This window comes from Camellia sinensis, chromosome 11, assembly GCF_055761805.1.
Source record: "Camellia sinensis isolate YWXY chromosome 11, ASM5576180v1, whole genome shotgun sequence".
Taxonomy (NCBI): Eukaryota; Viridiplantae; Streptophyta; class Magnoliopsida; order Ericales; family Theaceae; genus Camellia; species Camellia sinensis.
In genome coordinates, this window is record NC_138971.1 from 34,999,158 (window position 1) to 35,071,246 (window position 72,089).

Sequence of the window (72,089 nt, forward strand, 5' to 3'; positions counted from 1 at the left end):
CCCCCCTTCAAAGAATTTCGTCCTCGAAATTAAGCATAAGTTTTTGAAAACAGATTTTTTTTTTTACAATTCATTAGTAAACATCTTGACCCAAAACTGGTCATTTCATCTCTTTATCAAGAGGCATCTCATATTAAATTTATAACACAACATATATCTCAACCTGTATCATTATTATGCATTGTTCCTTTCAATGTTAACAATCCCCATATCATATTCAATTGCATGATATATATAACACACTCAGCAATGTAATCAACATATGCAATGCTATACTAAACTTCTATAATGAAGCAAGTCCCAAGATACACCCATTTACCAAAACATACTCAACGTTTTACAACTTAAGACATATATAAAACTCTTAAGTTCAACAATATTACAAAATCTAAATACAAGATTACAAATGAATAAACATGTCCGGGTATTTTTCGCGGACTTCCAATTCACGCTCCCAAGTGGCTTCCTCCACTCCATGATGTTTCCACAAAACTTTTACCAAAGGGATGGTCTTGCCTCGCAAAACTTGATCCCGCCTATCCAATACCCGAACCGGTCTCTCCTCATACGAGACATCCTCATCAACCACTAAATCGGTCCAATCCAACACATGTGATGGATCCGGCTCATACTTCCGAAGCATGCTCACATGAAACACGTCATGTACTCCGGACAACTGCGGCGGCAAAGCTAAACGATAAGGAGCCTCGCCAATCCTCTCAAGGATCTCAAACGGACCAATGAACCGAGGGGACAACTTCCCACTCTTCCCAAACCTCATCAAACCCCGTCTAGGTGATATCTTCAGAAAGACATGATCACCCACCTCAAACACCAAAGGTCTCCTCCTACGGTCGGCATACGATTTCTGACGACTCTGTGCTGTAACAAGCCTCTTACGGATAAGCTCAACTTTCTCCGTCGTTTCCCTCACCAACTCTAGACCCAACAGAGGTGCATCACCCACCTCGGCCCAACACACAGGAGATCTACACGGTCGGCCATACAAGGCCTCGAAAGGTGCCATACCGATACTAGACTGGAAACTGTTGTTGTAGGCAAACTCCACCAACGGCAAGTGCCTCTCCCACGACCCACTAAAGTCTAGAACACAACCCCGAAGCATATCCTCAAGTATCTGAATAGTACGCTCGGACTGTCCGTTAGTCTGAGGATGATAAGCCGTGCTAAAGGTCAACTTAGTGCCTAAGGCACTCTGCAAACTCTGCCACAACCTGGCAGTAAAACGAGGATCCCTATTTGAGACGATCGTCACTGGGACCCCGTGCAATCTCACTATGTCCCGAATGTACAAGTCGGCAAGATGATCTACCGAATCTCTCACGCGCATAGAAATAAAGTGCGCCGACTTAGTCAACCGGTCTACAACCGCCCAAATAGCATCACTACCCCGCTGAGTCCTCGGAAGACCTACAACGAAGTCCATAGTGACATGCTCCCACTTCCACTCGGCAATAGGCAAGGGTTGCAACAAACCCGCTGGCCTCTGATGCTCGGCCTTCACTTGCTGACAAGTAAGGCACTTAGATACGAAAGCTGCCACTTCTCTCTTCATACCCCGCTGTAGCAGCGCCCGCGTGGGCCTCGATGCTACAGTTCGGACTCGATTTGTGTCACGGTTCTTAATCTGAACCAAAGAGTCCAAATCTGGCAAATCGTTTTGAGAAACAGATTTTTGAAAAAGTAGTGCCAAACATGGACTGCTTTGCCAGATACAGAGTCGCCACCTAAATATTTTTAAATGGGAGAATTTAGGAAACGCTGACTCGGTGCCGAAGGTCACGTGTCCGTCATCACCGGAGTTGTCTCGGCTCGGGAGCTTGGGTACGATCGGGGAAGGTCAGCTATGAGCACCCCCTTTCGCCCGGTCCGAAGACCGGCCTCTACTAACCGTGATATCCGTTTTTGAAAACTTTACGTGTTCTTATTCCATTTATTAGCCTAGAATTACTATGTTATGCGCACAGCAAACAAGTATAGACTAGATTGCCTAATTTGGAAATAAACATTGCATATCCGTTTGGTTTGAAAATGCTTTGGAATTTGCTACTCGCAAGTAGGCTAAAATACGGATTTCAACGAGTTTTTCCAACTCAAACAATCCGGCCTTCACCCACAGGCATTCAAAACAGTTTAACACATAAGCATCTAGCCACATGTTAAGCATGCTGTCATGGTAACATTCACACTCATGCGATATGCTAAAGCGGAAATACTTACATAGTACTCCGTGCCAAAACAAAGAACTTGTTAGCAAATATGCATGATCCAAGTCCATGTGAAGTGCCTAATGCATCGCATACAAAATGTCGCTAAGATAGGCTCGGCTAATCCTAGACATGTCATGTGAAAATGCACAATTAACACATATTCAGTTCGGAATTGAAGTACTGATGCAGTTAGCGTGATGTACCGAGCCTAATGCATGTAATACAAATGCATGGATGCACACATGCATAGCATAAGGTATGCTAAATTAAACATGCCCTAATACTAACCATTAAAGCGGGTAAGTAAAAGGGAAGAAAGAAGTGAGGTTGGAAGACATACACACCACCCACACACACTTATTACAGATTTGCCCTCGCTCGGAGGGACCGAATAAATATTACAAATTAATTAACTACGCAAGCTAATTAAATATTACAAACTAATTAATTAACAAATTAACTAATTTTAGGAAAACAGTAAAACGTCTCGAGAAGCGCGCCGCCATGCGCAAGCTGCCTCTGTTTTCCTCCCTTTCCTCCTCTGGAGGTTGTCAAAACCTCAGGACTACATCCTTGGACAGAGGGGATCATCACCGGCTAGATGAAATTTCCACCGGCAGTGTTGTATGGCCATCGGCACAAAGTTGAAGCTGTCGGCAGAGAAAATAGTGCCGGTCGGCACATTACACTGCCGGTCGGCAGAGTATTCCTGCAGAACCTGCAACTCACAGCAACAGAGGGCAAAACAAGGCATGGCAGCATATTTCAAGGCATGTATGCACCAACCATGTCTCTTATCATTGTAATGACTCAAAGGGACATGTGCCTCGGTTCTTGGACCACCAATCACGCATTTCCATGCATGATGGCCCAAAGAACCAAGTATGCAACTTTGGTTTCAAATGCAATGCAAACCAATCAAACAAAACTCCCAATCCCTATCACCCAAGTCAAGGGACAAGGCATGCATGCAAGATGCAATGCAACCTAGGCATACAAGCTAGGAATGCGACATGACATGGCAAGGCACTTATGCAATCATGCAAGCATACATAGGGCAATGCAAATGGATGGCAAGATGGACTTATACATGAATTAGGCTGCTCTAAAATAGGCCAAAAACAGTAGCCATTGTGCTAAAAGGTGAGGGCTAAATGGCATGCACACACACATGCACATAAGGACCAACACTTAAGCATAAATCAAACAACATTCAAGCACACTTGAAAGAAGGAAACATGGACAAATTAGCATGCAACATGAGCCTTAAAATCATGTTATAAAATGATGCCAAATCAAGTTATAAATCAAGTCAAGCATGCAACAAATAGTCCAAGTGTTCAAGGCAAATCAATAAGGCATTGAACTACACTTATCATGACCAAACATGGCGTGCATTAAACAACTAAAAACAGATTTTTAGCATGTTAAAACAAGGCCAAAGGACTCCTTAGATGGCATCTAAGTGGCCCAAATACAAAGGCATACACCATGACCAAAACATGGAGCATTGCAACACATGCTTTCAAAGCATTAAAGAGGCATGCAAGGTAATCAAACAAGCATGGAAATGGGACTGAAATAGCATGTAGGATGATTCCAAATCACCAAAACAATGCAAAGATGGCATGCTACACATGCACATACTCAAGGCCAACAAGCCCAAATACAAAGGAGCTATATAATGCATGCAAAGATCAACCCAAACGATTATGGACAGAGCTAAAACATGTCAAAATAAGCACATAAACTTCACAAATACAAGCCTAAAACATGCTCCAACAAAGGCTAACAACCTAGAACATGTTAAGGCACAAATAGGGCATTACATGGCAACTATGCTAAACATGCATGGAGTTCCCAAAACCAACTTGAAATCATGTTATATCATGGATATATAAGCATGAAAAACAAACCAAATATGCTCAACACACACTCAAGCATAATGCTCTCTCAAGAGGCCAAAATATGCCCTTTTCAAGGACAACAAGGAGAGGGGGTGGCCCTCTCCTTCTTGGGACTTCAAGGCATCATCTTCACCACTGAAATCCCTCAAGATTTCAGTGGTGAAGAGACCCCAACACCAAAATCCCGGAGCTAGCACAAAATGGCTCAAAATGAGGCTTTTCAAGGCCTAAGGGTGGTCAACAACCCTCAAACAACAAAACACTCTTAACGAACAATAAAGAGGGCCTAAAAACAGAACTTTTTTATGTTATACAATAATCACAAAAACAGCTCTAAGACTAGTAGAAAATTGATGCAAGAATGGGGAAAAAAAGGACTAGAATCTCACCCTTGATGCCTTCTTCAACAAAGATGCTCCAATGGCCTCCTTGAGCTTGAATCTAACACCAAAATCTCAAAACACACTCTTTGGAACCTCAGCTCCAAGAGGAAGGTGAAACACTAGGTGTTTGTGTGCAATAGTGAGACACAAAACACCTAGTGTGCAAAATGAGAGGGAAAGAGAGATAGGTTGTGTATGTCTAACCCTAACCCTAGAAAACCAGAGCTCTCCTCTGTATTTTTCCTCTCTCAAAAATGTCTAAAGGCTCTCTTCTTTGCCTTAGAGAGAGCTTCTCTCTATATGCCTCTTGTAAAGCTTACAAGACAAGCTTTGCAAGAGGGAGATCCCTCCATACACGTGTATGGAGAGGAGCAAAAGCAATACAGCTGTCCAAAAATATCTGCAAAAGCAGATGAACAGCAATCGGCCGGCAAAAAATGCCATCTTGGCCAAAAAGAGTGCCGGTCGGCAACAAAAAGTGCCGACCGGCAATAAAGAGTGCCGGCCGGCAAACTGTATTGCCGGTGGCAGCAAAAACCAGCCGGTGGCATCTAGCCAATGCCGGTGGTGGGTGGGGATGGTCTACAAGCCTCACCCTGCCTTTCCAAGGCAAAACACAAGTGTTTGGTGCAAAACCAGACACTAAAAGGTCAAGTTCGGAGATCCTGAGACAAGGCGCGCGAGCCGAGGCCTCCGGGAACTCCAAACGAACACAAACAAGGATAATCACCGAGTGTTCAAACAGTGACGTCCAAGTCTTGAGGACGGTCAAAAATGGTGTGTCTACAGTTGCCCCTCTTTGACAGAACTCGAAAGTCATAACAATGACGGGAGTGAATGTCAAAGCCCAGAGACGACCCATTTTTGACAAGGCCGAAGACTTAGACAATCATACAAGACAAAATAAGGTATGCGCCCGAAGGCAGGGGCAAAATGCAAGACAATGCACGGAGCCGAGCATACTTATGATCATGCAAAGAAAGCTGTAATGAAGCAAACATGCGGCAATTTTAAGCTAGCAAACCGAACTACACTACAATGCAGAAAGGATGTAAGAGAATTATGGAATTCTCAATACGTCTCACTCGGGAGATACAATACCTGTGCGGCTCGTCTGGTTGCACCAGCTTCAAATGAACCGTACATACAATATCGTGCCTGAAAAGAAAACAAACTTAACAGGTACAATATTGTTAGCAACATGCATGACAATGCAAAATGGATGCAAGACGACATGCAATATATACAAAACAATGTATAAACAATGCAAATGAAGATGCAATGTATTTGAAACAATGCAAGCTACATGCAAAGCATTTGAATCGTGATCCAATCACGAACGGTTCGAAACCACACCTATGTCAAATAGATTGATGGAGGTAACAAGTCTGTCTACCATAGAACGGTCAACTGAACTATGAGTATTGTAGACAGACGCAAGAACAAGCATTGGGTGGAATTGACATAAGTGGGGAAACAACCCGCTGGAGAAAGGACTACGATCCTAATGCCGGATGCAAAAATTACACTACAATGTAATGGATGAATATGACACGCAGGCCAAACCAAATCTTGCTTAGGAAAGGCATGCATACATACAAGCCATGTGTAACACAGAAAAGGTGCCGCAACCTTCAACCAACATATCAACGTGGAATCGGCGCGATACACATACAGAACTGTGTTTTAACATGAAAAGTAAGGGCACATACCGGACCAAGCTCAACCTGGAAAGGCGCAAGCCAAAGGCGGAAGGTGATGCAATGAATGCATGTAATCTACAATGCAATATCTACAAATATGCAATGGAGTGGATATGGATACAATGGATATGGCACGCAAGCCAAACCAAATCTTGCCTAGGAAAGGCATGCACACGTACGAGCCATGTGTAACACAGAAAAGGTGCCGCAACCCTCAACCAACATATCAACGTGGAATCGGCGCGATACACATGCAGAACTGTGTTTTAACATGAAATGTAAGGACACATACCAGACCAAGTTCAACCTGGAAAGGCGCAAGCCATAGGCGGAAGGCGATGCAGTGAATGCATGCAAACTACAATGCAATATCTACAAACATGCAATAGAGTGGATATTTACAACATGCAGTGACAATGCAGTGCAATGCGACCTACTGGGGAAAATGCAATGGATGCATGCAAGCTACAATGGAAATGCATGACAATGCACTATGATGCAATGACTATGATTGCAACTTTCCCTATCTTACCAACAGGGTGATATACTAGGTTGGTTCAGTATCCAGAACTGAGGCGTAGACATGCCGCCTTAACCTATGGGGCTTCCATACAGATTTCAAGCCGAGGGTAAACCCCTGGGTATTTAAACCAGAGTTTAGTCTCGGAACTCCCGAACCTTTGCGTTCTAGGCATAAGCCGTTCGAACTCTAGTTTCCACCGTCCCAGTTGGTCTTCTAGGAACTCATCGCAAGCACAGACAGGTGGCTTTACCAGACCACCGAAAAGTCGTTCGGGCACGACAAACACCGAAGGAATTGCACCTTCAGAGGATTTAAGGTCTCCTAGACCGGAATGCAAAATGTATGCATGACTATGCACGTTTTTGATTGTTTTTTTTGAAATGCAAATGATGCAAGTGAAATGCATGTTGCATGGAATGCGCGACAACACGCGGCTCAAGAAGTGCACGGCAATGCGAACACTAAAGGTCTTACACCTTCCAAGGATTTAAGGTCTCCTAGACCGTACGTGTTTAAGGTCTCGCCAGACCATGCGTGTTTAAGGTCTCGCCAGACCGGCGGTATTGCACGACGGTATGATGCGCAAAATAGCGCAATGCGTTAGGCAACGCAAGTGCACAGGACAGTGCGATGGAATGCATGCAAAATGCAATGAGATGCGCAAAACAGCGCGAAATTGAAATGCACAAAACAGTGCAATGCGCAGAACAGCGCGAGGTTTGAAATGCACAAAACAGTACAATGCGCAGAACAGCGCGAAGTTTGAAATGCACAAAACAGTGCAATGTGCAGAACAGCGCGAGAATTGAAATGCACAAAACAGTGCAATGCGCAGAACAGCGCGAACAATTTTGAAATGCACAAAACAGTGCAATGCGCAGAACAGCGCGAGATTTGAAATGCACAAAACAGTGCAATGCGCAGAACAGCGCGAACAATTTTGAAATGCACAAAACAGTGCAATGCGCAGAACAGCGCGAGATTTGAAATGCACAAAACAGTGCAATGCGCAGAACAGCGCGAAGTTTGTAATGCACAAAACAGTGCGATGCCAAGTGTGACATGCATGCCACACGGAGTGTAAATGGGCTTAAATGCGCAACAACGCACGTATTCCGGAATGCATGACAATGCATGGAATGGAAATGCAATGATGATGCATGAGAAATGTGCACGACAATGCAAAGGGGTGCGTGTTGCAACGCATGTAACATGTGCATAACAATGCAAATGTGTGGCGCATGACAGCGCGATGCAATGCACAGAAGTAGTGTGATGAACTCGCGCAACACACATGGGGCAACTTTTGAATTTAAAAGGATACAAAAAGGATACACCTTGCATGAATTCGAGTGCCACGCACTGGAGACACGGCCCGCGGTCAAAACGGAGGCCGGTTGAATGTCGGAGATGCACTTTCTTGCACTTTCTTGAGCTAGGAAGACCACGAACTTCTCATATGGCCTAATCAAGGCTGTGGGAACCCCACCGGCCAAAAGATGAGGCCACCGGCTGGCCATCGGCACAAAAACAATTCCATCGGCACAAAAAAGTGCCGACCGGCACAAAACATTGCCGACCGGCAAACAGTTGCTGATGCGGGGCAGTTTTGACTTTTCACCTTGGGTGTTATAAAATAGGGCTTCATGCCCTATTTTCTCACTTCTCCACCGCCGAAAACCTTTGTTCTCTCTCCCTAGAGTGCTTCTCTCTTATTTTTCGCCCGTTTCTTCGCGTTCTACGCCCGTTTCGTCATCGGATTCGCGATCCTCTTCGCGTTTCGGACATTTTCCACCGATCACATTCTCGTTTCGGTGCCTCGTTCGGCGTTCTCGCCTTTTCGGGGTTCGTTCCCCTCACTTTCCTCTTCATTTCCGTGCCTTTTCACATTCCGGCCTTCCCGGCCATTTCCGACCCTCTCGGGAGTTGACTTTTTAGTTGACTCTTCGCATTCCGGCTCGGTTTTCCCTTTTCCGGCCATTTTCACACCACTCTCTACATGGCGGACGACATTCCACGTGGCGGGACTCCCCCGGACCACGAGATGGATCCCGGGGTCGAGCTCTTACCACTGAGCGAGCGCCCGTTCGACCCGGCGACCTACCGGCCGGCGATCCACGTTCTGCCCCCAGACGGCCTGCGTCAGTTCCGGAGCTTTGAGAGGTACGCGGCGTCTGAGCTACTACTACGCGAGCCTACCTCCCACCTTTCATTCGGCACTTCCGAGGTAACTCTTCATCTTCTGCTTTACTTTCTGCAATGTAGGATACAAAACTGCCATAGTTAGCTGTATTCTCTAATTGCTGAAATCTGATATGCCGTAGACCGTAGTTGACTGTAAACATACATACAACTGATATCTGCTTGAGACTGACACATGCACACACACTGCACTAGTCCTGAATCACCCAAACACACGGCACCCACTGTATTCTACTGCACACACACTGGTACCCAGTATTTGTCTGAATCTGTTAGATTTGCACACATGCTACATCTGTTCTGAAACACCTAAACATGCTGACACAGCACACGTATTTTACTGTAAGCACACCGGCACCCGGTATTTGCCTGAATCTGACAAACTTGCATACATGCCATATCTGTCTTTTCACAACTGCATTTTGAATGTTGTCTTGCAATTGTCATTTTCTGTTTGCAGGAGGGTTCCCATACCATTCGCGGGTATGGGAATACTGGTGCTCGGGAGTGGTATGACGAGCTCCCTGATGCGGTCCAGCGCATCGTGGACCGAGCGGGCTTCGGCACCTTCTGCCGAGGGCTCTCTAGGCTCTCCACATGCAGACCTCTTCTCGCTGCTTTGGCGGAGAGGTGGTGGGACACCACCGATTCTTTCCATTTTTCTGCTGCAGGGGACATGACGATGACCCCTTATGACTTCTCGATGCTCACAGGCATCGGGGTAGGGGGGGATCCGATCCCCTTCGACACCGACATGGATGAGTGGACCGCCGCTCAGGTCCATCTACTGGGGGAGGCGCCACCGCTAGCTCGTCCAGGCTTCGTCCGATACTCCTAGTTCGAGGCACAGTTCAGGGTCCAGCCCGCATTAGGGGAGGAGGTGCAGATGACCGAGGAGGACGTGGAGAGGTATGCCCGCGGCTTCCTCATGTTCCTGTTCGGGACTACTATCTTCGTCGACCGGGCGAACACCGTGCCTCTCTGTTTCCTCAGCGCACTGGTGGACATCCGGGACATCTTGCACTACGACTGGGGTGGCGCTGCTCTGGCCACCCTGTACGGCTATATGAGCTCGGCTTCTCGCGGCAGCGGCCAGCTGCTTGGAGGCTACTGGCGGGCTTGGGAGGTACATTTCTTTTCCACTTTTTCATTCCTGTCTCGTACTTTCTGTACTCTGTAGACTGCACACACTGCGGTCTGCTTTACACTCACTGTATACTGTACACACGGCACACACATACATTCTGCTTTACACTGACTGTACACTGCTCACACTGTACACTGCACACAATACACGGCTCAACATACGACTCTGCCATTTCTGCTTCATTCTGTATATCCTGCTTTTTCTGATAGTCATACTGACATCTATTTTGCAGTTGTGGGTTTATGCCTACTTCCCTAGGCTTGCACCTGTGCCAGTTGCGGAGCCTCCTCCGGCTGTCCCGTTCTCGAGTCGCTTTGACGGGAGATGCACCCGGCGACCACGGGAGACGTTCGGCTTCTTCCGCCGATATTTCGACACCATCACTCCGGCCGAGGTATGCTTTACTTTCAGTTCATTTAGCTTCGCTTTCCCACTGCATATTTCAATAACAGTAGATAACAAACTGTCTGTCACTTTCAGATCACATGGCGGCCATGGGCTTCGCTGCCGTCGGCGATGCGGGGTCGGTTCCCTGGTGCTGAGGAGACCTCGCGTTTCTGGATCTTGCTAGAGGGCCCGGTCTGTCGGGCTTGGTACCTGGGGGAGCGTTTTCTACGCCAGACCCTCGGGTTACCTGAGCAGATAGTCCCGGCACACCCTCCTGCAGAGATGAGGGAGACTGAGGGGCTGACCACTGAGCAGCTGGATGATTACTCCATCGGCTGGGAGGAGGCCGGCTTCCGAGGCACCGGCGACTATCAGGAGTACGTGCGGACGTACCTGATGCGTCCCTTGAGCGGCCGTCGAGCAGAGGGGGCCAGGCCTGTAGCATCGGCGGCTGGGGCCGGAGCAGGAGCAGGGGCTGGATCTTCGAGGAGGGCCCGGGTCCGTGGTAGGGGTGGAGCGCGGGGAGGACGAGGAGCTGGCTGGCCTGCCCTGCCCGCTGTACTGACTTTCCAGGGGCAGGGTGGGTCGACCTATCAGATCCCCTTCGCCCCTCCACCGGCTGGTCACGAGTTCATTGACGTCCCCGACCTTCCGCCGGTATGTTCTACTGCATTTTGTACAGTTATTCATTTCAGTTTACTTGATATTCCACAGAATATTGATGCATCTGATACTTTTGCAGGCTTCTTCTGAGTACACCCGTCAGTCGTTGGCGATGAATGCCTCGATGATGGGGATGCTCCAGCGGACATTTGATCTCCTAGCCCTCTACAGCATACCGGTATGTCCTTCTGACACTGGCCTCAAACCATTCATACACTGCTTTACATAATCTGATGCACGGCACAACACCTGATACACTGATCTCACAGTATCTGAACACTGCATACACTGCATTCTGCACCGTACCCTACACTGACAAACTGCTCACGGCATTCTTACCCTGTACTCACATTCTGCATTCTGCACTGTTAAACTGCTCACGGCATTCATACACTGTATTCACACACGGCATTCTGCACTGATAAACTGCTCACGGCATGCTGATGCATTTCACTTTTGTGTACTTTTTCAGCCTCCTTTCCAGATTCCCATGGCAGGAGGTGCTCCAGCTAGACCTTCTGTCCCTGCTCGGAGGAGAGATGAGGAGGGCAGGATATTTCCCCGTACCAGGGGAGGGCGTACTTACGTCGGGAGTAGCTCGCGAGCTCCAGTCCCGGACGATGACGACGACGAGGAGTCAGAGGCGGAGGCAGGGTCATCGGAGGAGGAGACCGGAGACGGTTCTAGCTCGGGCTCTGACGACGATGCTGATGATGCTCCTGAACCTTCGTCCAGGAAGAGGACCAGGACGGACTGACAGCCCTTGGAGTCGCTGGACATAGATGCAGATTTTTGCTATCTTTTCTTTCTTTCTTTGTACTTTTCTTTTTGTTGGTAGATAGATTACCTTGTACTGCCGCAGGCAGATTTTTGTTTCCAAAACTTGTACATTTGAAAAGCTAAGTAAATGAAACAGACTTTTTATCTGAAAAAGTGTTCGCATTTACACATTTCATGCATTGCATCGCATCTCATCATGTTACACCTCGATGTAAATGGAATTGATTGGTTGTCTGAAAATTAAACATTTGCACTGTAATAATCAGATGACTTAAACAGCCAACAGCAAAATAACCCAAGCAACCCACTGCCTGATTCTGGACACACAGCCCTTACTCTGTTGGGGATTAACCTGCATACAGCCCATAACACAGCATTCGTTTCATTCTGCACACGGCAATTCTCAAACAAACAGCCCAATCTGACAGGACGGACCTCAAAGATGGAACCGGTTGGAGTCGAGACACGTTCAAATGTAGAGAATGGCACAGCATTCTAAGCATAAGCGATTTTTGAAATCGAATGAGGGTTTTTCAAACCGGGATATCGAGCCTACCACTGAACACAGCGGGGAGGACTCAAATATAGGTACACGACCTAAACACAACGAGACACGCTCGGGAGAGACTCAAAACAAAAGACGAGACCGTCAAATGAAAGAGACACGACACACAGACGCGTAAACGAAGATGGGAGACCTCGGACCACGAGGAGCCAGTTCAATCTGGGTATTGTTTCCCACCCTTTCTGATTTGTGATCCTCACATCACTCGACTCTCAAGCTCGGATTTTCTCTCAAAACCCTTTTCCTCACTTTTCTCTCAACTCACACCTCTCTATTCTTCAATCTCTCATTTTTCATCCCTCCCCAGGGTGATTAATGGATGAATAGGAAGTTGCGGGTTCACGCCTGATGCCGTTAGCTCACAGCTATTTCTTCCGGCGGGCAGAGTGCTCTTCTGGCAAGTACGTTGGTGACGGGGGAAAGACAGAACGCCTGACTCAACTGTGCCCCTAGTTCATCACTTTGACCATTCTTTTTGTTTTGGTCTTCTACTAAAACGGTTTTGATCAAAACGAGAGTCGGATTAACGTACTTGTTCGATTTTTGATTTGAAAACCGTGCAAGTCAGGCAGCAAGCACTGAAAATTTTCCTTTTTGGGTCCAAGACAAAGGTCCAGTTTTGGAAAATAGAATAGTTTTCGAGAAAATAGTCAACCTCAGTAAAAATTTTCAAAAACTATTTTTCAAACAGTCAATGCTCAACGAGCATGAAACTTACCCTTCGAGATGCGCAACCTCGGATCGGAGGCAATGGAAAATTGCCCCTGGTTTGAAGGGGGTGGGTGGGGGCAACGGAAAGTTGCCCCTAGTTTGAATGGCGGCTCGCAGCGGCTTGTGGCAACGGAAAGTTGCCCCTTGTTTGGGATGGTGCCGCAGCAATCCGCAGACAGTCTTCATTGGCGGTGGTCGAGCTCTTAGACACAGCGATGACGAAGACGGTCACAACACATATATGGACACAGTCGCCTTGAAGGGTGTTGGCCACTGGACTTTGAGATGAAATCGAAACCATTGCATGGACTGAGACGCTTATGAAAGCGTTGGGGGTTGGACTTCATGATGAAGTTGCCTACGTATCCCAAACATGGGAATCAAGCCTTACGTAGTTCCGGTTAAGGTACACTCGGGTATTTTAACCTTCACTTTGTTTGGCTCTTATTTTTGCCAAGGCGCCCAATGCGGGTTTTCGACCTTGCGAGCTTCTTTTCATTTTCTATTTCTTTTTCATTTCTTTTTCTTTTCTATTTTTTTTCTTTTCTTCTTTTTCAATCTTTCTTTTTGTATTTTTCTCTTTTTTTGTTGTATTTTTCTCTTGCTCTAACTTTTGCCTGGGCCGCCCTTCCGGGTTTTCGGCCCAGCGAGCCTCTCAAAGGGTAAAAGTGTAGCAAGTCCATGCCAAATGGTTTTTTTGAAATTGAAGCCTCTCTGTATCTAGGAGAACGGCTGTTGCACTGATTCGCGGAGAATCCATCCCGGTTGCTCTACGAGCTTCTTCCGACGAGATCTACTCCTTCTGATTCGGCTTTGGTGCCTCCTGCTCAAGGGCTGTTTCGAAACTGGCCACACGGGCCTCCATGGCGTTTGTCCGTTGAACTTTCTGAATATTCTGAACGGGTTCAAACTCGGAAAACAAATAGGTTGAATCTTGAGACTGAGAGCGATCCTAGGCTGCGCAATCTCAAGAGTGATTCCACACAGGTCTTCGCAGGGCCGCGTAAAACATTTGCTTTTGAAAGTTTTTAAGAAGGCGACGAATCGCTCGCACCGAAGATAGTGTGGAACCAATCTGGATCAGGCCAGGGTCCTTCTCAGTACTCACGCCGACAAGCATGATTTCATTCATAAAAAGGCTTAGCACGCCTCTCTTTCTCTCAAAATGATCAAAATTTTGCAAAACCCGAGGAATTCCTTCCTCTTCGTTTTCATCACCGCAGTGTTCAAAAGTTTGTTTTTTTGAAAAAATTTAGGTTAATGCAATGAGTTTGGGCACACAGGAGAGCAGGCGAGATGTACTGTCAGCCCATTCAAATTCTCTGGTCCTTATGCTGAAAGCAAGCATGAAGGTTGAGATAGCAACAGCTGTTTCAATCGGCTCTGTTGGTGAAACTGGCCCCTCGGCAGAAACAGACTCAAAACAAAAAAAACATATAATAATTACAAAACAAAATGGTGTTCGGGACAACAACCCCAGAATCACCTGGTATTATATACAACGGGGACTGACTCGATACAACCAGACAGACCCTTAAGCAAAAAAGATTGACTCAAGACAAAGAGACAGACTCAAAACAAAAGACTGACTCGACATCCAAGCCAGGATTTACAAAACTCGGTTTCACCGATGCTCAAAAATGCGTGCCAGACGCTACATCCAAACTACACCAAATGTTGCCCGCAGGCGGTTCACTTTACATACTCGCAGTATCTGAGCCCTCGAAATCCAACAACTGAGTGGTGACGGGCTTGCCTGAGGTGGGTGGTAGGATAACCTTGTTATCAATCAAATCCTGCACTTCATGATGAAGGCGGGAACATCCATCGGTACTGTGACCGGACTGCTGATGGTACGCGCAGTACAAGGTAGCATCATGAGTAGCGGGGAGATTCTTCGGGAGTGGCCGGGACTCCAAAGGCTTAAGATGCCCATTCTTCGCCAATATCAACAATGCCCTAGACAAAGGCATGTGGAGGTCGTGAAAGACCCTGCGCCCTCGGGGTAGGTACTTTGCAGTTTGAGGATTCTTGCCAGATGCGCTGGCGAAAGGATCAGCTGGCGCTGCCTTGGCTTTTTGAACCATCCCCGGTGCAGGGGTGGGAGCTACTGGAATTGTCTGGGCATGACGGGGCCCATCCCGGTTTTCCGTCTGGCTTGAGCTGCCTTTGATCGGAGCGGGGAAAGCATCATCTACAGCTTTGGTCACTATTGCAGATGTTTGTTGCCTGTTCATCCCTCTGGCCTTCAAAGCCTCGACTGCCCACAACAGTTGCTCAATGGGGTCGGCGTCTATCTTTGCCTTGTCCTTTCCTTTGGCCTCAGCCTGATCGAGGGCCTGGGTTGGTGCTGGCATGTCGTGGCTATAGCCGGAAGCCACCTCTGGCTGGCTGAGCTCTATCACAATCCGCCTCAGTAGCGGGGGCTCCTGTGGTACAAAATTCCCGGCATACGGTGCCGCTGGCGGTGAAGCCGACATTCCATAGGCGAGGTCTGCCACAGACCTTTGGAGATCGCCTATCATCCCCATCAATTCGAAGGTGGTGGGCTCACGAGCCTGGTATAACTGGGGAGTCCAGACCGGGTGTACAACGGGCATCCTGGGCGGATATGACATACTGATGCTGGCCTCACTTTGCGGAGTGGTTCCCTGCTCCGATACAGTCGTCATAACCACAATCTCTTCTGAACTTGGCGCCGCCATAAATCCTGCCTCAGCAAGGGGGAGACACTGGTTATTCAGTATCAACTCTGCAACTCTCTGAACTGAAAGAAAAACAGACAGCATTTCAGCCCAAACTGATCAATCACGGGTGTAGCCAAACAACTGTACCCTACTGCTGATCACTGTTCCCAGAAGTCACTGTTCCCGAAAGCTGAACCAATACCCGCGGATAACTGATTCTCACAACTGATACTGATACTGGTGTCCCCAGGTTTGATACTCAAACTTGCAAACTGACATGTGCGTTCCTGTAGAGCAACACTCTAAAAGCACATAGCAAGTAAAAGAGAACAAAACACCCCTATGTTGGGGTAGGGTTTCCCTGTCCTATTTTGTCAGGAGCTAGGGTTTCACTACGCACACAGCGGTTTCAAACAACTTAGCATCGGGTAAGCAACCTGTCCTAGCTTGGAATGGTCACTATGGATTCCGAATATGCACTAGGTCGAATGGTCAAAAAGGGGTGCCCCGGTAAAACCGAGGTTTGCGTTCCCATACTGTCAGAGCCCATAGCCGGTCAGCCTTATGGACATGCCTTGACAAGACAAGCCTCCGGCAAACCGTTCAGGAATGGCAGATGGCAAACACTGTGTTCCTAGGCGCACCAATGCACATGCAATGCAAAGAAACACATAAATGAGATCAAAACAGGATATCACGAGTTCGAGTCAAACTCTCTAAATCTCCCCAGCAGAGTCACCAGAAACTGTAGCAGCGCCCGCGTGGGCCTCGATGCTACAGTTCAGACTCGATTTGTGTCACGGTTCTTAATCTGAACCAAAGAGTCCAAATCTGGCAAATCGTTTTGAGAAACAGATTTTTGAAAAAGTAGTGCCAAACATGGACTGCTTTGCCAGATACAGAGTCGCCACCTAAATATTTTTAAATGGGAGAATTTAGGAAACCCTGACTCGGTGCCGAAGGCCACGTGTCCGTCATCACCGGAGTTGTCTCGGCTCGGGAGCTTGGGTACGATCGGGTAAGGTCAGCTATGAGCACCCCCTTTCGCCCGGTCCGAAGACCGGCCTCTACTAACCGTGATATCCGTTTTTGAAAACTTTACATGTTCTTATTCCATTTATTAGCCTAGAATTACTATGTTATGCGCACAGCAAACAAGTATAGACTAGATTGCCTAATTTGGAAATAAACATTGCATATCCGTTTGGTTTGAAAATGCTTTGGAATTTGCTACTCGCAAGTAGGCTAAAATACGGATTTCAACGAGTTTTTCCAACTCAAACAATCCGGCCTTCACCCACAGGCATTCAAAACAGTTTAACACATAAGCATCTAGCCACATGTTAAGCATGCTGTCATGGTAACATTCACACTCATGCGATATGCTAAAGCGGAAATACTTACATAGTACTCCGTGCCAAAACAAAGAACTTGTTAGCAAATATGCATGATCCAAGTCCATGTGAAGTGCCTAATGCATCGCATACAAAATGTCGCTAAGATAGGCTCGGCTAATCCTAGACATGTCATGTGAAAATGCACAATTAACACATATTCAGTTCGGAATTGAAGTACTGATGCAGTTAGCGTGATGTACCGAGCCTAATGCATGTAATACAAATGCATGGATGCACACATGCATAGCATAAGGTATGCTAAATTAAACATGCCCTAATACTAACCATTAAAGCGGGTAAGTAAAAGGGAAGAAAGAAGTGAGGTTGGAAGACATACACACCACCCACACACACTTATTACAGATTTGCCCTCGCTCGGAGGGACCGAATAAATATTACAAATTAATTAACTACGCAAGCTAATTAAATATTACAAACTAATTAATTAACAAATTAACTAATTTTAGGAAAACAGTAAAACGTCTCGAGAAGCGCGCCGCCATGCGCAAGCTGCCTCTGTTTTCCTCCCTTTCCTCCTCTGGAGGTTGTCAAAACCTCAGGACTACATCCTTGGACAGAGGGGATCATCACCGGCAAGATGAAATTTCCACCGGCAGTGTTGTATGGCCATCGACACAAAGTTGAAGCTGTCGGCAGAGAAAATAGTGCCGGTCGGCACATTACACTGCCGGTCGGCAGAGTATTCCTGCAGAACCTGCAACTCACAGCAACAGAGGGCAAAACAAGGCATGGCAGCATATTTCAAGGCATGTATGCACCAACCATGTCTCTTATCATTGTAATGACTCAAAGGGACATGTGCCTCGGTTCTTGGACCACCAATCACGCATTTCCATGCATGATGGCCCAAAGAACCAAGTATGCAACTTTGGTTTCAAATGCAATGCAAACCAATCAAACAAAACTCCCAATCCCTATCACCCAAGTCAAGGGACAAGGCATGCATGCAAGATGCAATGCAACCTAGGCATACAAGCTAGGAATGCGACATGACATGGCAAGGCACTTATGCAATCATGCAAGCATACATAGGGCAATGCAAATGGATGGCAAGATGGACTTATACATGAATTAGGCTGCTCTAAAATAGGCCAAAAACAGTAGCCATTGTGCTAAAAGGTGAGGGCTAAATGGCATGCACACACACATGCACATAAGGACCAACACTTAAGCATAAATCAAACAACATTCAAGCACACTTGAAAGAAGGAAACATGGACAAATTAGCATGCAACATGAGCCTTAAAATCATGTTATAAAATGATGCCAAATCAAGTTATAAATCAAGTCAAGCATGCAACAAATAGTCTAAGTGTTCAAGGCAAATCAATAAGGCATTGAACTACACTTATCATGACCAAACATGGCGTGCATTAAACAACTAAAAACAGATTTTTAGCATGTTAAAACAAGGCCAAAGGACTCCTTAGATGGCATCTAAGTGGCCCAAATACAAAGGCATACACCATGACCAAAACATGGAGCATTGCAACACATGCTTTCAAAGCATTAAAGAGGCATGCAAGGTAATCAAACAAGCATGGAAATGGGACTGAAATAGCATGTAGGATGATTCCAAATCACCAAAACAATGCAAAGATGGCATGCTACACATGCACATACTCAAGGCCAACAAGCCCAAATACAAAGGAGCTATATAATGCATGCAAAGATCAACCCAAACGATTATGGACAGAGCTAAAACATGTCAAAATAAGCACATAAACTTCACAAATACAAGCCTAAAACATGCTCCAACAAAGGCTAACAACCTAGAACATGTTAAGGCACAAATAGGGCATTACATGGCAACTATGCTAAACATGCATGGAGTTCCCAAAACCAACTTGAAATCATGTTATATCATGGATATATAAGCATGAAAAACAAACCAAATATGCTCAACACACACTCAAGCATAATGCTCTCTCAAGAGGCCAAAATATGCCCTTTTCAAGGACAACAAGGAGAGGGGGTGGCCCTCTCCTTCTTGGGACTTCAAAGCATCATCTTCACCACTGAAATCCCTCAAGATTTCAGTGGTGAAGAGACCCCAACACCAAAATCCCGGAGCTAGCACAAAATGGCTCAAAATGAGGCTTTTCAAGGCCTAAGGGTGGTCAACAACCCTCAAACAACAAAACACTCTTAACGAACAATAAAGAGGGCCTAAAAACAGAACTTTTTTATGTTATACAATAATCACAAAAACAGCTCTAAGACTAGTAGAAAATTGATGCAAGAATGGGGAAAAAAAGGACTAGAATCTCACCCTTGATGCCTTCTTCAACAAAGATGCTCCAATGGCCTCCTTGAGCTTGAATCTAACACCAAAATCTCAAAACACACTCTTTGGAACCTCAGCTCCAAGAGGAAGGTGAAACACTAGGTGTTTGTGTGCAATAGTGAGACACAAAACACCTAGTGTGCAAAATGAGAGGGAAAGAGAGATAGGTTGTGTATGTCTAACCCTAACCCTAGAAAACCAGAGCTCTCCTCTGTATTTTTCCTCTCTCAAAAATGTCTAAAGGCTCTCTTCTTTGCCTTAGAGAGAGCTTCTCTCTATATGCCTCTTGTAAAGCTTACAAGACAAGCTTTGCAAGAGGGAGATCCCTCCATACACGTGTATGGAGGGGAGCAAAAGCAATACAGCTGTCCAAAAATATCTGCAAAAGCAGATGAACAGCAATCGGCCGGCAAAAAATGCCATCTTGGCCAAAAAGAGTGCCGGTCGGCAACAAAAAGTGCCGACCGGCAATAAAGAGTGCCGGCCGGCAAACTGTATTGCCGGTGGCAGCAAAAACCAGCCGGTGGCATCTAGCCAATGCCGGTGGTGGGTGGGGATGGTCTACAAGCCTCACCCTGCCTTTCCAAGGCAAAACACAAGTGTTTGGTGCAAAACCAGACACTAAAAGGTCAAGTTCGGAGATCCTGAGACAAGGCGCGCGAGCCGAGGCCTCCGGGAACTCCAAACGAACACAAACAAGGATAATCACCGAGTGTTCAAACAGTGACGTCCAAGTCTTGAGGACGGTCAAAAATGGTGTGTCTACAGTTGCCCCTCTTTGACAGAACTCGAAAGTCATAACAATGACGGGAGTGAATGTCAAAGCCCAGAGACGACCCATTTTTGACAAGGCCGAAGACTTAGACAATCATACAAGACAAAATAAGGTATGCGCCCGAAGGCAGGGGCAAAATGCAAGACAATGCACGGAGCCGAGCATACTTATGATCATGCAAAGAAAGCTGTAATGAAGCAAACATGCGGCAATTTTAAGCTAGCAAACCGAACTACACTACAATGCAGAAAGGATGTAAGAGAATTATGGAATTCTCAATACGTCTCACTCGGGAGATACAATACCTGTGCGGCTCGTCTGGTTGCACCAGCTTCAAATGAACCGTACATACAATATCGTGCCTGAAAAGAAAACAAACTTAACAGGTACAATATTGTTAGCAACATGCATGACAATGCAAAATGGATGCAAGACGACATGCAATATATACAAAACAATGTATAAACAATGCAAATGAAGATGCAATGTATTTGAAACAATGCAAGCTACATGCAAAGCATTTGAATCGTGATCCAATCACGAACGGTTCGAAACCACACCTATGTCAAATAGATTGATGGAGGTAACAAGTCTGTCTACCATAGAACGGTCAACTGAACTATGAGTATTGTAGACAGACGCAAGAACAAGCATTGGGTGGAATTGACATAAGTGGGGAAACAACCCGCTGGAGAAAGGACTACGATCCTAATGCCGGATGCAAAAATTACACTACAATGTAATGGATGAATATGACACGCAGGCCAAACCAAATCTTGCTTAGGAAAGGCATGCATACATACAAGCCATGTGTAACACAGAAAAGGTGCCGCAACCCTCAACCAACATATCAACGTGGAATCGGCGCGATACACATACAGAACTGTGTTTTAACATGAAAAGTAAGGGCACATACCGGACCAAGCTCAACCTGGAAAGGCGCAAGCCAAAGGCGGAAGGTGATGCAATGAATGCATGTAATCTACAATGCAATATCTACAAATATGCAATGGAGTGGATATGGATACAATGGATATGGCACGCAAGCCAAACCAAATCTTGCCTAGGAAAGGCATGCACACGTACGAGCCATGTGTAACACAGAAAAGGTGCCGCAACCCTCAACCAACATATCAACGTGGAATCGGCGCGATACACATGCAGAACTGTGTTTTAACATGAAATGTAAGGACACATACCAGACCAAGTTCAACCTGGAAAGGCGCAAGCCATAGGCGGAAGGCGATGCAGTGAATGCATGCAAACTACAATGCAATATCTACAAACATGCAATAGAGTGGATATTTACAACATGCAGTGACAATGCAGTGCAATGCGACCTACTGGGGAAAATGCAATGGATGCATGCAAGCTACAATGGAAATGCATGACAATGCACTATGATGCAATGACTATGATTGCAACTTTCCCTATCTTACCAACAGGGTGATATACTAGGTTGGTTCAGTATCCAGAACTGAGGCGTAGACATGCCGCCTCAACCTATGGGGCTTCCATACAGATTTCAAGCCGAGGGTAAACCCCTGGGTATTTAAACCAGAGTTTAGTCTCGGAACTCCCGAACCTTTGCGTTCTAGGCATAAGCCGTTCGAACTCTAGTTTCCACCGTCCCAGTTGGTCTTCTAGGAACTCATCGCAAGCACAGACAGGTGGCTTTACCAGACCACCGAAAAGTCGTTCGGGCACGACAAACACCGAAGGAATTGCACCTTCAGAGGATTTAAGGTCTCCTAGACCGGAATGCAAAATGTATGCATGACTATGCACGTTTTTGATTGTTTTTTTTGAAATGCAAATGATGCAAGTGAAATGCATGTTGCATGGAATGCGCGACAACACGCGGCTCAAGAAGTGCACGGCAATGCGAACACTAAAGGTCTTACACCTTCCAAGGATTTAAGGTCTCCTAGACCGTACGTGTTTAAGGTCTCGCCAGACCATGCGTGTTTAAGGTCTCGCCAGACCGGCGGTATTGCACGACGGTATGATGCGCAAAATAGCGCAATGCGTTAGGCAACGCAAGTGCACAGGACAGTGCGATGGAATGCATGCAAAATGCAATGAGATGCGCAAAACAGCGCGAAATTGAAATGCACAAAACAGTGCAATGCGCAGAACAGCGCGAGGTTTGAAATGCACAAAACAGTACAATGCGCAGAACAGCGCGAAGTTTGAAATGCACAAAACAGTGCAATGTGCAGAACAGCGCGAGAATTGAAATGCACAAAACAGTGCAATGCGCAGAACAGCGCGAACAATTTTGAAATGCACAAAACAGTGCAATGCGCAGAACAGCGCGAGATTTGAAATGCACAAAACAGTGCAATGCGCAGAACAGCGCGAACAATTTTGAAATGCACAAAACAGTGCAATGCGCAGAACAACGCGAGATTTGAAATGCACAAAACAGTGCAATGCGCAGAACAGCGCGAAGTTTGTAATGCACAAAACAGTGCGATGCCAAGTGTGACATGCATGCCACACGGAGTGTAAATGGGCTTAAATGCGCAACAACGCACGTATTCCGGAATGCATGACAATGCATGGAATGGAAATGCAATGATGATGCATGAGAAATGTGCACGACAATGCAAAGGGGTGCGTGTTGCAACGCATGTAACATGTGCATAACAATGCAAATGTGTGGCGCATGACAGCGCGATGCAATGCACAGAAGTAGTGTGATGAACTCGCGCAACACACATGGGGCAACTTTTGAATTTAAAAGGATACAAAAAGGATACACCTTGCATGAATTCGAGTGCCACGCACTGGAGACACGGCCCGCGGTCAAAACGGAGGCCAGTTGAATGTCGGAGATGCACTTTCTTGCACTTTCTTGAGCTAGGAAGACCACGAACTTCTCATATGGCCTAATCAAGGCTGTGGGAACCCCACCGGCCAAAAGATGAGGCCACCGGCTGGCCATCGGCACAAAAACAATTCCATCGGCACAAAAAAGTGCCGACCGGCACAAAACATTGCCGACCGGCAAACAGTTGCTGATGCGGGGCAGTTTTGACTTTTCACCTTGGGTGTTATAAAATAGGGCTTCATGCCCTATTTTCTCACTTCTCCACCGCCGAAAACCTTTGTTCTCTCTCCCTAGAGTGCTTCTCTCTTATTTTTCGCCCGTTTCTTCGCGTTCTACGCCCGTTTCGTCATCGGATTCGCGATCCTCTTCGCGTTTCGGACATTTTCCACCGATCACATTCTCGTTTCGGTGCCTCGTTCGGCGTTCTCGCCTTTTCGGGGTTCGTTCCCCTCACTTTCCTCTTCATTTCCGTGCCTTTTCACATTCCGGCCTTCCCGGCCATTTCCGACCCTCTCGGGAGTTGACTTTTCAGTTGACTCTTCGCATTCCGGCTCGGTTTTCCCTTTTCCGGCCATTTTCACACCACTCTCTACATGGCGGACGACATTCCACGTGGCGGGACTCCCCCGGACCACGAGATGGATCCCGGGGTCGAGCTCTTACCACTGAGCGAGCGCCCGTTCGACCCGGCGACCTACCGGCCGGCGATCCACGTTCTGCCCCCAGACGGCCTGCGTCAGTTCCGGAGCTTTGAGAGGTACGCGGCGCCTGAGCTACTACTACGCGAGCCTACCTCCCACCTTTCATTCGGCACTTCCGAGGTAACTCTTCATCTTCTGCTTTACTTTCTGCAATGTAGGATACAAAACTGCCATAGTTAGCTGTATTCTCTAATTGCTGAAATCTGATATGCCGTAGACCGTAGTTGACTGTAAACATACATACAACTGATATCTGCTTGAGACTGACACATGCACACACACTGCACTAGTCCTGAATCACCCAAACACACGGCACCCACTGTATTCTACTGCACACACACTGGTACCCAGTATTTGTCTGAATCTGTTAGATTTGCACACATGCTACATCTGTTCTGAAACACCTAAACATGCTGACACAGCACACGTATTTTACTGTAAGCACACCGGCACCCGGTATTTGCCTGAATCTGACAAACTTGCATACATGCCATATCTGTCTTTTCACAACTGCATTTTGAATGTTGTCTTGCAATTGTCATTTTCTGTTTGCAGGAGGGTTCCCATACCATTCGCGGGTATGGGAATACTGGTGCTCGGGAGTGGTATGACGAGCTCCCTGATGCGGTCCAGCGCATCGTGGACCGAGCGGGCTTCGGCACCTTCTGCCGAGGGCTCTCTAGGCTCTCCACATGCAGACCTCTTCTCGCTGCTTTGGCGGAGAGGTGGTGGGACACCACCGATTCTTTCCATTTTTCTGCTGCAGGGGACATGACGATGACCCCTTATGACTTCTCGATGCTCACAGGCATCGGGGTAGGGGGGGATCCGATCCCCTTCGACACCGACATGGATGAGTGGACCGCCGCTCAGGTCCATCTACTGGGGGAGGCGCCACCGCTAGCTCGTCCAGGCTTCGTCCGATACTCCTAGTTCGAGGCACAGTTCAGGGTCCAGCCCGCATTAGGGGAGGAGGTGCAGATGACCGAGGAGGACGTGGAGAGGTATGCCCGCGGCTTCCTCATGTTCCTGTTCGGGACTACTATCTTCGTCGACCGGGCGAACACCGTGCCTCTCTGTCTCCTCAGCGCACTGGTGGACGTCCGGGACATCTTGCACTACGACTGGGGTGGCGCTGCTCTGGCCACCCTGTACGGCTATATGAGCTCGGCTTCTCGCGGCAGCGGCCAGCTGCTTGGAGGCTACTGGCGGGCTTGGGAGGTACATTTCTTTTCCACTTTTTCATTCCTGTCTCGTACTTTCTGTACTCTGTAGACTACACACACTGCGGTCTGCTTTACACTCACTGTATACTGTACACACGGCACACACATACATTCTGCTTTACACTGACTGTACACTGCTCACACTGTACACTGCACACAATACACGGCTCAACACACGACTCTGCCATTTCTGCTTCATTCTGTATATCCTGCTTTTTCTGATAGTCATACTGACATCTATTTTGCAGTTGTGGGTTTATGCCTACTTCCCTAGGCTTGCACCTGTGCCAGTTGCGGAGCCTCCTCCGGCTGTCCCGTTCTCGAGTCACTTTGACGGGAGATGCACCCGGCGACCACGGGAGACGTTCGGCTTCTTCCGCCGATATTTCGACACCATCACTCCGGCCGAGGTATGCTTTACTTTCAGTTCATTTAGCTTCGCTTTCCCACTGCATATTTCAATAACAGTAGATAACAAACTGTCTGTCACTTTCAGATCACATGGCGGCCATGGGCTTCGCTGCCGTCGGCGATGCGGGGTCGGTTCCCTGGTGCTGAGGAGACCTCGCGTTTCTGGATCTTGCTAGAGGGCCCGGTCTGTCGGGCTTGGTACCTGGGGGAGCGTTTTCTACGCCAGACCCTCGGGTTACCTGAGCAGATAGTCCCGGCACACCCTCCTGCAGAGATGAGGGAGACTGAGGGGCTGACCACTGAGCAGCTGGATGATTACTCCATCGGCTGGGAGGAGGCCGGCTTCCGAGGCACCGGCGACTATCAGGAGTACGTGCGGACGTACCTGATGCGTCCCTTGAGCGGCCGTCGAGCAGAGGGGGCCAGGCCTGTAGCATCGGCGGCTGGGGCCGGAGCAGGAGCAGGGGCTGGATCTTCGAGGAGGGCCCGGGTCCGTGGTAGGGGTGGAGCGCGGGGAGGACGAGGAGCTGGCTGGCCTGCCCTGCCCGCTGTACTGACTTTCCAGGGGCAGGGTGGGTCGACCTATCAGATCCCCTTCGCCCCTCCACCGGCTGGTCACGAGTTCATTGACGTCCCCGACCTTCCGCCGGTATGTTCTACTGCATTTTGTACAGTTATTCATTTCAGTTTACTTGATATTCCACAGAATATTGATGCATCTGATACTTTTGCAGGCTTCTTCTGAGTACACCCGTCAGTCGTTGGCGATGAATGCCTCGATGATGGGGATGCTCCAGCGGACATTTGATCTCCTAGCCCTCTACAGCATACCGGTATGTCCTTCTGACACTGGCCTCAAACCATTCATACACTGCTTTACATAATCTGATGCACGGCACAACACCTGATACACTGATCTCACAGTATCTGAACACTGCATACACTGCATTCTGCACCGTACCCTACACTGACAAACTGCTCACGGCATTCTTACCCTGTACTCACATTCTGCATTCTGCACTGTTAAACTGCTCACGGCATTCATACACTGTATTCACACACGGCATTCTGCACTGATAAACTGCTCACGGCATGCTGATGCATTTCACTTTTGTGTACTTTTTCAGCCTCCTTTCCAGATTCCCATGGCAGGAGGTGCTCCAGCTAGACCTTCTGTCCCTGCTCGGAGGAGAGATGAGGAGGGCAGGATATTTCCCCGTACCAGGGGAGGGCGTACTTACGTCGGGAGTAGCTCGCGAGCTCCAGTCCCGGACGATGACGACGACGAGGAGTCAGAGGCGGAGGCAGGGTCATCGGAGGAGGAGACCGGAGACGGTTCTAGCTCGGGCTCTGACGACGATGCTGATGATGCTCCTGAACCTTCGTCCAGGAAGAGGACCAGGACGGACTGACAGCCCTTGGAGTCGCTGGACATAGATGCAGATTTTTGCTATCTTTTCTTTCTTTCTTTGTACTTTTCTTTTTGTTGGTAGATAGATTACCTTGTACTGCCGCAGGCAGATTTTTGTTTCCAAAACTTGTACATTTGAAAAGCTAAGTAAATGAAACAGACTTTTTATCTGAAAAAGTGTTCGCATTTACACATTTCATGCATTGCATCGCATCTCATCATGTTACACCTCGATGTAAATGGAATTGATTGGTTGTCTGAAAATTAAACATTTGCACTGTAATAATCAGATGACTTAAACAGCCAACAGCAAAATAACCCAAGCAACCCACTGCCTGATTCTGGACACACAGCCCTTACTCTGTTGGGGATTAACCTGCATACAGCCCATAACACAGCATTCGTTTCATTCTGCACACGGCAATTCTCAAACAAACAGCCCAATCTGACAGGACGGACCTCAAAGATGGAACCGGTTGGAGTCGAGACACGTTCAAATGTAGAGAATGGCACAGCATTCTAAGCATAAGCGATTTTTGAAATCGAATGAGGGTTTTTCAAACCGGGATATCGAGCCTACCACTGAACACAGCGGGGAGGACTCAAATATAGGTACACGACCTAAACACAACGAGACACGCTCGGGAGAGACTCAAAACAAAAGACGAGACCGTCAAATGAAAGAGACACGACACACAGACGCGTAAACGAAGATGGGAGACCTCGGACCACGAGGAGCCAGTTCAATCTGGGTATTGTTTCCCACCCTTTCTGATTTGTGATCCTCACATCACTCGACTCTCAAGCTCGGATTTTCTCTCAAAACCCTTTTCCTCACTTTTCTCTCAACTCACACCTCTCTATTCTTCAATCTCTCATTTTTCATCCCTCCCCAGGGTGATTAATGGATGAATAGGAAGTTGCGGGTTCACGCCTGATGCCGTTAGCTCACAGCTATTTCTTCCGGCGGGCAGAGTGCTCTTCTGGCAAGTACGTTGGTGACGGGGGAAAGACAGAACGCCTGACTCAACTGTGCCCCTAGTTCATCACTTTGACCATTCTTTTTGTTTTGGTCTTCTACTAAAACGGTTTTGATCAAAACGAGAGTCGGATTAACGTACTTGTTCGATTTTTGATTTGAAAACCGTGCAAGTCAGGCAGCAAGCACTGAAAATTTTCCTTTTTGGGTCCAAGACAAAGGTCCAGTTTTGGAAAATAGAATAGTTTTCGAGAAAATAGTCAACCTCAGTAAAAATTTTCAAAAACTATTTTTCAAACAGTCAATGCTCAACGAGCATGAAACTTACCCTTCGAGATGCGCAACCTCGGATCGGAGGCAATGGAAAATTGCCCCTGGTTTGAAGGGGGTGGGTGGGGGCAACGGAAAGTTGCCCCTAGTTTGAATGGCGGCTCGCAGCGGCTTGTGGCAACGGAAAGTTGCCCCTTGTTTGGGATGGTGCCACAGCAATCCGCAGACAGTCTTCATTGGCGGTGGTCGAGCTCTTAGACACAGCGATGACGAAGACGGTCACAACACATATATGGACACAGTCGCCTTGAAGGGTGTTGGCCACTGGACTTTGAGATGAAATCGAAACCATTGCATGGACTGAGACGCTTATGAAAGCGTTGGGGGTTGGACTTCATGATGAAGTTGCCTACGTATCCCAAACATGGGAATCAAGCCTTACGTAGTTCCGGTTAAGGTACACTCGGGTATTTTAACCTTCACTTTGTTTGGCTCTTATTTTTGCCAAGGCGCCCAATGCGGGTTTTCGACCTTGCGAGCTTCTTTTCATTTTCTATTTCTTTTTCATTTCTTTTTCTTTTCTATTTTTTTTCTTTTCTTCTTTTTCAATCTTTCTTTTTGTATTTTTCTCTTTTTTTGTTGTATTTTTCTCTTGCTCTAACTTTTGCCTGGGCCGCCCTTCCGGGTTTTCGGCCCAGCGAGCCTCTCAAAGGGTAAAAGTGTAGCAAGTCCATGCCAAATGGTTTTTTTGAAATTGAAGCCTCTCTGTATCTAGGAGAACGGCTGTTGCACTGATTCGCGGAGAATCCATCCCGGTTGCTCTACGAGCTTCTTCCGACGAGATCTACTCCTTCTGATTCGGCTTTGGTGCCTCCTGCTCAAGGGCTGTTTCGAAACTGGCCACACGGGCCTCCATGGCGTTTGTCCGTTGAACTTTCTGAATATTCTGAACGGGTTCAAACTCGGAAAACAAATAGGTTGAATCTTGAGACTGAGAGCGATCCTAGGCTGCGCAATCTCAAGAGTGATTCCACACAGGTCTTCGCAGGGCCGCGTAAAACATTTGCTTTTGAAAGTTTTTAAGAAGGCGACGAATCGCTCGCACCGAAGATAGTGTGGAACCAATCTGGATCAGGCCAGGGTCCTTCTCAGTACTCACGCCGACAAGCATGATTTCATTCATAAAAAGGCTTAGCACGCCTCTCTTTCTCTCAAAATGATCAAAATTTTGCAAAACCCGAGGAATTCCTTCCTCTTCGTTTTCATCACCGCAGTGTTCAAAAGTTTGTTTTTTTGAAAAAATTTAGGTTAATGCAATGAGTTTGGGCACACAGGAGAGCAGGCGAGATGTACTGTCAGCCCATTCAAATTCTCTGGTCCTTATGCTGAAAGCAAGCATGAAGGTTGAGATAGCAACAGCTGTTTCAATCGGCTCTGTTGGTGAAACTGGCCCCTCGGCAGAAACAGACTCAAAACAAAAAAAACATATAATAATTACAAAACAAAATGGTGTTCGGGACAACAACCCCAGAATCACCTGGTATTATATACAACGGGGACTGACTCGATACAACCAGACAGACCCTTAAGCAAAAAAGATTGACTCAAGACAAAGAGACAGACTCAAAACAAAAGACTGACTCGACATCCAAGCCAGGATTTACAAAACTCGGTTTCACCGATGCTCAAAAATGCGTGCCAGACGCTACATCCAAACTACACCAAATGTTGCCCGCAGGCGGTTCACTTTACATACTCGCAGTATCTGAGCCCTCGAAATCCAACAACTGAGTGGTGACGGGCTTGCCTGAGGTGGGTGGTAGGATAACCTTGTTATCAATCAAATCCTGCACTTCATGACGAAGGCGGGAACATCCATCGGTACTGTGACCGGACTGCTGATGGTACGCGCAGTACAAGGTAGCATCATGAGTAGCGGGGAGATTCTTCGGGAGTGGCCGGGACTCCAAAGGCTTAAGATGCCCATTCTTCGCCAATATCAACAATGCCCTAGACAAAGGCATGTGGAGGTCGTGAAAGACCCTGCGCCCTCGAGGTAGGTACTTTGCAGTTTGAGGATTCTTGCCAGATGCGCTGGCGAAAGGATCAGCTGGCGCTGCCTTGGCTTTTTGAACCTTCCCCGGTGCAGGGGTGGGAGCTACTGGAATTGTCTGGGCATGACGGGGCCCATCCCGGTTTTCCGTCTGGCTTGAGCTGCCTTTGATCGGAGCGGGGAAAGCATCATCTACAGCTTTGGTCACTATTGCAGATGTTTGTTGCCTGTTCATCCCTCTGGCCTTCAAAGCCTCGACTGCCCACAACAGTTGCTCAATGGGGTCGGCGTCTATCTTTGCCTTGTCCTTTCCTTTGGCCTCAGCCTGATCGAGGGCCTGGGTTGGTGCTGGCATGTCGTGGCTATAGCCGGAAGCCACCTCTGGCTGGCTGAGCTCTATCACAATCCGCCTCAGTAGCGGGGGCTCCTGTGGTACAAAATTCCCGGCATACGGTGCCGCTGGCGGTGAAGCCGACATTCCATAGGCGAGGTCTGCCACAGACCTTTGGAGATCGCCTATCATCCCCATCAATTCGAAGGTGGTGGGCTCACGAGCCTGGTATAACTGGGGAGTCCAGACCGGGTGTACAACGGGCATCCTGGGCGGATATGACATACTGATGCTGGCCTCACTTTGCGGAGTGGTTCCCTGCTCCGATACAGTCGTCATAACCACAATCTCTTCTAAACTTGGCGCCGCCATAAATCCTGCCTCAGCAAGGGGGAGACACTGGTTATTCAGTATCAACTCTGCAACTCTCTGAACTGAAAGAAAAACAGACAGCATTTCAGCCCAAACTGATCAATCACGGGTGTAGCCAAACAACTGTACCCTACTGCTGATCACTGTTCCCAGAAGTCACTGTTCCCGAAAGCTGAACCAATACCCGCGGATAACTGATTCTCACAACTGATACTGATACTGGTGTCCCCAGGTTTGATACTCAAACTTGCAAACTGACATGTGCGTTCCTGTAGAGCAACACTCTAAAAGCACATAGCAAGTAAAAGAGAACAAAACACCCCTATGTTGGGGTAGGGTTTCCCTGTCCTATTTTGTCAGGAGCTAGGGTTTCACTACGCACACAGCGGTTTCAAACAACTTAGCATCGGGTAAGCAACCTGTCCTAGCTTGGAATGGTCACTATGGATTCCGAATATGCACTAGGTCGAATGGTCAAAAAGGGGTGCCCCGGTAAAACCGAGGTTTGCGTTCCCATACTGTCAGAGCCCATAGCCGGTCAGCCTTATGGACATGCCTTGACAAGACAAGCCTCCGGCAAACCGTTCAGGAATGGCAGATGGCAAACACTGTGTTCCTAGGCGCACCAATGCACATGCAATGCAAAGAAACACATAAATGAGATCAAAACAGGATATCACGAGTTCGAGTCAAACTCTCTAAATCTCCCCAGCAGAGTCACCAGAAACTGTAGCAGCGCCCGCGTGGGCCTCGATGCTACAGTTCAGACTCGATTTGTGTCACGGTTCTTAATCTGAACCAAAGAGTCCAAATCTGGCAAATCGTTTTGAGAAACAGATTTTTGAAAAAGTAGTGCCAAACATGGACTGCTTTGCCAGATACAGAGTCGCCACCTAAATATTTTTAAATGGGAGAATTTAGGAAACCCTGACTCGGTGCCGAAGGCCACGTGTCCGTCATCACCGGAGTTGTCTCGGCTCGGGAGCTTGGGTACGATCGGGGAAGGTCAGCTATGAGCACCCCCTTTCGCCCGGTCCGAAGACCGGCCTCTACTAACCGTGATATCCGTTTTTGAAAACTTTACATGTTCTTATTCCATTTATTAGCCTAGAATTACTATGTTATGCGCACAGCAAACAAGTATAGACTAGATTGCCTAATTTGGAAATAAACATTGCATATCCGTTTGGTTTGAAAATGCTTTGGAATTTGCTACTCGCAAGTAGGCTAAAATACGGATTTCAACGAGTTTTTCCAACTCAAACAATCCGGCCTTCACCCACAGGCATTCAAAACAGTTTAACACATAAGCATCTAGCCACATGTTAAGCATGCTGTCATGGTAACATTCACACTCATGCGATATGCTAAAGCGGAAATACTTACATAGTACTCCGTGCCAAAACAAAGAACTTGTTAGCAAATATGCATGATCCAAGTCCATGTGAAGTGCCTAATGCATCGCATACAAAATGTCGCTAAGATAGGCTCGGCTAATCCTAGACATGTCATGTGAAAATGCACAATTAACACATATTCAGTTCGGAATTGAAGTACTGATGCAGTTAGCGTGATGTACCGAGCCTAATGCATGTAATACAAATGCATGGATGCACACATGCATAGCATAAGGTATGCTAAATTAAACGTGCCCTAATACTAACCATTAAAGCGGGTAAGTAAAAGGGAAGAAAGAAGTGAGGTTGGAAGACATACACACCACCCACACACACTTATTACAGATTTGCCCTCGCTCGGAGGGACCGAATAAATATTACAAATTAATTAACTACGCAAGCTAATTAAATATTACAAATTAATTAATTAACAAATTAACTAATTTTAGGAAAACAGTAAAACGTCTCGAGAAGCGCGCCGCCATGCGCAAGCTGCCTCTGTTTTCCTCCCTTTCCTCCTCTGGAGGTTGTCAAAACCTCAGGACTACATCCTTGGACAGAGGGGATCATCACCGGCTAGATGAAATTTCCACCGGAAGTGTTGTATGGCCATCGGCACAAAGTTGAAGCTGTCGGCAGAGAAAATAGTGTCGGTCGGCACATTACACTGCCGGTCGGCAGAGTATTCCTGCAGAACCTGCAACTCACAGCAACAGAGGGCAAAACAAGGCATGGCAGCATATTTCAAGGCATGTATGCACCAACCATGTCTCTTATCATTGTAATGACTCAAAGGGACATGTGCCTCGGTTCTTGGACCACCAATCACGCATTTCCATGCATGATGGCCCAAAGAACCAAGTATGCAACTTTGGTTTCAAATGCAATGCAAACCAATCAAACAAAACTCCCAATCCCTATCACCCAAGTCAAGGGACAAGGCATGCATGCAAGATGCAATGCAACCTAGGCATACAAGCTAGGAATGCGACGTGACATGGCAAGGCACTTATGCAATCATGCAAGCATACATAGGGCAATGCAAATGGATGGCAAGATGGACTTATACATGAATTAGGCTGCTCTAAAATAGGCCAAAAACAGTAGCCATTGTGCTAAAAGGTGAGGGCTAAATGGCATGCACACACACATGCACATAAGGACCAACACTTAAGCATAAATCAAACAACATTCAAGCACACTTGAAAGAAGGAAACATGGACAAATTAGCATGCAACATGAGCCTTAAAATCATGTTATAAAATGATGCCAAATCAAGTTATAAATCAAGTCAAGCATGCAACAAATAGTCCAAGTGTTCAAGGCAAATCAATAAGGCATTGAACTACACTTATCATGACCAAACATGGCGTGCATTAAACAACTAAAAACAGATTTTTAGCATGTTAAAACAAGGCCAAAGGACTCCTTAGATGGCATCTAAGTGGCCCAAATACAAAGGCATACACCATGACCAAAACATGGAGCATTGCAACACATGCTTTCAAAGCATTAAAGAGGCATGCAAGGTAATCAAACAAGCATGGAAATGGGACTGAAATAGCATGTAGGATGATTCCAAATCACCAAAACAATGCAAAGATGGCATGCTACACATGCACATACTCAAGGCCAACAAGCCCAAATACAAAGGAGCTATATAATGCATGCAAAGATCAACCCAAACGATTATGGACAGAGCTAAAACATGTCAAAATAAGCACATAAACTTCACAAATACAAGCCTAAAACATGCTCCAACAAAGGCTAACAACCTAGAACATGTTAAGGCACAAATAGGGCATTACATGGCAACTATGCTAAACATGCATGGAGTTCCCAAAACCAACTTGAAATCATGTTATATCATGGATATATAAGCATGAAAAACAAACCAAATATGCTCAACACACACTCAAGCATAATGCTCTCTCAAGAGGCCAAAATATGCCCTTTTCAAGGACAACAAGGAAAGGGGGTGGCCCTCTCCTTCTTGGGACTTCAAGGCATCATCTTCACCACTGAAATCCCTCAAGATTTCAGTGGTGAAGAGACCCCAACACCAAAATCCCGGAGCTAGCACAAAATGGCTCAAAATGAGGCTTTTCAAGGCCTAAGGGTGGTCAACAACCCTCAAACAACAAAACACTCTTAACGAACAATAAAGAGGGCCTAAAAACAGAACTTTTTTATGTTATACAATAATCACAAAAACAGCTCTAAGACTAGTAGAAAATTGATGCAAGAATGGGGAAAAAAAGGACTAGAATCTCACCCTTGATGCCTTCTTCAACAAAGATGCTCCAATGGCCTCCTTGAGCTTGAATCTAACACCAAAATCTCAAAACACACTCTTTGGAACCTCAGCTCCAAGAGGAAGGTGAAACACTAGGTGTTTGTGTGCAATAGTGAGACACAAAACACCTAGTGTGCAAAATGAGAGGGAAAGAGAGATAGGTTGTGTATGTCTAACCCTAACCCTAGAAAACCAGAGCTCTCCTCTGTATTTTTCCTCTCTCAAAAATGTCTAAAGGCTCTCTTCTTTGCCTTAGAGAGAGCTTCTCTCTATATGCCTCTTGTAAAGCTTACAAGACAAGCTTTGCAAGAGGGAGATCCCTCCATACACGTGTATGGAGGGGAGCAAAAGCAATACAGCTGTCCAAAAATATCTGCAAAAGCAGATGAACAGCAATCGGCCGGCAAAAAATGCCATCTTGGCCAAAAAGAGTGCCGGTCGGCAACAAAAAGTGCCGACCGGCAACAAAGAGTGCCGGCCGGCAAACTGTATTGCCGGTGGCAGCAAAAACCAGCCGGTGGCATCTAGCCAATGTCGGTGGTGGGTGGGGATGGTCTACAAGCCTCACCCTGCCTTTCCAAGGCAAAACACAAGTGTTTGGTGCAAAACCAGACACTAAAAGGTCAAGTTCGGAGATCCTGAGACAAGGCGCGCGAGCCGAGGCCTCCGGGAACTCCAAACGAACACAAACAAGGATAATCACCGAGTGTTCAAACAGTGACGTCCAAGTCTTGAGGACGGTCAAAAATGGTGTGTCTACAGTTGCCCCTCTTTGACAGAACTCGAAAGTCATAACAATGACGGGAGTGAATGTCAAAGCCCAGAGACGACCCATTTTTGACAAGGCCGAAGACTTAGACAATCATACAAGACAAAATAAGGTATGCGCCCGAAGGCAGGGGCAAAATGCAAGACAATGCACGGAGCCGAGCATACTTATGATCATGCAAAGAAAGCTGTAATGAAGCAAACATGCGGCAATTTTAAGCTAGCAAACCGAACTACACTACAATGCAGAAAGGATGTAAGAGAATTATGGAATTCTCAATACGTCTCACTCGGGAGATACAATACCTGTGCGGCTCGTCTGGTTGCACCAGCTTCAAATGAACCGTACATACAATATCGTGCCTGAAAAGAAAACAAACTTAACAGGTACAATATTGTTAGCAACATGCATGACAATGCAAAATGGATGCAAGACGACATGCAATATATACAAAACAATGTATAAACAATGCAAATGAAGATGCAATGTATTTGAAACAATGCAAGCTACATGCAAAGCATTTGAATCGTGATCCAATCACGAACGGTTCGAAACCACACCTATGTCAAATAGATTGATGGAGGTAACAAGTCTGTCTACCATAGAACGGTCAACTGAACTATGAGTATTGTAGACAGACGCAAGAACAAGCATTGGGTGGAATTGACATAAGTGGGGAAACAACCCGCTGGAGAAAGGACTACGATCCTAATGCCGGATGCAAAAATTACACTACAATGTAATGGATGAATATGACACGCAGGCCAAACCAAATCTTGCTTAGGAAAGGCATGCATACATACAAGCCATGTGTAACACAGAAAAGGTGCCGCAACCCTCAACCAACATATCAACGTGGAATCGGCGCGATACACATACAGAACTGTGTTTTAACATGAAAAGTAAGGGCACATACCGGACCAAGCTCAACCTGGAAAGGCGCAAGCCAAAGGCGGAAGGTGATGCAATGAATGCATGTAATCTACAATGCAATATCTACAAATATGCAATGGAGTGGATATGGATACAATGGATATGGCACGCAAGCCAAACCAAATCTTGCCTAGGAAAGGCATGCACACGTACGAGCCATGTGTAACACAGAAAAGGTGCCGCAACCCTCAACCAACATATCAACGTGGAATCGGCGCGATACACATGCAGAACTGTGTTTTAACATGAAATGTAAGGACACATACCAGACCAAGTTCAACCTGGAAAGACGCAAGCCATAGGCGGAAGGCGATGCAGTGAATGCATGCAAACTACAATGCAATATCTACAAACATGCAATAGAGTGGATATTTACAACATGCAGTGACAATGCAGTGCAATGCGACCTACTGGGGAAAATGCAATGGATGCATGCAAGCTACAATGGAAATGCATGACAATGCACTATGATGCAATGACTATGATTGCAACTTTCCCTATCTTACCAACAGGGTGATATACTAGGTTGGTTCAGTATCCAGAACTGAGGCGTAGACATGCCGCCTCAACCTATGGGGCTTCCATACAGATTTCAAGCCGAGGGTAAACCCCTGGGTATTTAAACCAGAGTTTAGTCTCGGAACTCCCGAACCTTTGCGTTCTAGGCATAAGCCGTTCGAACTCTAGTTTCCACCGTCCCAGTTGGTCTTCTAGGAACTCATCGCAAGCACAGACAGGTGGCTTTACCAGACCACCGAAAAGTCGTTCGGGCACGACAAACACCGAAGGAATTGCACCTTCAGAGGATTTAAGGTCTCCTAGACCGGAATGCAAAATGTATGCATGACTATGCACGTTTTTGATTGTTTTTTTTGAAATGCAAATGATGCAAGTGAAATGCATGTTGCATGGAATGCGCGACAACACGCGGCTCAAGAAGTGCACGGCAATGCGAACACTAAAGGTCTTACACCTTCCAAGGATTTAAGGTCTCCTAGACCGTACGTGTTTAAGGTCTCGCCAGACCATGCGTGTTTATGGTCTCGCCAGACCGGCGGTATTGCACGACGGTATGATGCACAAAATAGCGCAATGCGTTAGGCAACGCAAGTGCACAGGACAGTGCGATGGAATGCATGCAAAATGCAATGAGATGCGCAAAACAGCGCGAAATCGAAATGCACAAAACAGTGCAATGCGCAGAACAGCGCGAGGTTTGAAATGCACAAAATAGTACAATGCGCAGAACAGCGCGAAGTTTGAAATGCACAAAACAGTGCAATGTGCAGAACAGCGCGAGAATTGAAATGCACAAAACAGTGCAATGCGCAGAACAGCGCGAACAATTTTGAAATGCACAAAACAGTGCAATGCGCAGAACAGCGCGAGATTTGAAATGCACAAAACAGTGCAATGCGCAGAACAGCGCGAACAATTTTGAAATGCACAAAACAGTGCAATGCGCAGAACAGTGCGAGATTTGAAATGCACAAAACAGTGCAATGCGCAGAACAGCGCGAAGTTTGTAATGCACAAAACAGTGCGATGCCAAGTGTGACATGCATGCCACACGGAGTGTAAATGGGCTTAAATGCGCAACAACGCACGTATTCCGGAATGCATGACAATGCATGGAATGGAAATGCAATGATGATGCATGAGAAATGTGCACGACAATGCAAAGGGGTGCGTGTTGCAACGCATGTAACATGTGCATAACAATGCAAATGTGTGGCGCATGACAGCGCGATGCAATGCACAGAAGTAGTGTGATGAACTCGCGCAACACACATGGGGCAACTTTTGAATTTAAAAGGATACAAAAAGGATACACCTTGCATGAATTCGAGTGCCACGCACTGGAGACACGGCCCGCGGTCAAAACGGAGGCCGGTTGAATGTCGGAGATGCACTTTCTTGCACTTTCTTGAGCTAGGAAGACCACGAACTTCTCATATGGCCTAATCAAGGCTGTGGGAACCCCACCGGCCAAAAGATGAGGCCACCGGCTGGCCATCGGCACAAAAACAATTCCATCGGCACAAAAAAGTGCCGACCGGCACAAAACATTGCCGACCGGCAAACAGTTGCTGATGCGGGGCAGTTTTGACTTTTCACCTTGGGTGTTATAAAATAGGGCTTCATGCCCTATCTTCTCACTTCTCCACCGCCGAAAACCTTTGTTCTCTCTCCCTAGAGTGCTTCTCTCTTATTTTTCGCCCGTTTCTTCGCGTTCTACGCCCGTTTCGTCGTCGGATTCGCGATCCTCTTCGCGTTTCGGACATTTTCCACCGATCACATTCTCGTTTCGGTGCCTCGTTCGGCGTTCTCGCCTTTTCGGGGTTCGTTCCCCTCACTTTCCTCTTCATTTCCGTGCCTTTTCACATTCCGGCCTTCCCGGCCATTTCCGACCCTCTCGGGAGTTGACTTTTCAGTTGACTCTTCGCATTCCGGCTCGGTTTTCCCTTTTCCGGCCATTTTCACACCACTCTCTACATGACGGACGACATTCCACGTGGCGGGACTCCCCCGGACCACGAGATGGATCCCGGGGTCGAGCTCTTACCACTGAGCGAGCGCCCGTTCGACCCGGCGACCTACCGGCCGGCGATCCACGTTCTGCCCCCAGACGGCCTGCGTCAGTTCCGGAGCTTTGAGAGGTACGCGGCGCCTGAGCTACTACTACGCGAGCCTACCTCCCACCTTTCATTCGGCACTTCCGAGGTAACTCTTCATCTTCTGCTTTACTTTCTGCAATGTAGGATACAAAACTGCCATAGTTAGCTGTATTCTCTAATTGCTGAAATCTGATATGCCGTAGACCGTAGTTGACTGTAAACATACATACAACTGATATCTGCTTGAGACTGACACATGCACACACACTGCACTAGTCCTGAATCACCCAAACACACGGCACCCACTGTATTCTACTGCACACACACTGGTACCCAGTATTTGTCTGAATCTGTTAGATTTGCACACATGCTACATCTGTTCTGAAACACCTAAACATGCTGACACAGCACACGTATTTTACTGTAAGCACACCGGCACCCGGTATTTGCCTGAATCTGACAAACTTGCATACATGCCATATCTGTCTTTTCACAACTGCATTTTGAATGTTGTCTTGCAATTGTCATTTTCTGTTTGCAGGAGGGTTCCTATACCATTCGCGGGTATGGGAATACTGGTGCTCGGGAGTGGTATGACGAGCTCCCTGATGCGGTCCAGCGCATCGTGGACCGAGCGGGCTTCGGCACCTTCTGCCGAGGGCTCTCTAGGCTCTCCACATGCAGACCTCTTCTCGCTGCTTTGGCGGAGAGGTGGTGGGACACCACCGATTCTTTCCATTTTTCTGCTGCAGGGGACATGACGATGACCCCTTATGACTTCTCGATGCTCACAGGCATCGGGGTAGGGGGGATCCGATCCCCTTCGACACCGACATGGATGAGTGGACCGCCGCTCAGGTCCATCTACTGGGGGAGGCGCCACCGCTAGCTCGTCCAGGCTTCGTCCGATACTCCTAGTTCGAGGCACAGTTCAGGGTCCAGCCCGCATTAGGGGAGGAGGTGCAGATGACCGAGGAGGACGTGGAGAGGTATGCCCGCGGCTTCCTCATGTTCCTGTTCGGGACTACTATCTTCGTCGACCGGGCGAACACCGTGCCTCTCTGTCTCCTCAGCGCACTGGTGGACGTCCGGGACATCTTGCACTACGACTGGGGTGGCGCTGCTCTGGCCACCCTGTACGGCTATATGAGCTCGGCTTCTCGCGGCAGCGGCCAGCTGCTTGGAGGCTACTGGCGGGCTTGGGAGGTACATTTCTTTTCCACTTTTTCATTCCTGTCTCGTACTTTCTGTACTCTGTAGACTACACACACTGCGGTCTGCTTTACACTCACTGTATACTGTACACACGGCACACACATACATTCTGCTTTACACTGACTGTACACTGCTCACACTGTACACTGCACACAATACACGGCTCAACACACGACTCTGCCATTTCTGCTTCATTCTGTATATCCTGCTTTTTCTGATAGTCATACTGACATCTATTTTGCAGTTGTGGGTTTATGCCTACTTCCCTAGGCTTGCACCTGTGCCAGTTGCGGAGCCTCCTCCGGCTGTCCCGTTCTCGAGTCGCTTTGACGGGAGATGCACCCTGCGACCACGGGAGACGTTCGGCTTCTTCCGCCGATATTTCGACACCATCACTCCGGCCGAGGTATGCTTTACTTTCAGTTCATTTAGCTTCGCTTTCCCACTGCATATTTCAATAACAGTAGATAACAAACTGTCTGTCACTTTCAGATCACATGGCGGCCATGGGCTTCGCTGCCGTCGGCGATGCGGGGTCGGTTCCCTGGTGCTGAGGAGACCTCGCGTTTCTGGATCTTGCTAGAGGGCCCGGTCTGTCGGGCTTGGTACCTGGGGGAGCGTTTTCTACGCCAGACCCTCGGGTTACCTGAGCAGATAGTCCCGGCACACCCTCCTGCAGAGATGAGGGAGACTGAGGGGCTGACCACTGAGCAGCTGGATGATTACTCCATCGGCTGGGAGGAGGTCGGCTTCCGAGGCACCGGCGACTATCAGGAGTACGTGCGGACGTACCTGATGCGTCCCTTGAGCGGCCGTCGAGCAGAGGGGGCCAGGCCTGTAGCATCGGCGGCTGGGGCCGGAGCAGGAGCAGGGGCTGGATCTTCGAGGAGGGCCCGGGTCCGTGGTAGGGGTGGAGCGCGGGGAGGACGAGGAGCTGGCTGGCCTGCCCTGCCCGCTGTACTGACTTTCCAGGGGCAGGGTGGGTCGACCTATCAGATCCCCTTCGCCCCTCCACCGGCTGGTCACGAGTTCATTGACGTCCCCAACCTTCCGCCGGTATGTTCTACTGCATTTTGTACAGTTATTCATTTCAGTTTACTTGATATTCCACAGAATATTGATGCATCTGATACTTTTGCAGGCTTCTTCTGAGTACACCCGTCAGTCGTTGGCGATGAATGCCTCGATGATGGGGATGCTCCAGCGGACATTTGATCTCCTAGCCCTCTACAGCATACCGGTATGTCCTTCTGACACTGGCCTCAAACCATTCATACACTGCTTTACATAATCTGATGCACGGCACAACACCTGATACACTGATCTCACAGTATCTGAACACTGCATACACTGCATTCTGCACCGTACCCTACACTGACAAACTGCTCACGGCATTCTTACCCTGTACTCACATTCTGCATTCTGCACTGTTAAACTGCTCACGGCATTCATACACTGTATTCACACACGGCATTCTGCACTGATAAACTGCTCACGGCATGCTGATGCATTTCACTTTTGTGTACTTTTTCAGCCTCCTTTCCAGATTCCCATGGCAGGAGGTGCTCCAGCTAGACCTTCTGTCCCTGCTCGGAGGAGAGATGAGGAGGGCAGGATATTTCCCCGTACCAGGGGAGGGCGTACTTACGTCGGGAGTAGCTCGCGAGCTCCAGTCCCGGACGATGACGACGACGAGGAGTCAGAGGCGGAGGCAGGGTCATCGGAGGAGGAGACCGGAGACGGTTCTAGCTCGGGCTCTGACGACGATGCTGATGATGCTCCTGAACCTTCGTCCAGGAAGAGGACCAGGACGGACTGACAGCCCTTGGAGTCGCTGGACATAGATGCAGATTTTTGCTATCTTTTCTTTCTTTCTTTGTACTTTTCTTTTTGTTGGTAGATAGATTACCTTGTACTGCCGCAGGCAGATTTTTGTTTCCAAAACTTGTACATTTGAAAAGCTAAGTAAATGAAACAGACTTTTTATCTGAAAAAGTGTTCGCATTTACACATTTCATGCATTGCATCGCATCTCATCATGTTACACCTCGATGTAAATGGAATTGATTGGTTGTCTGAAAATTAAACATTTGCACTGTAATAATCAGATGACTTAAACAGCCAACAGCAAAATAACCCAAGCAACCCACTGCCTGATTCTGGACACACAGCCCTTACTCTGTTGGGGATTAACCTGCATACAGCCCATAACACAGCATTCGTTTCATTCTGCACACGGCAATTCTCAAACAAACAGCCCAATCTGACAGGACGGACCTCAAAGATGGAACCGGTTGGAGTCGAGACACGTTCAAATGTAGAGAATGGCACAGCATTCTAAGCATAAGCGATTTTTGAAATCGAATGAGGGTTTTTCAAACCGGGATATCGAGCCTACCACTGAACACAGCGGGGAGGACTCAAATATAGGTACACGACCTAAACACAACGAGACACGCTCGGGAGAGACTCAAAACAAAAGACGAGACCGTCAAATGAAAGAGACACGACACACAGACGCGTAAACGAAGATGGGAGACCTCGGACCACGAGGAGCCAGTTCAATCTGGGTATTGTTTCCCACCCTTTCTGATTTGTGATCCTCACATCACTCGACTCTCAAGCTCGGATTTTCTCTCAAAACCCTTTTCCTCACTTTTCTCTCAACTCACACCTCTCTATTCTTCAATCTCTCATTTTTCATCCCTCCCCGGGGTGATTAATGGATGAATAGGAAGTTGCGGGTTCACGCCTGATGCCGTTAGCTCACAGCTATTTCTTCCGGCGGGCAGAGTGCTCTTCTGGCAAGTACGTTGGTGACGGGGGAAAGACAGAACGCCTGACTCAACTGTGCCCCTAGTTCATCACTTTGACCATTCTTTTTGTTTTGGTCTTCTACTAAAACGGTTTTGATCAAAACGAGAGTCGGATTAACGTACTTGTTCGATTTTTGATTTGAAAACCGTGCAAGTCAGGCAGCAAGCACTGAAAATTTTCCTTTTTGGGTCCAAGACAAAGGTCCAGTTTTGGAAAATAGAATAGTTTTCGAGAAAATAGTCAACCTCAGTAAAAATTTTCAAAACTATTTTTCAAACAGTCAATGCTCAACGAGCATGAAACTTACCCTTCGAGATGCGCAACCTCGGATCGGAGGCAATGGAAAATTGCCCCTGGTTTGAAGGGGGTGGGTGGGGGCAACGGAAAGTTGCCCCTAGTTTGAATGGCGGCTCGCAGCGGCTTGTGGCAACGGAAAGTTGCCCCTTGTTTGGGATGGTGCCGCAGCAATCCGCAGACAGTCTTCATTGGCGGTGGTCGAGCTCTTAGACACAGCGATGACGAAGACGGTCACAACACATATATGGACACAGTCGCCTTGAAGGGTGTTGGCCACTGGACTTTGAGATGAAATCGAAACCATTGCATGGACTGAGACGCTTATGAAAGCGTTGGGGGTTGGACTTCATGATGAAGTTGCCTACGTATCCCAAACATGGGAATCAAGCCTTACGTAGTTCCGGTTAAGGTACACTCGGGTATTTTAACCTTCACTTTGTTTGGCTCTTATTTTTGCCAAGGCGCCCAATGCGGGTTTTCGACCTTGCGAGCTTCTTTTCATTTTCTATTTCTTTTTCATTTCTTTTCTTTTCTATTTTTTTTCTTTTCTTCTTTTTCAATCTTTCTTTTTGTATTTTTCTCTTTTTTTGTTGTATTTTTCTCTTGCTCTAACTTTTGCCTGGGCCGCCCTTCTGGGTTTTCGGCCCAGCGAGCCTCTCAAAGGGTAAAAGTGTAGCAAGTCCATGCCAAATGGTTTTTTTGAAATTGAAGCCTCTCTGTATCTAGGAGAACGGCTGTTGCACTGATTCGCGGAGAATCCATCCCGGTTGCTCTACGAGCTTCTTCCGACGAGATCTACTCCTTCTGATTCGGCTTTGGTGCCTCCTGCTCAAGGGCTGTTTCGAAACTGGCCACACGGGCCTCCATGGCGTTTGTCCGTTGAACTTTCTGAATATTCTGAACGGGTTCAAACTCGGAAAACAAATAGGTTGAATCTTGAGACTGAGAGCGATCCTAGGCTGCGCAATCTCAAGAGTGATTCCACACAGGTCTTCGCAGGGCCGCGTAAAACATTTGCTTTTGAAAGTTTTTAAGAAGGCGACGAATCGCTCGCACCGAAGATAGTGTGGAACCAATCTGGATCAGGCCAGGGTCCTTCTCAGTACTCACGCCGACAAGCATGATTTCATTCATAAAAAGGCTTAGCACGCCTCTCTTTCTCTCAAAATGATCAAAATTTTGCAAAACCCGAGGAATTCCTTCCTCTTCGTTTTCATCACCGCAGTGTTCAAAAGTTTGTTTTTTTGAAAAAATTTAGGTTAATGCAATGAGTTTGGGCACACAGGAGAGCAGGCGAGATGTACTGTCAGCCCATTCAAATTCTCTGGTCCTTATGCTGAAAGCAAGCATGAAGGTTGAGATAGCAACAGCTGTTTCAATCGGCTCTGTTGGTGAAACTGGCCCCTCGGCAGAAACAGACTCAAAACAAAAAAAACATATAATAATTACAAAACAAAATGGTGTTCGGGACAACAACCCCAGAATCACCTGGTATTATATACAACGGGGACTGACTCGATACAACCAGACAGACCCTTAAGCAAAAAAGACTGACTCAAGACAAAGAGACAGACTCAAAACAAAAGACTGACTCGACATCCAAGCCAGGATTTACAAAACTCGGTTTCACCGATGCTCAAAAATGCGTGCCAGACGCTACATCCAAACTACACCAAATGTTGCCCGCAGGCGGTTCACTTTACATACTCGCAGTATCTGAGCCCTCGAAATCCAACAACTGAGTGGTGACGGGCTTGCCTGAGGTGGGTGGTAGGATAACCTTGTTATCAATCAAATCCTGCACTTCATGACGAAGGCGGGAACATCCATCGGTACTGTGACCGGACTGCTGATGGTACGCGCAGTACAAGGTAGCATCATGAGTAGCGGGGAGATTCTTCGGGAGTGGCCGGGACTCCAAAGGCTTAAGATGCCCATTCTTCGCCAATATCAACAATGCCCTAGACAAAGGCATGTGGAGGTCGTGAAAGACCCTGCGCCCTCGGGGCAGGTACTTTGCAGTTTGAGGATTCTTGCCAGATGCGCTGGCGAAAGGATCAGCTGGCGCTGCCTTGGCTTTTTGAACCTTCCCCGGTGCAGGGGTGGGAGCTACTGGAATTGTCTGGGCATGACGGGGCCCATCCCGGTTTTCCGTCTGGCTTGAGCTGCCTTTGATCGGAGCGGGGAAAGCATCATCTACAGCTTTGGTCACTATTGCAGATGTTTGTTGCCTGTTCATCCCTCTGGCCTTCAAAGCCTCGACTGCCCACAACAGTTGCTCAATGGGGTCGGCGTCTATCTTTGCCTTGTCCTTTCCTTTGGCCTCAGCCTGATCGAGGGCCTGGGTTGGTGCTGGCATGTCGTGGCTATAGCCGGAAGCCACCTCTGGCTGGCTGAGCTCTATCACAATCCGCCTCAGTAGCGGGGGCTCCTGTGGTACAAAATTCCCGGCATACGGTGCCGCTGGCGGTGAAGCCGACATTCCATAGGCGAGGTCTGCCACAGACCTTTGGAGATCGCCTATCATCCCCATCAATTCGAAGGTGGTGGGCTCACGAGCCTGGTATAACTGGGGAGTCCAGACCGGGTGTACAACGGGCATCCTGGGCGGATATGACATACTGATGCTGGCCTCACTTTGCGGAGTGGTTCCCTGCTCCGATACAGTCGTCATAACCACAATCTCTTCTGAACTTGGCGCCGCCATAAATCCTGCCTCAGCAAGGGGGAGACACTGGTTATTCAGTATCAACTCTGCAACTCTCTGAACTGAAAGAAAAACAGACAGCATTTCAGCCCAAACTGATCAATCACGGGTGTAGCCAAACAACTGTACCCTACTGCTGATCACTGTTCCCAGAAGTCACTGTTCCCGAAAGCTGAACCAATACCCGCGGATAACTGATTCTCACAACTGATACTAATACTGGTGTCCCCAGGTTTGATACTCAAACTTGCAAACTGACATGTGCGTTCCTGTAGAGCAACACTCTAAAAGCACATAGCAAGTAAAAGAGAACAAAACACCCCTATGTTGGGGTAGGGTTTCCCTGTCCTATTTTGTCAGGAGCTAGGGTTTCACTACGCACACAGCGGTTTCAAACAACTTAGCATCGGGTAAGCAACCTGTCCTAGCTTGGAATGGTCACTATGGATTCCGAATATGCACTAGGTCGAATGGTCAAAAAGGGGTGCCCCGGTAAAACCGAGGTTTGCGTTCCCATACTGTCAGAGCCCATAGCCGGTCAGCCTTATGGACATGCCTTGACAAGACAAGCCTCCGGCAAACCGTTCAGGAATGGCAGATGGCAAACACTGTGTTCCTAGGCGCACCAATGCACATGCAATGCAAAGAAACACATAAATGAGATCAAAACAGGATATCACGAGTTCGAGTCAAACTCTCTAAATCTCCCCAGCAGAGTCACCAGAAACTGTAGCAGCGCCCGCGTGGGCCTCGATGCTACAGTTCAGACTCGATTTGTGTCACGGTTCTTAATCTGAACCAAAGAGTCCAAATCTGGCAAATCGTTTTGAGAAACAGATTTTTGAAAAAGTAGTGCCAAACATGGACTGCTTTGCCAGATACAGAGTCGCCACCTAAATATTTTTAAATGGGAGAATTTAGGAAACCCTGACTCGGTGCCGAAGGCCACGTGTCCGTCATCACCGGAGTTGTCTCGGCTCGGGAGCTTGGGTACGATCGGGGAAGGTCAGCTATGAGCACCCCCTTTCGCCCGGTCCGAAGACCGGCCTCTACTAACCGTGATATCCGTTTTTGAAAACTTTACATGTTCTTATTCCATTTATTAGCCTAGAATTACTATGTTATGCGCACAGCAAACAAGTATAGACTAGATTGCCTAATTTGGAAATAAACATTGCATATCCGTTTGGTTTGAAAATGCTTTGGAATTTGCTACTCGCAAGTAGGCTAAAATACGGATTTCAACGAGTTTTTCCAACTCAAACAATCCGGCCTTCACCCACAGGCATTCAAAACAGTTTAACACATAAGCATCTAGCCACATGTTAAGCATGCTGTCATGGTAACATTCACACTCATGCGATATGCTAAAGCGGAAATACTTACATAGTACTCCGTGCCAAAACAAAGAACTTGTTAGCAAATATGCATGATCCAAGTCCATGTGAAGTGCCTAATGCATCGCATACAAAATGTCGCTAAGATAGGCTCGGCTAATCCTAGACATGTCATGTGAAAATGCACAATTAACACATATTCAGTTCGGAATTGAAGTACTGATGCAGTTAGCGTGATGTACCGAGCCTAATGCATGTAATACAAATGCATGGATGCACACATGCATAGCATAAGGTATGCTAAATTAAACGTGCCCTAATACTAACCATTAAAGCGGGTAAGTAAAAGGGAAGAAAGAAGTGAGGTTGGAAGACATACACACCACCCACACACACTTATTACAGATTTGCCCTCGCTCGGAGGGACCGAATAAATATTACAAATTAATTAACTACGCAAGCTAATTAAATATTACAAATTAATTAATTAACAAATTAACTAATTTTAGGAAAATAGTAAAACGTCTCGAGAAGCGCGCCGCCATGCGCAAGCTGCCTCTGTTTTCCTCCCTTTCCTCCTCTGGAGGTTGTCAAAACCTCAGGACTACATCCTTGGACAGAGGGGATCATCACCGGCTAGATGAAATTTCCACCGGCAGTGTTGTATGGCCATCGGCACAAAGTTGAAGCTGTCGGCAGAGAAAATAGTGTCGGTCGGCACATTACACTGCCGGTCGGCAGAGTATTCCTGCAGAACCTGCAACTCACAGCAACAGAGGGCAAAACAAGGCATGGCAGCATATTTCAAGGCATGTATGCACCAACCATGTCTCTTATCATTGTAATGACTCAAAGGGACATGTGCCTCGGTTCTTGGACCACCAATCACGCATTTCCATGCATGATGGCCCAAAGAACCAAGTATGCAACTTTGGTTTCAAATGCAATGCAAACCAATCAAACAAAACTCCCAATCCCTATCACCCAAGTCAAGGGACAAGGCATGCATGCAAGATGCAATGCAACCTAGGCATACAAGCTAGGAATGCGACGTGACATGGCAAGGCACTTATGCAATCATGCAAGCATACATAGGGCAATGCAAATGGATGGCAAGATGGACTTATACATGAATTAGGCTGCTCTAAAATAGGCCAAAAACAGTAGCCATTGTGCTAAAAGGTGAGGGCTAAATGGCATGCACACACACATGCACATAAGGACCAACACTTAAGCATAAATCAAACAACATTCAAGCACACTTGAAAGAAGGAAACATGGACAAATTAGCATGCAACATGAGCCTTAAAATCATGTTATAAAATGATGCCAAATCAAGTTATAAATCAAGTCAAGCATGCAACAAATAGTCCAAGTGTTCAAGGCAAATCAATAAGGCATTGAACTACACTTATCATGACCAAACATGGCGTGCATTAAACAACTAAAAACAGATTTTTAGCATGTTAAAACAAGGCCAAAGGACTCCTTAGATGGCATCTAAGTGGCCCAAATACAAAGGCATACACCATGACCAAAACATGGAGCATTGCAACACATGCTTTCAAAGCATTAAAGAGGCATGCAAGGTAATCAAACAAGCATGGAAATGGGACTGAAATAGCATGTAGGATGATTCCAAATCACCAAAACAATGCAAAGATGGCATGCTACACATGCACATACTCAAGGCCAACAAGCCCAAATACAAAGGAGCTATATAATGCATGCAAAGATCAACCCAAACGATTATGGACAGAGCTAAAACATGTCAAAATAAGCACATAAACTTCACAAATACAAGCCTAAAACATGCTCCAACAAAGGCTAACAACCTAGAACATGTTAAGGCACAAATAGGGCATTACATGGCAACTATGCTAAACATGCATGGAGTTCCCAAAACCAACTTGAAATCATGTTATATCATGGATATATAAGCATGAAAAACAAACCAAATATGCTCAACACACACTCAAGCATAATGCTCTCTCAAGAGGCCAAAATATGCCCTTTTCAAGGACAACAAGGAGAGGGGGTGGCCCTCTCCTTCTTGGGACTTCAAGGCATCATCTTCACCACTGAAATCCCTCAAGATTTCAGTGGTGAAGAGACCCCAACACCAAAATCCCGGAGCTAGCACAAAATGGCTCAAAATGAGGCTTTTCAAGGCCTAAGGGTGGTCAACAACCCTCAAACAACAAAACACTCTTAACGAACAATAAAGAGGGCCTAAAAACAGAACTTTTTTATGTTATACAATAATCACAAAAACAGCTCTAAGACTAGTAGAAAATTGATGCAAGAATGGGGAAAAAAAGGACTAGAATCTCACCCTTGATGCCTTCTTCAACAAAGATGCTCCAATGGCCTCCTTGAGCTTGAATCTAACACCAAAATCTCAAAACACACTCTTTGGAACCTCAGCTCCAAGAGGAAGGTGAAACACTAGGTGTTTGTGTGCAATAGTGAGACACAAAACACCTAGTGTGCAAAATGAGAGGGAAAGAGAGATAGGTTGTGTATGTCTAACCCTAACCCTAGAAAACCAGAGCTCTCCTCTGTATTTTTCCTCTCTCAAAAATGTCTAAAGGCTCTCTTCTTTGCCTTAGAGAGAGCTTCTCTCTATATGCCTCTTGTAAAGCTTACAAGACAAGCTTTGCAAGAGGGAGATCCCTCCATACACGTGTATGGAGGGGAGCAAAAGCAATACAGCTGTCCAAAAATATCTGCAAAAGCAGATGAACAGCAATCGGCCGGCAAAAAATGCCATCTTGGCCAAAAAGAGTGCCGGTCGGCAACAAAAAGTGCCGACCGGCAACAAAGAGTGCCGGCCGGCAAACTGTATTGCCGGTGGCAGCAAAAACCAGCCGGTGGCATCTAGCCAATGCCGGTGGTGGGTGGGGATGGTCTACAAGCCTCACCCTGCCTTTCCAAGGCAAAACACAAGTGTTTGGTGCAAAACCAGACACTAAAAGGTCAAGTTCGGAGATCCTGAGACAAGGCGCGCGAGCCGAGGCCTCCGGGAACTCCAAACGAACACAAACAAGGATAATCACCGAGTGTTCAAACAGTGACGTCCAAGTCTTGAGGACGGTCAAAAATGGGGTGTCTACACCCGCCACCAAAACTGGTGACCCAAATCCCGATACATCTTAGTGCCCCCCGGATGCACCGCAAGGCGTGAATGATGGAACTCTCGGAGTACTTCCTCTCGGCAAGACTCCGGCACAAACAGACGGTCTCGGTATCTCACACTGAGGTCGGGATACACCGTCAAACCTTTCTCAACCTTTCCACCGGAAATCTTCTCACGGAGAGATTCTACCTCAAGGTCACCTCTCTGAGCCTCTAACACTCGAGTCACAAGTGTAGGCTGAACAACAACAGAAAACAAGACCGCAGCCTCAACGGATTCGTCTAGAAATAAATCAAACTCCCCAAGTGCACCCAACATCTCCCACTCTCGGATGGCTATACTAGCTATGTCACCAACAGGTTTCCTGCTAAGGGCATTGGCCACCACATTGGCCTTTCCCGGATGATAATGCAACTCAAAGTCATAATCCTCTATGAACTCCATCCACCTCCTCTGCCTCAAGTTTAAGTCTTTCTGTGTAAATAAATACTTTAAACTCTTATGATCCGAGAACACCTCGAATTTCTCACCATAAAGATAATGCCTCCAAATCTTCAAGGCAAATATCACAGCTGCTAACTCTAGATCATGTGTAGGGTAATTCTGCTCGTGAATTTTCAACTGACGTGAGCCATAGGCAACTACTTTCCCCTCTTGCATTAACACACAACCCAGACCCTCTCGTGAGGCGTCACAATAGACTGTATAACCCAACCCTCTCTCTGGAATAATCAATACTGGAGCGGTAGTCAGTCTAACTTTCAACTCCTGAAACGACTTTTCACAAGTCTCACTCCATACAAATTTGACTCCCTTCCGAGTCAGTCTAGTCAACGGTGATGCTAATCTGGAGAAATCTTTCACAAACCGTCGGTAATACCCAGCTAATCCCAGAAAACTGCGGATCTCAAATACACTCTTAGGCTGTGCCCAATCTTGCACTGCCTCCACCTTAGATGTATCAACAGACACTCCTTCACCGGATACGACATGGCCTTAGAACTTGACCTCTTCTAGCCAAAACTCACACTTTCCAAACTTAGCATAAAGCTTATGGGTTCTAAGTAACTCAAGCACCACTCTCAAGTGTTCCTTGTGCTTCTCCTCAGAAGGTGAATAGATAAGGATGTCATCCACAAAAACGACTACAAACCGATCCAAGAATTCCCGGAAGATCCGGTTCATCAAGTCCATAAAGACTGCCGGTGCATTGGTAAGTCCAAATGGCATCACCAGAAACTCATAATGGCCATACCGCGTTCGGAATGCCGTCTTTGGAATATCCTCCTCTCTGACCCTCAACTGGTGGTAACCTGATCTTAAGTCTATCTTAGACAAACAACGGGAACCCTTCAACTGGTCAAACAGATCATCTATACGAGGCATAGGGTACTTATTCTTAACCGTAGCCCGGTTTAACTTCCGATAATCTATACAAAGTCTCAAAGCACCACCTTTCTTTTTAACAAAGAGGGCTGGTGCTCCCCACGGCGAAACACTAGGACGTATAAAATGCTTGTCTAGCAACTCCTGGAGCTGAATCTTCAACTTAACTAACTCGGCTGGGGCAAAACGGTAAGGTGACATAGAAATCGGCGCCGTGCCGGGCACCAGGTCAATAGAGAACTCAATCTCTCGATGCGGTGGCAAACCAACAAGATCCTCGGGAAAAACGTCCGAGTACTCACAAACCACCCTTGGCAACACAATCTGAGTCTCAACATCCTCACTAATCGTCAGGTTAGCAAGTAGACCACTAAGCTCACTCCGTCCTCGTGGAACATACCCCGGTGGTAACACATCACCAACCCAGTCCCCCAGAAAATGAAAATACTCTCCGCTCACGGTACAACAAGTGACCCTCTGGCGGTAGCAATCAATAACTGCCCGGTATGACGATAACCAGTCCATACCCAAAATAACATCGAAACCCCTCATAGGCATAACTACAAAGGAAAATGGGATTCTATGATAATCAACCTCTATATCACAGCCCCTAACGCCTTGTTTCAAAATCAATTTACCCCCAAGAGGTGACACTACACAAATAGGAGATGCTAGCTGTGCTAACTCCAACTCCAAAACAGATGCAAATGCAGCAGACACAAAGGAATGAGATGCACCCGTATCAATCAAAACATTAGCAACCGAGTTGCAAAACAAGAAGGTACCTCTCACAACTGATGGTGCTAGCACAAGATCCTGCGCGGTAACAGCATACACGCGCCCAGACGACCTCTGATCAACTTACTCAACCCTAGGAGCATAAGATTGCTGCACCGACTGAGACGATGAAGCCCCTCCCTGATTGGCCTTCGAGGCCTGACCCGACTGAGCTGGCTGCTGACCCTGAATCTGCCTCAAACCAGATGCACCAGGTGTGCCACCCAACTGCGGGCAATACCTCTTCATATGTCCTGGCTGACCACACTGATAATACGAGAGTGGCTGACCTCTACCCTGACTCTGGCTCTGAGATCGAGCCGAAGAAGATGCTGCTATCTGAACTCCTCCCCTCTGAGGACAAACTGGAGACTTGTGGCCCAGCTGGCCACAGTTGAAACAGGTAATGTCTCCCTGACTGCCTTTCCCCAAACTAGCACTCGGTACGGGAAAAGTCGATCTAGAAAAGCTACCCTGAGACTGCTGGGGATTAAAACCCTTCTGTCTCCTACCATCACTCTGACCATCCTGACTCCTCTTGGAGCCCTTCTGTCCTTCCTCCTCCTCCTGCATCATAATCTCCATGTGGGCTGCAGCATCAACCATACGCCCATAATCCCGAATCATAGTTCCCCCAACTCTCAGCTTGAGGCCACGCCTCAACTTCTTCTCAAACTCAATACAACGGCGTTCCTCAGACGCCACCAACTCAGGTGCAAACCTGGACAAACTAGTGAATGCAGCCTCAAATTCGGCCACTGAAGAACTCGACTCCTTAAGCTGACAAAACTGGTCTCGCAGCTTCTCCCTGACAGCTGGAGATAAGAACTTCTCCTGGAAAGCATTCACAAAAGCATCCCACGTACCTCCTATACGTCCCTTAGTAAACTTCCACCACTGACCCGCATCCCCCTTCAACTGGAAAGATGCCAAGGTCACTTTCAACCCCTCGTCTTCGATGCCAAGCATCTCAAATGTCTTCGTTGTCTGTTCGAGCCATTCATCTGCCTTAAGCGGCTCTTTAGGATCACCCACAAATTCATCCGGATTAGACCGGAAGAACTCCCTCTTCAGAAAGGAAGGTCCTGCATCAACAGCAACAACCTGAGCTTGATTCTCAGCTCTGAGAATACCTACTGACTCCCTGAATGCTCCTGCTATCTCTCTAGCTAAAGCGCCCATTGCCTGCTGGCCTACTGGCTCGGCCACATTAGCCTGGCCAATTCCCTCTTGAACTGCCGGAATCTCTTCTGGCACAGGCACCTCCTACCTACCCGGCCTACCACGCCTACCGCGTCCTCGTCCTCGTCCTCGTCCTGACATCCTAATAAAGGAAACAAAGACATTAGCACATTAATAAATGTGCCGAAGCTAAACACTCACGTCCTAATGCAATGGACAACAATAATTCATTCCACGTAAGCACATAATCACATAAGCACCTACGAATTTCATTCCCGGATAATGATAGTCCCAATGCGTTACTATAGTTCCGGTTGGAAGCAGCAGTGATCAAGTGCCTTTCCAACAAGACTACTAGAAACTCAAGGGTCCAATCAACATCCTAGAAACTACATTCCATACCCACATAATCACATAAACATATAACATTACACTAAGTCTCTATCAAACGAGACGAACCCAATGTGATACTAATCACTTCCCACGTACCCAAAGTATTCAAACCCGGTACGCTTTGATACCAAGTTGTAACGCCCTCAAAATTTAACCCATTACATATTATTGGCATGCATTATTTAAAGAAGACAATTTATTAATTCACTCATCAGAGCATTACTAAATAAAGCAATACATGTGACATTGAATAAAATGCCTTACAGGCTTACATCTTTCCAAGCCAACACTTGGATACAAAAACAATATGAGTTCTAACTCAAAACAAGAAAAGCCCTAGGCTTGAATGTTTACATGTACTAATAATTAAAGACAATTAACTAAAGGTAGTCTTCTTCAATCCAAAAGCCAAACCCTCCCAAGCTAAGTCCTTGGAGGTAGTCTATCGCCTGAACCTGAAAATGATGTTCCCATAAAGGGTGAGCCACAGCCCAGTAGAAATATACTAAACCACATATAAGCAATGAATAAAGCAATAGCATTCAACAGATGGTTAACCAAAATAATCAATTACTTCATTTTACAGTCCCATGACACTATTGCCAAAGATACGTTTTACTTTCCAATCTTATCAACATGGCTCAGAACCTGGCCAAACTTATAACAGTGAATCACATATATCATATTCACATCCTTCCAATATCAACAAACAAATGAGACTCAAGCTCAAATCAAACACTTCATACTTCCAGATTGATACACATTTTAGTGCTGTATCAATAAAACACTTCTATATAAATAAGCACACATAAAAGTGATGCTAATGGAGTCCATCCCCTATCTCCTCCCAAACAAAATCCGGTTTAGAGGTCCATCCCCTATCTTCCCCTAAACCGTGGAGTACATCCCCTATCTCCTCCCACACACAAAACAATATATGCAAATGCAATGCTCATTGAATACACATATTTTCTGTATCAATGCCATAGTCAAAATTAATGACTTAACCAATGTGATTAGTTTCAGTTATTCCTAATCCACATGCAATGTCTACAACAATCACGACTATCCTCCACCGATAGCCCAAAACAGTTATTTCTAAACTGAAAATAACTATGTCAACAATTCAATAGACAAATGATTCCAATTACCCAATTACGCTATTTAACCAATGAATTCCCCAATTCCATAAATTTAACCATCTTTTCCCAATTCCATGAATTTAACCATCTTTTCCCAATTCCATGAATTACTTATACAAATTAATTCAATAATACGACTAGGGTTTTTCCCAAGATTTACCAAAGTGTCCCCAACATATCAAATTACCAAAGCTTAGAACAAAACCAATAAAATGGAGTAGGAAATCCTTACCTTGAAGAAAACAACACAAATGGTGAAGACCAAGATGAGTGCCCAAATACCAAAGTGCTCCAAATTGCCAAATGTTCAGATTAAATGAAAGCCCTCGACTCCCTCTATCTTTTTAATGAAGGATCTAGGGTAGAAACACACCCTAAGTGGATCAAATCTAAGAAAGAAGGTGAGTAGGGAGAGAGAGAAGTCGGACATAGGGTTTAGAACCAAAAAGAATGAGAAAAGACTGATCAAAACCCGCTGCTGCGTATATAAACTGGACAGGCTCGCTCGAGCGAAGACTTGGTCGCTCGAGCGACCAGACACAGAGAAACTACGCTCGAGCCAAGGAAGCCTTGCTCGAGCCAACAACTCAAACGCTCGCTCGAGCGAAAGAAAGCTCGATCGAGCGAAGAACTCAAACCCTCAGGTCTGCAACAAGACACACGCTCGAGCGAAGGAACTATTGCTCGAGCGAAGAACGAACTAACTCGCTCGAGCGAAGAAAAGCTCGCTCGAGCCAAGAATGCACAGCTACAGGTCCAAATCAAACACAACCTCTCGCTCGAGCGAACAACTCCTCGCTCGAGCGAAGAACCAAAAACCTGGACAGCAACACTAGGTTTCTAAACCCAACCAACCTGAAACAAACCTGCCCAACACATCCTATAATTCCAAATGAGAGAATAAGGGACACAAACAACAATTATACAATGACAGAATCTACGGAACCTAAGTCCGGATACAATAATCAAGTGGGAAAAGACCGGGGTCGCTATAACAGCAGCGGTTTTCTTCTTCACTTTTTGATCCCTTTTTATCTCCAAACCCTAAATTTGGTTGTCTCTCACTCTAAAATACTCCTTCTCTCTACAAATACTCTTGATTTAGAGTTCTTCTACCCTACTTCCTTTGTATAAAGGGTGGAGTATCGCGTGGGCTACACTTTGATCCGAAAAAGATTGGATTTGGAGCATCTTGGGTTTCTCTCTTCATCTCCTTTGAGTCTCTCTATTTGAGGTAGAGATAATCTACTCCTTCATATGAGTTTTGACCTTAATATTAGTCATATTGTATAATTGGTGGGGTATGGAAAGTTTGGTGAAGTTAGGGTTTGGGTTTGAAATTGTGAAAGAGGGGTTTTCAAATTTATGGGCTCCATTGTGTATGTGAGGTCTTGAGGTTGGGTTCATTTACGTATAATTGATGAAATTGAGTTTTGGGATTGGATGTTTGAAAATGGAAAGATTTGCCCTAATTGGAATTAAATAAATTATTTAGTATAAATATGAAATTGGTTTGAGAATTATGAAATTGGAGGAAATTAGGATTAAATGGTGTAGCTAGATTAATGAATCACTCACCTATGGAAAATGTGATAAATTATCTGTTGAGAGATTTATTTATCTGTTTAGATATATCTATTTTGGGCTATCAGTGGAGGATAGCCATGATTGTTATAGAAAAAGCATGATGATTAGGTAAATTGAAACTAATCAATTAGAATATGTCATTGAATATGACAGTTGGGTATAACATTGAATATGTGATTTAATTGGTCATTGTATATGACAACGTGTTAAATACATTGTGTATGTATCTTTGTTTGGGAGGAGATAGGGGTTGTACTTCAATGTTTAGGAGGAGATAGGGGATGGACTCCATGGATAATTAAGTTGGCCAGAGTGTCCAGGGTGAAAGTCCCAAAATTTTATTTATATTTGGGTGCCGGTTCCCTCAGACGTAGTTCCGTAAAATGGCAAATGAATGGAAGTGTATGAATGCTTTTATGATTGAAGTATTGTTATGTGAGTTGTAGTCTCATTTTGAATTGTTTGGATAAACGAACCATGTCAATGAATTGAATTGGAAATACAAATGGAAGTGAATTGAGGTATGGATGTAAACGTCGATTGGTTGTGGAAAGGATGTACGTTAGTTGTGTTAAACATTTATCAGATACTAATGTTTTAGTTAATTCTCATATACTATTTAGCATATCTCTACTGGGCTTTAGCTCACCCTTCTTGGGACACCATTTTCAGGTACAGATGTCATGCCATATCCAAGGTCTTAGCTTGGGAGGTTTAGGAGTTGAAGGCTTCGTTTTGTTATTTTCATTTTGTGATTAAATGTATGTTCAAGCCAAGGGCTTACTTTGTATAGAGCTAGGGCTCTTCTTTTGTTGTAACCAAGTGACAACTTGGAAAGATGTAAGCCCGTAAGGCACTTATTCTGTTGTAAACTTTGGACTTTATATGAAACACCTTTTTGTAATATTAACTCTAATGAATGGAAATGTAATTTACCTATCATGTCTATAGATCTATCGAATGATTGGTTTATGTCATTTTTTGAGGGCATTACAACACTTTTAAAATATTTTTTGTTATAGATATTAAAAGTTAGTTAATGTTACAATTCATCTAATCAATATAGATCCTCAACGAAATTTGACATTCTTTTAACAATTAAATTTTAATAGTTAGTTTAAAATTATTAAACTATTTTTTTTTAATAGAAATTTTTTATAACATTTAAATAAATACGATGAATTATTTTTATTTTATAATTTTTTATATTTAAAAAAATAAAAAAAAATTACTTCGTGCATAGCACGAGTTTATTGCTAGTATATACGAATAAGAAGTGAAAATTCAAAGAAGAAAAAGCTGAGATACTGCTTAATAAATAAGTTGCTTATTGACTTATTGGCTTATTTGAGTCACATCATCTCTCTATTTTTCTGTGCGTGTTTTCATAATAAGCAAAAAATGCAACGTATAAGTCATACTCAAAACAATAATACTCCATAGGTAGCGCCATGACCACATTTATATTTTAATTTCAGCAATGCTCAAAATTTAGAAAAAAAATACTTAGAAAATTATTTTTAAAAAAAGGAATCAATAATTTACATTTATTATGGCGGTGGCCTACATCCCATTAACTTTAAATTTATACCACAAACACCTTCGAAGTAAAATTTAAAATAAAAACACTAATTATGAGATTGATGCAGCAGAAATCATGGGAAAGGAGCCTGTGATTTGTGAAGCGTTAATTCATAAAGACACTACAATTGATCAGCAATTTAAAAAGAAAGACCTTCATAGGAAATATTCTTTCGATTTAACAAAAGCAGATGACATTTTTGATCATTTGCTTGCTGTGAATTATCTAAAGTTACCAAAAGGAGTCAAAATTCCATCTCCGGAGGAACTTAAAGGAAAACTATATTGTAAATTGCATAATTCTTGGTCCCACTCAACTAAAAGCTGTATTGTTTTTTGGGATAGGATCCAAGAACAAATTCGGAAAAGAAGTTTAAAATTCCCAGCTAAAGCAGAAAAGGCTATGGGGATTGACACTAATCTGTTCCCAGAAATTGGAGAAGTTGCAGCCAATGTTATTGTGCCAGACTTCCAGAATTTATCCTTGACGGAATTGGAAGAAGTCAATGTGCAAATGCATGTTGCTAGCCAGACTATTGTCAAGAAAGATGCTAGAAGCTCACCAGCTATTGGATAGGGCTTTGCAAACCAGAGGGAAGACTCTAATGAAGAAACACTAGATGATGATTCTTTAGAGGTAGCAGTCATGCAAAGAATGTATCCCAGGTGCAGGTTGAGCTATAAGTGGTTGAAGGGGCTTCCGATTGATGGGACGCAATATTACAAGGATGTGCAAAGGCGTCCTAAACCAACCAGTGCCTATAACAAAAGGCCATATCCAGCTGGTCCTAGACAACAGCCATTCTTGGCTGGACCAACAGCCACTAAAATGCATTCCAAGGGCAAGAGGCCTCTACATGAGGTCAGACCACCCAACTATTACAGAATGGAGGGAAATCATCTTGAAAGAAGACCGGAAGCAGGCTCAAGGTATGGGATCAGAGACAGAGAATGGCCTCCTAGACTAATCACACATAAGATGGACAGCAGCCACCCTCATAGAAGGCCTGAGTTAGGCTCGAGACAAGGGGGCAGGACCAACCAAGATCCTCCACAAACAGTTTTGAAGCTAGCCTCGAAAGTAGAAAGAACAAGTTCATCAACTGAGCTAGTAGGTTCATGGGTACCTGGGGTTCCAGATTGGTTTGTAATGCAGAACAAGGCAAGGGAAATATCTACCCAGAGAAATATTGTTGGAGATCAAGGTAGAATGGTTAAACCACCCTTGGTGGCTCCAAATAATTGGGTGTTGCTGAAGCACCCAAAAACAAAGGAACCAGATATGGTTCCTGTAATTTCTAGATCCCAGAGAAGGAAGATCCAACAAAGGCACACTCAGTACCAGAAGGATCTGAAAGAAAGTGGGGAAAGTTCTTCAATGGCCCAGCCAAAGGGCCAGACAGAGGAGAAATAAAGTCCAAAATTGGACCATAAACCAAGATTGACTCCTCAGATTAGAAAAGATGTCAGCAGAGAGCAGTTGGCCAAGGTTCACTCTAAACTAAAAGCCAAGGAAAGATCAAGCTTAGCAAGACTTGAGAAAGCTTTGATGGAAAGTGACAGTGAAACGGAATGAGAGATTGGCCTAGGCCAAAGGAAAGAATTGGTTGAGGAGGAGATGTTTGAAGCCTTCATGGCTGAACAAACATTTTTGGTCAACAAACTAGCAGTTACAGACCATTCGAAGGAAGCTGTCAGTACGGAAGTTTCAGAATGTAGCATGGAGGATGCTTCTGAGGTAACTGAACAAGTTAACTTGGAAAAGAAGCAAGATCAACCAGCGGTTCAATTTGGCTCGTTTCATCTAGTATTGGTAAATATGGTACACATACTGCCACAGGAGTTCCAGGTTGGGGATGGAAATAAAGAAGGTCAGGAGTTTGACCCAATTCCAGTTTCTAGTGAGGATTCACAGGTTAGTATGGTGCAAGACGAATCCGAAGTGGCCCCACCAATGGACACTGGAGACGAGAGTGAGGAAGAGGTAAGCATTAACCTCTCATACCCTTTTGAGTATCCTACGACATTCATGACACAGCATGTCAAACCCTTGTATATTACGGCCTTCTTTGATGGGATACAGATAAACCGGGTGTTGGTAGATAATGGGGCAGCAGTGAACCTGCTTCCGAAATCTTCTTTGAAGAAACTAGGAAAGAGGAACCCCAGACTGATCCCAACCAACACAAACATTGCTGGTTTCGCTAGAGACAAGCAGATGGCTTAGGGCATTTTACCCATCAACCTGAGTGTGAGAATCAGGGACTGCATGACAGCATTCTTCGTTATCGACAGCAATACTAAGTATAATGCTTTACTTGGTAGAGATTGGATTCACACCAACAAATGTGTGCCTTCCTCTTGACATCAGAAGATAATGATGGCCTTGAGCAATGGAAAGACAGAGGAGATCAATGCAGATCCTCAACCTTTCATAGCTTGTGTAGATTTTGCAGAGGCCAAATTGTATACTGAAAGAGTGACACCACTCAGTATACTGAGAAAACCTGATGGATCAGCCGAAGTGATGGCTGATGAGGAATTAGCACACCTAAAGCACTTAGTCCAGGAAAGTGTTGATGAAGAATTTGTCACCAAGAATGACAATGATGCCTGGTTGTAGGCAAAAAGATGGAAGCCAGATCTTTGACTTTAATTGAGTTCTCAGTGTTGGACATAAAATCAATAGTCCAGAAGGTACAAGAGTAAGAGAAAGAAGCCATGATAATTGGCTGTAACAAGAAGTAGCAACAGGTCAGGGTCTTGGCCTTTGATAAATATTGTGCTTTGGACATTGAAACAAAAGTCCAGGAGATACAGGAAGAAGATGCCTTATTGACATACTTTGTCTATGAGGAGAAGGGTAAAGATGTTGAATCAAAGAAACTGGGAGAAGAACAAAGCAAGGAAATTGCCTCATAGACAGAAGAAATCAAAAAAGGAGCATCAATGAGTTCTCAGATACAAGACCCCTTGGAAGAAGTTAACTTAGAGGAAGGTTCTACTCAACAACCCACCTACATTAGTACCTGGTTAAGTGCTCTTGACAGAGACCAGTTATTGGTAGTCTTAAAGAGATATAAAGATTGTTTTGCATGATCTTATAATGAACTACCAGGATTGGATAGGACATTAGTGGAACATAGGCTCCCTATGAGGCCTAATTTCAAGCCATACAAGCAAAAACCAAGAAGGATGAGTCCTGAGGTGATTTAGAAGGTCAAGGAGGAAATTCTCAGGCTCCTTAAGGCAGGCATTATTAGGACAACCAGATATGTTGAATGGCTATCCAATATTGTACCTGTAGTTAAGAAGAATGGTAAAATGAGGGTATGCATTGATTTTAGAAACTTGAATTTAGCAACCCCAAAAGATGAATACCCCATGCCCATAGTACATTTATTGATGGATAGTTCAGCAGGGCACAAGATTTTGTCAATGATGGATGGGCACTCTGGTTATAACCAAATCTGCATTGCAGAAGAAGACATCCACAAGATAGCATTCAGATGTCCCGGGAACATTGGCACCTTCGAATGGGTTAAAATGCCATTTGGCCTGAAAAACACTGGGGCTACATATGAAAGGGCTATGAACACTATCTTTCATGATCTCATTGGAGGATATTTAGAGTGCTACATTGAAGACATTGTAGTAAAATCCCAGTCCATGGAGGAGCATTTGTTTTACTTGGAAGCAACTTTTGAAAGAATGAGAAAGTGCAAGTTGAAACTTAATCCTCTCAAATGTGCTTTTGGCGTATCAGCTGGAAACTTCTTTGGCTATCTAGCACACAAAAAGGGAATACAGATTGATCAGAACAAAGCCAAAGCCATCATTGAAGCCAGGCCTCCATCAACTAAGAAAGAAGTACAAAAATTCCTTGGACATGTTAATTTTCTTCGAAGATTTATTTATAATACTGCAGGGAAAACTAAAGTATTTTCTTCCTTATTAAGGCTGAAAGATGAAGAGGAGTTTGTGTGGATAGCAGAGCATTAAATTGTTTTCGAAGGAATCAACGCCTACTTGGCCAACTGTAACGCCCTCAAAATTAACCCATTATATATCATTGACATGCATTATTTAAAGAAGACAACTTCTTAATTCATTCATCAGAGTATTACTAAATAAAGCATTACATGTAACATCGAATAAAATGCCCCACAGGCTTACATCTTTCCAAGCCAGCACTTGGATTCAAAAATATGAGTTCTAATCTCAATACAAGAAAAGCCCTAGGCTTGAATGTTTACATGTATTAATAAATAAAAACTATTAACTAAAAGTAATCTTCTTCAATCCAGAAGCCAAACCCTCCCAAGCTAAGTCCTTGGAGGTAGTTTATCACCTGAACCTGAAAATGATGTTCCCATAAAGGGTGAGCCACAGCCCAGTAGAAATATACTAAACCACATATAAGCAATGAATAAAGCAATAGCATTCAACAGATGGTTAACCAAGATAATCAATTACATCATTTTACAGTCTCGTGACACTAATGTCTAAGACACGTTTTACTTTCCAACATATCAATATGGCTCAGAACCTGGCCAACCTTACAACAGTGAACTATATAACATATTCACATTACTTCCAATATCAACAACAAATGAGACTCAAGCTCATATCAAACACTTCATACTTCCAGATTGATACACATTTTAGTGCTGTATCAATAAAACACTTCTATATAAATAAGCACACATAAAAGTGATGCTAATGGAGTCCATCCCCTATCTCCTCCCAAACAAAATCCGGTTTAGAGGTCCATCCCCTATCTTCCCCTAAACCGTGGAGTTCATCCCCTATCTCCTCCCACACACAAAACAATGTATGCAAATGCAATGCTCAATCAATACACGTATTTTCTGTATCAATACCATAGTCAAAATTAATGACTTAACCAAACTGATTAGTTTCAGTTATTCCTAATCCACATGCAATGTCTACAACAATCACGACTATCCTCCACCGATAGCCCAAAACAGTTATTTCTAAACTGAAAATAACTATGTCAACAATTCAATAGACAAATGATTCCAATTACCCAATTACGCCTTTTAATCAATGAATTCCCCAATTCCATGAATTTAACCCTCTTTTCCCAATTCCATGAATTACTTATACAAATTAATTCAATAATACAACTAGGGTTTTTTCCAAAATTTACCAAAGTATCCCCAACATATCAAAATACCAAAACTTAGAACAGAACCTATAAAATGGAGTAGGAAATCCCTACCTCGAAGAAAGCAACACAAATGGTGAAGACAAAGATGAGTGCCCAAATACCAAAGTGCTCCAAATCGCCAAATGTTCAGATTAAATGAAAGCCCTCAACTCCCTCTATCTTTTTAATGAAGGATCTAGGGTAGAAACACACCCTAAGTGGATCAAATCTAAGAAAGAAGGTGAGTAGGGAGAGAGAGAAGTCGGACCTAGGGTTTGGAATCAAAAGAAAATGAAAAAGACTGATCAAATCCCGCTGCTGTGTATATAAACTGGACAGGCTCGCTCGAGCGAAGACATGGTCGCTCGAGCGACCAGACACAGAAAAGCAACGCTCGAGCCAAGGAAGCCTTGCTCGAGCCAACAACCCAAAAGCTCGCTCGAGCGAAGAATTCAAACCCACAGGTCTGAAACCAGACACACGCTCGAGCGAAGGAACTATTGCTCGAGCGAAGAACAAACTAACTCGCTCGAGCGAAGAAAAGCTCGCTCGAGCCAAGAATGCACAGCTACAGGTTCAAATCAGACGCAACCCCTCGCTCGAGCGAACAACTCCTCGCTCGAGCGAAGAACCAAAAACCTGGACAGCAACACTTGGTTTCTAAACCCAACCAACCTGAAACAAACCTGCCCAACACATCCTATAATTCCAAATGAGAAAATAAGGGACACCAACAACAATTATACAATGACAGAATCTACGGAACCTAAGTCCGAATACAATAATCATATGGGAAAAGACCGGGGTCGCTATAACCTCCCCCCTTCAAAGAATTTCGTCCCCGAAATTAAGCATAAGTTTTTGAAAACAAAATTTTTTTTTACAATTCATTAGAAACATCTTGACCCAAAACTGGTCATTCCATCTCTTTATCAAGAGGCATCTCATATTAAATTTATAACCCAACATATATCTCAACCTGTATCATTATTATGCATTATTCCTTTCAATGTTAACAATCCCCCATATCATATTCAATTACATGATATATATATAACACACTCAGCAATGTAATCAACATATGCAATGATATACTAAACTTTTATAATGAAGCAAGTTCCAAGATACACCCATTTACCAAAACATACTCAACGTTTTACAACTTAAGACATATGTAAAGCTCTTAAGTTCAACAATATTACAAAATCTAAATACAAGATTACAAATGAATAAACATGTCCGGGTATTTTTCGCGGACTTCCAATTCACGTTCCCAAGTGGCTTCCTCCACTCCATGATGTTTCCACAAAACTTTTACCAAAGGGATGGTCTTGCCTCGCAAAACTTGATCCCGCCTATCCAATACCCGAACTGGTCTCTCCTCATACGAGACATCCTCATCAACCACTAAATCGGTCCAATCCAACACATGTGATGGATCCGGCTCATACTTCCGAAGCATACTCACATGAAACACGTCATGTACTTCGGACAACTGCGGCGGCAAAGCTAAACGATAAGCAGCCTCGCCAATCCTCTCAATGATCTCAAACGGACCAATGAACCGAGGGGACAACTTCCCACTCTTCCCAAACCTCATCAAACCCCGTCTAGGTGATATCTTCAGAAAGACATGATCACCCACCGCAAACACCAAGGGTCTCCTTCTACGGTCGGCATAAGATTTCTGACGACTCTGTGCTGTAACAAGCCTCTTACGGATAAGCTCAACTTTCTCCGTCGTTTCCCTCACCAACTCCGGACCCAACAGAGGTGCATCACCCACCTCAGCCCAACAAACAGGAGATCTACACGGTCGGCCATGAAGGCCTCAAATGGTGCCATACCGATACTAGACTGGAAACTGTTGTTGTAGGCAAACTCTACCAACGGCAAGTGCCTCTCCCACGATCCACTAAAGTCTAGAACACAACCCCGAAGCATATCCTCAAGTATCTGAATAGTACGCTCGGACTGTCCGTCAGTCTGAGGATGATAAGCCGTGCTAAAGGTCAACTTAGTGCCTAAGGCACTCCTCAAACTCTGCCACAACCTGGCAATAAAACGAGGATCTCTATCCGAGACAATCGTCACTGGAACCCCGTGTAACCTCACTATGTCCCGAATGTACAAGTCGGCAAGATGATCTACCGAATCTCTCACGCGCATAGGAATGAAATGCGCCGACTTAGTCAACCGGTCTACAACCACCCAAATAGCATCACTACCCCGCTGAGTCCTCGGAAGACCCACAACGAAGTCCATAGTGACGTGTTCCCACTTCCACTCAGCAATAGGTAAGGGTTGCAACAAACCCGCTGGCCTCTGATGTTCAGCCTTCACTTGCTGACAAGTAAGGCACTTAGATACGAAAGCTGCCACATCTCTCTTCATACCCTGCCACCAAAACTGGCGACCTAAATCCCGATACATCTTAGTGCCTCCCGGATGTACCGCAAGGCGTGAATGATGAAACTCTCGGAGTACCTGCTCTCGGCAAGACTCCGGCACAAACAGACGGTCTCGGTATCTCACACTCAGGTCGGAATATACCGTCAAACCCTTCTCAACCTTCCCACCGGAAATCTTCTCACGGAGAGATTCTACCTCAAAGTCACCTCTCTGAGCCTCTAACACTCGAGTCACAAGTGTAGGCTGTGCAATAACGGAAAACAAGGCCGCAGCCTCAACGGATTCGCCCAGAAGTAAATCAAACTCCCCAAGTGCACCCAACATCTCCCATTCTCGGATGGCTATACTAGCTATGACACCAACAGGTTTTCTGCTAAGGGCATCGGCCACCACATTGGCCTTTCCCGGATGATAATGCAACTCAAAGTCATAATCCTCTATGAACTCCATCCACCTCCTCTGCCTCAAGTTCAAATCTTTCTGTGTAAACAAATATTTCAGACTCTTATGATCCGAGAATACCTCAAATTTCTCACCATAAAGATAATGCCTCCAAATCTTCAAGGCAAATATCACAGCTGCTAACTCTAGATCATGCGTAGGGTAATTCTGCTCGTAAATTTTCAACTGACGTGAGCCATAGGCAACTACTTTCCCCTCTTGCATTAACACACAACCCAGACCCTCTCGTGAGGCGTCACAATAGACTGTATAACCCAACCCTCTCTCTGGAATAATCAATACTGGAGCGGTGGTCAGTCTAACTTTCAACTCCTGAAACGACTTTTCACAAGTCTCACTCCATACAAATTTGACTCCCTTCCGAGTCAATCTAGTCAAAGGCGAAGCTAATCTGGAGAAATCTTTCACAAACCGACGGTAATACCCAGCTAATCCCAGAAAACTACGGATCTCAAATACACTCTTAGGCTGTGCCCAATCCTGCACCGCCTCCACCTTAGATGTATCAACAGACACTCCTTCCCCGGATACCACGTGGCCTAAGAATTTGACTTCCCTCAGCCAGAACTCACACTTCCCAAACTTGGCATACAGCCTATGGACTCTAAGTAACTCAAGCACCACCCTCAAGTGTGACTCATGCTCCTCCTCAGAAGGCGAATAGATAAGGATGTCGTCCACAAAAACGACTACAAACCGATCCAAGAATTCCCGGAAGATCCGGTTCATCAAGTCCATAAAGACTGCCGGTGCATTGGTGAGCCCAAATGGCATCACCAGAAACTCATAATGGCCATACCGCGTACGGAATGCCGTCTTCGGAATATCCTCCTCTCTGACCCTCAACTGGTGGTAACCTGATCTCAAGTCTATCTTAGAGAAACAACGGGAACCCTTCAACTGGTCAAACAGATCATCTATACGAGGCATAGGGTACTTATTCTTAACTGTAGCCCGATTCAATTTTCGGTAATCTATACACAGTCTCAAAGCACCACCTTTCTTTTTAACAAAGAGGGCTGGTGCTCCCCACGGCGAAACACTAGGACGAATAAAACCCTTGTCTAGCAACTCCTGGAGCTGAATCTTCAACTCAACTAACTCGGCTGGGGCAAAACGATAAGGTGCCATAGAAATCGGCGCCGTGCCGGGCACTAGGTCAATAGAGAACTCAATCTCCCGATGCGGTGGCAAACCAACAAGATCCTCGGGAAAGACATCCGAGTACTCACAAACCACCCTTGGCAACACAATCTGAGTCTCATCATCCTCATTAATCGAAAGGTTAGCAAGTAGACCACTAAGCTCACTCCGTCCTCGCGGAACATACCCCGGTGGCAACACATCACCAACCCGGTCCCCCAGAAAATGAAAATACTCTCCACTCACGGTACAACAAGTGACCCTCTGGCGGTAGCAATCAATAACTGCCCGGTATGACGATAACCAGTCCATACCCAAAATAACATCGAAACCCCTCATAGGCATAACTACAAAGGAAAATGGGATTCTATGATAATCAACCTCTATATCACAACCCCTAACACCTTGTTTCAAGATCAATTCACCCCCAAGAGGGGACACTACACAAATAGGAGATGCTAACTGTGCTAACTCCAACTCCAAAACAGATGCAAATGCAGCAGACACAAAGGAATGAGATGCACCCGTATCAATCAAAACATTAGCAACCGAGTTGCAAAACAAAAAGGTACCTCTCACAACTGATGGTGCTGGCACAAGATCCTGCGCGGTAACAGCATACACGCGCCCAGACGACCTCTGATCAACTTGCTCAACCCTAGGAGCATAAGATTGCTGCACCGACTGAGACGATGAAACCCCCCCTGATTGGCCCTCGAGGCCTGACCCGACTGAGCTGGCTGCTGACCCTGAATCGGCCTCAAACCAGATGCACCAGATGTGCCACCCAACTGCGGGCAATACCTTTTCATATGCCCTGGCTGACCACACTGAAAACACGAGAGTGGCTGACCTATACCCTGACTCTGGCTCTGAGATCGAGCCGAAGAAGATGCTGCTCTCTGAACTCCTCCCCTCTGAGGACAAACTGGAGACTTGTGGCCCAGCTGGCCACACTTGAAACAGGTAATGTCTCCCTGACTGCCTTTCCCCGAACTAACACTCGGTACAGGAAAAGTCGATCTAGAAAAGCTACCCTGAGACTGCTGGGGATTAAAACCCTTCTGTCTCCTACCATCATTCTGACCATCCTGACTCCTCTTGGAGCCCTTCTGCCCTTCCTCCTCTTCCTGCATCATAATTTCCATGTGGGCTGCAGCATCAACCAAACGCCCATAATCCCGAATCATAGTTCCCCCAACTCTCAGCTTGAGGCCACGCCTCAACTTCTTCTCAAACTCAATACAACGGCGTTCCTCAGACGCCACCAACTCAGGTGCAAACCTGGACAAACTAGTAAATGCAGCCTCAAACTCGGCCACTGAAGAACTCAACTGCTTAAGCTGACAAAACTGGTCTCGCAGCTTCTCCCTGACAGCTGGAGATAAGAACTTCTCCTGGAAAGCATTCACAAAAGCCTCCCACGTACCTCCTATACGCCCCTTAGTAAACTTCCACCACTGACCCGCATCCCCCTTCAACTGGAAAGATGCCAAGGTCACTTTCAACCTCTCGTCTTCGATGCCAAGCATCTCAAACGTCTTCGTTGTCTGTTCGAGCCATTCATCTGCCTTAAGCGGCTCTTTTGGATCACCCACAAATTCATCCGGATTAGACCGGAAGAACTCCCTCTTCAGAAAAGAAGGTCCTGCATCCGCAATAACAGCCTGAGCTTGATTCTCAGCTCTGAGAATGCCTACTGACTCCCTGAATGCCCCTGCTATCTCTCGGGCTAGAGCGCCCATAGCCTGCTGGCCTACTGGCTCGGCCACATTGGCCTGGCCAATTCCCTCTTGAACTGCCGGAATCTCTTCTGGCACAGGCACCTCCTGCCTACCCGGCCTACCACGCCTACCGCGTCCTCGTCCTCGTCCTGACATCCTAATAAAGGAAACAAAGACATTAGCACATTAATAAATGTGCCGAAGCTAAACATTCGCGTCCTAATGCAATGGACAATAATAATACATTCCACGTAAGCACATAATCACATAAGCACCTACGAATTTCATTACCGGATAATGATAGTCCCAATGCGTTACTATAGTTCCGGTTGGAAGCAGCAGTGATCAAGTGCCTTTCCAACAAGACTACAAGAAACTCAAGGGTCCAATCAACATCCTAGAAACTACATTCCATACCCACATAATCACATAAACATGTTATCACGTAAGCATATAACATTACACTAAGTCTCTATCAAACGAGACGAACCCAATGTGATACTAATCACTTCCCACGTACCCAAAGTATTCAAACCCGGTACGCTTTGATACCAAGTTGTAACGCCCTCAAAATTAACCCATTATATATCATTGACATGCATTATTTAAAGAAGACAACTTCTTAATTCATTCATCAGAGTATTACTAAATAAAGCATTACATGTAACATCGAATAAAATGCCCCACAGGCTTACATCTTTCCAAGCCAGCACTTGGATTCAAAAATATGAGTTCTAATCTCAATACAAGAAAAGCCCTAGGCTTGAATGTTTACATGTATTAATAAATAAAAACTATTAACTAAAAGTAATCTTCTTCAATCCAGAAGCCAAACCCTCCCAAGCTAAGTCCTTGGAGGTAGTTTATCACCTGAACCTGAAAATGATGTTCCCATAAAGGGTGAGCCACAGCCCAGTAGAAATATACTAAACCACATATAAGCAATGAATAAAGCAATAGCATTCAACAGATGGTTAACCAAGATAATCAATTACATCATTTTACAGTCTCGTGACACTAATGTCTAAGACACGTTTTACTTTCCAACATATCAATATGGCTCAGAACCTGGCCAACCTTACAAAAGTGAACTATATAACATATTCACATTACTTCCAATATCAACAAAAAATGAGACTCAAGCTCATATCAAACACTTCATACTTCCAGATTGATACACATTTTAGTGCTGTATCAATAAAACACTTCTATATAAATAAGCACACATAAAAGTGATGCTAATGGAGTCCATCCCCTATCTCCTCCCAAACAAAATCCGGTTTAGAGGTCCATCCCCTATCTTCCCCTAAACCGTGGAGTACATCCCCTATCTCCTCCCACACACAAAACAATGTATGCAAATGCAATGCTCAATCAATACACGTATTTTCTGTATCAATACCATAGTCAAAATTAATGACTTAACCAAAGTGATTAGTTTCAGTTATTCCTAATCCACATGCAATGTCTACAACAATCACGACTATCCTCCACCGATAGCCCAAAACAGTTATTTCTAAACTGAAAATAACTATGTCAACAATTCAATAGACAAATGATTCCAATTACCCAATTACGCCTTTTAATCAATGAATTCCCCAATTCCATGAATTTAACCCTCTTTTCCCAATTCCATGAATTACTTATACAAATTAATTCAATAATACAACTAGGGTTTTTCCCAAAATTTACCAAAGTATCCCCAACATATCAAAATACCAAAACTTAGAACAGAACCTATAAAATGGAGTAGGAAATCCCTACCTCGAAGAAAGCAACACAAATGGTGAAGACAAAGATGAGTGCCCAAATACCAAAGTGCTCCAAATCGCCAAATGTTCAGATTAAATGAAAGCCCTCAACTCCCTCTATCTTTTTAATGAAGGATCTAGGGTAGAAACACACCCTAAGTGGATCAAATCTAAGAAAGAAGGTGAGTAGGGAGAGAGAGAAGTCGGACCTAGGGTTTGGAATCAAAAGAAAATGAAAAAGACTGATCAAATCCCGCTGCTGTGTATATAAACTGGACAGGCTCTCTCGAGCGAAGACATGGTCGCTCGAGCGACCAGACACAGAAAAGCAACGCTCGAGCCAAGGAAGCCTTGCTCGAGCCAACAACCCAAAAGCTCGCTCGAGCGAAGGAAAACTCGATCGAGCGAAGAATTCAAACCCACAGGTCTGAAACCAGACACACGCTCGAGCGAAGGAACTATTGCTCGAGCGAAGAACAAACTAACTCGCTCGAGCGAAGAAAAGCTCGCTCGAGCCAAGAATGCACAGCTACAGTTCCAAATCAGACGCAACCCCTCGCTCGAGCGAACAACTCCTCGCTCGAGTGAAGAACCAAAAACCTGGACAGCAACACTTGGTTTCTAAACCCAACCAACCTGAAACAAACCTGCCCAACACATCCTATAATTCCAAATGAGAAAATAAGGGACAACAACAACAATTATACAATGACAGAATCTACGGAACCTAAGTCCGAATACAATAATCATATGGGAAAAGACCGGGGTTGCTATAACCTCCCCCCCTTCAAAGAATTTCGTCCCTGAAATTAAGCATAAGTTTTTGAAAACAAAATTTTTTTTTACAATTCATTAGAAACATCTTGACCCAAAACTGGTCATTCCATCTCTT

General features: G+C 45.7%; 2 protein-coding genes and 1 long non-coding RNA gene across 3 annotated transcripts; all 3 read left to right on the forward strand.

The window, feature by feature from the left end:
- Nucleotides 1-9,946: 9,946 nt before the first annotated feature.
- LOC145802256 (uncharacterized) lies at nt 9,947-11,375 on the forward strand. The gene is made up of 4 exons (XM_082894937.1): nt 9,947-10,075; nt 10,329-10,490; nt 10,577-11,140; nt 11,226-11,375. Exons 1-4 carry the CDS (start codon nt 10,016-10,018, stop codon nt 11,373-11,375), a joined length of 936 nt encoding a protein of 311 aa, XP_082751063.1. The 5' UTR covers nt 9,947-10,015.
- Nucleotides 11,376-24,461: 13,086 nt separating this feature from the next.
- LOC145802257 (protein MAINTENANCE OF MERISTEMS-like) lies at nt 24,462-26,427 on the forward strand. The gene is made up of 4 exons (XM_082894938.1): nt 24,462-25,127; nt 25,381-25,542; nt 25,629-26,192; nt 26,278-26,427. The coding sequence occupies exons 1-4, from the start codon at nt 24,888-24,890 to the stop codon at nt 26,425-26,427; spliced, it is 1,116 nt and encodes a 371-aa protein (XP_082751064.1). The 5' UTR covers nt 24,462-24,887.
- A 13,380-nt stretch (nt 26,428-39,807) lies between these two features.
- On the forward strand, nt 39,808-40,833 carry LOC145803100 (uncharacterized). The gene is made up of 3 exons (XR_014345206.1): nt 39,808-40,178; nt 40,432-40,593; nt 40,680-40,833. It is a non-coding gene; the product is annotated as an uncharacterized LOC145803100 (long non-coding RNA).
- Nucleotides 40,834-72,089: the final 31,256 nt, after the last annotated feature.

Bases quoted from the DNA above. Each gene is read 5' to 3' on its own strand.
- LOC145802256 (XM_082894937.1), top strand. From the start codon at position 10,016: ATGAGCTCGGCTTCTCGCGGCAGCGGCCAGCTGCTTGGAGGCTACTGG. The intron at 10,076-10,328 runs GTACATTTCTTT...TCTATTTTGCAG, and splicing joins GCTACTGGCGGGCTTGGGAG to TTGTGGGTTTATGCCTACTT. The intron at 10,491-10,576 runs GTATGCTTTACT...TGTCACTTTCAG, and splicing joins ACACCATCACTCCGGCCGAG to ATCACATGGCGGCCATGGGC.
- LOC145802257 (XM_082894938.1), top strand. From the start codon at position 24,888: ATGACCGAGGAGGACGTGGAGAGGTATGCCCGCGGCTTCCTCATGTTC. The intron at 25,128-25,380 runs GTACATTTCTTT...TCTATTTTGCAG, and splicing joins GCTACTGGCGGGCTTGGGAG to TTGTGGGTTTATGCCTACTT. The intron at 26,193-26,277 runs GTATGTTCTACT...ATACTTTTGCAG, and splicing joins ACGTCCCCGACCTTCCGCCG to GCTTCTTCTGAGTACACCCG.